The 60,948-nt window shown below is 39.5% G+C and overlaps 1 protein-coding gene across 4 annotated transcripts; it reads left to right on the top strand.

Annotated features, from left to right (window-relative positions):
* Positions 1-342: 342 nt before the first annotated feature.
* FHL5 (four and a half LIM domains 5) lies at positions 343-32,775 on the top strand. Of its 4 annotated transcripts, XM_070932835.1 has the most exons (8): positions 453-519; positions 5,853-5,951; positions 7,477-7,525; positions 11,765-11,943; positions 16,069-16,243; positions 23,147-23,316; positions 26,253-26,439; positions 27,257-32,775. In XM_070932835.1, the coding sequence occupies exons 4-8, from the start codon at positions 11,785-11,787 to the stop codon at positions 27,406-27,408; spliced, it is 843 nt and encodes a 280-aa protein (XP_070788936.1). In that variant the 5' UTR covers positions 453-519; positions 5,853-5,951; positions 7,477-7,525; positions 11,765-11,784; the 3' UTR covers positions 27,409-32,775. The 4 variants fall into 4 exon arrangements, with proteins under 4 accessions (XP_070788939.1, XP_070788936.1, XP_070788937.1 ...); XM_070932838.1 differs by lacking the exons at positions 5,853-5,951; positions 7,477-7,525 and having other exon boundaries at positions 343-519; XM_070932836.1 differs by lacking the exons at positions 453-519; positions 5,853-5,951; positions 7,477-7,525 and adding an exon at positions 1,459-1,539.
* The last annotated feature ends 28,173 nt before the right edge of the window (positions 32,776-60,948 follow it).

The raw sequence follows: 60,948 nt of genomic DNA, 5'->3' as shown, positions 1-60,948 counted from the left end.
GGAAAGATGGCCCAATTTGGATGGGCCCATAGAATGTGGCACCTTATAAATCAGTGACTGACTTCATACATTTTACTAAGCTACCATGTAGCTGGTTTGGTTTTTGCTTAATTCAATACCATATAACCAGCCAAATGCGACTTAGTAAACAACTGTTCCACAGGATCAGTTCTTTTATATGGAAAAAACAGGACAAGTTATTTTGCCAGTTGTAGTTTCTCAAATGTCCAGATCTTTGAAATGTCTCCTCCCTGCTTCTGAAGTATAAGCTTGTTTAAGACCCTCCTACAGGGATTTGCACTCCAATTTGCAAGCTGTGTGTAATGACAAATAGGAAGGGAGTCAGCTGTTTGAGATCTGAAGGAAACAGTGACCTTCTTGGCTGCTTTTTCCAAAACCAAAAGAATCTTGCAGAAGAAAAACAGGGCTGGCGACTGGGGCTTGTTTCTTCAAGATTTTTTTTTGTTGTTGTTGTTCTCAGGTCCAAAGATGACAAGAAGCAACTGTTAAAAAAAAAAGGTGAGTATTGCGACAAGTTTTCCTTTTCTTTTCCAATCTATTTTTGCCTGTCATGATTTCAAAATATTAATCAAATCTGTACTAAGCATCTCCTCCCATAGCTGCCATTATGAAATATAATGTATAACTTTAGTTCCTTTTATTCCTGTAATCCTATTGACATAATGTGTCAATTAATATTCACTATGTGGATAGTGGAAAAACATTTATATCAAAAAAAAAAGTACAGTTTTAAAGAAGTGTGCATGTTATGCACTGGAAGGACTAATTAATTTTAGATGCTTCAGAAGTTTTTATTTGTTCTGAGAAAAACTATGGAATGGGAACATATCCGGAAAATTGAATAAGGAATAATGTTGCAAATTGTATGTTGATGGGGTGTTAAAACTTGTGTTCATCTGCAGTTAGAAGTCATATTCTATTATGTATGTGCTTATTTAGAAATAAATATCTTTATGATGGTCCTTGACCAACTGTTACAATAAAAAACAGTATTCTGTGCAGTTATAAATACAACATTTTTAACAAGAGTACAAGTCCCTTGATACATTAAATAAATAAATCCCTAACAAATTATTTACTGCTACCAAAAGGAATCTACCACCCTTGTGTAATATATTGTTAAATAAGATAATTCTTACAGTACGGTGGAGTAAACGGCATAGATGCAAAGATAAAACAAAGTAAGGGCTATAAAAGGGTGATCAATGCTCAGGCAGGTATAGCAGAGAGATATTTATTTATGAGGAAAAAAGAATAAGCAGATTAGTGTATTTTACAGAGCACATTGTTCTCACAGTAAGAAATATAAGGGTTTCTTAGAAGAGCTGATCATCATTTCATTCCTCTAAAAGTTTCTGATGAAGAAAACAAAACACTTTTAATAAAGGATCTTCAAAGATGAATTCTTAAATTGGACCATATATATCTTCTGTGCCTGGGAATTTCACAAGTTCCGAGAAGCCACAGAACAAGCCTACCACTCCCTGAAATCCAGTCAGAGTGGCATCTATGTAGTAGGTGGGTATGTAAATTTACCAAATAAACAAATCCATCAATCTAACTTCACTTCCTGATGGACCGTAATCATACCATGAGAAGATCTCATGGTTTGCTCTTCAGTATGTTGCTTCAGGGAAGAGCAGAGGTACAAGTTGGAATTTCTCACATCTGATTCCAATTATTAACAATTAACTACGTCAATTCCCAATACAGGAATCTGCTTCTCTAGCGCGCAACAAATGGGACCAGAAATAGAGATCTGTTTCAAATTAGTCAAACAAAATATTTTTTTCCACTTCGTTGCAAGCCCCTCTTCTTGACAAAGCCATATCTATGTATCTACTGCCTAAGCTTGAAATAATACATCGAACTTCACAGCAGGCAAACCTCCTGAGCTTCAGCAAGGTAGTTATTTTCATTTGCCTTTGGACCAGACTACTTAAATCATTTTAAAAATGATATTATGGTCAATAATTATGTCGACCATATGTCATAGTTTCAAACTTTTTTAAAAAACAGAAAGAATCCATGTTTCGACCTTCAGAAATCACATATATTAGAGATGGGCTAATATTTAAAATTTAAAAATGCCTCAATAAGAAGAACCAGTTAGGATAAAGAATACTACCTGGACATCAGCAGATGCCTTCTGTTTTCTATTCTGCAATTATTGTGTTTATATCCATACCATATATATGTGGCCTTGCATTATTGTGCTAAAACTGCCACTTTCATTTTTCTAATTAGAATCAGAATCGGGCTCTTTTTTGCCCCAAGTTCAAGTAAGCACTGAAGTTCTGAAATGGAAGAGGCTACTTCATCACAAATGGTAGAATCGGCAGTACAAGTAATCCTTGATTTACAACAATTCGCTTAGTGACTGTTCAAAGTCACAATGGCACTGACAAAGGGACTTACGACTGTTTTTCACACTTGTGGCTGTTGCAGTATCCCCAAGGTCATGCAATCAAAATTCAGACACTTGGCAATTGACTCATATTTATGACTGTTGCGGTGTCCCGGGGTCATATGTTCACTCTTTTGCGAACATGTGACAAAGTCAATAGGGAAGCCAGATTCACTGTATGATTAACTTAATCACTACAGTGATTCACTTAACCATTGTGGCAAGAAAGGTCATAAAATGGGGCAAAACTCACAACAAATGACTCGCTTAGCAACATAAATTTGGAGCTCAATTGTGGTCCTAAGTTGAGGACTACCTGTATTTCCTGCTCCTAGTCCCTCCCTTGCTATTCAACATCTGCACAGCAGATTTTTGTAGAAGGGATTCCCAAGAAGCAATTTAATTGTAAGAAGCATACTTAGAGCTCCTGAAACTCTTTGGGGAAAAAGAAAGGAACTTTATAAGTCCATTCCCATACCCCCATCATTTTGAAAAAAAAACTTTTTATTTTTATTTTTTACAACTGTCAAGCTTGAAATTCCTCCCGAGAGCTACCAGGATGTACCTTTTAAGATGTAATCAGGATGTAATCAATAATTCAAATTCAGGACTTTTAAGTCTACTGCATATTCCCATCACTCTTTATAGTTTTTTTCTTATGTAAAAAAAAAAAAAAGAAGATAAATGAACAGGATAACCAAAGGCAGTATCTTGTGATTAGTAAAACTAGAAATCAAATATTTAAAATAAAAATTTAAAAAAATTGGAAGAACCTAAGTCTTCCATTTTAGGTATGGATCGTGCCATATTTGGTTGATTTGGTCTTGTGGAACAAATCTGGTGTTCTAACAAAGCACATTTTTGCATACAAATGTAAAACCAAGCTTATATCCAGGAGGCTGTCATGTTAGCTGAAAGAGATTAATGTGGTACTATTTTAAAAAAATTCCTGGGTAATCTGACATCACTTAAAGAATTTTAAAAGGATGCAAGATCAAACAAAGGTTACTATAAATATTTTAAAAGTATTGAATCAACAAACTTCATGCCTAAATGGAATTTTCTCAGAACTAAGAGTCAGGTGGATTGGTGGTTTTACCCATCTACCCTCCATAAAAAAGAGGGATAAAATTAGGAAACATAAACCTAGATGTTAATATATTACTATGAGGAAAAAAATTCTGACATTCCAATATTTATCTTTGGAGGACAGAAGAAACAGGAATTAAATCACTCTGATGGACTGTTTTGGGTCCATGAACCAACCTGGATTAAGTCACCCACCTTTTCACTTTTTTGTCATTTCTGCCTTGTGGTTTTACCTGGCATTTGCTGCTTTTAATACAGTGTCAAGATCAAAACATTTCAAAGAGGCCTCTTTTATATTGATGATGACAAAGATATAATTTAAAGAACTGGCAGACGACAGCACTCCAATGCCAACTTGTCTTTTCCAATTTCAGGGAAGAGATTGACAAAATTTTAGGACTGGGAAAATGATATAATAAAGTTCAAAGGTGGAATATATTATATTCTTTTTTTTAATTTTAAAAAACAAACTTTATTAAATTTAAAAATATTTTAAAAAAGAGAAAATATACAAATTTTCTCAATCATAAAATTACATTTTCAATCCACAATTACACTAACAAACTAAATACATGTGATTATATAAACACATATATACAAACAGTGACTTATTTACCTATTCTATCTATTTGACGGTGCATTCTTTATTGATTGAATTTCCCCTAATTCTTATCTTTACCCTTTTTTCCTTTGGTTTATCCACTTATACCATCTATTCCATACTATAAAATATTTTGAGTCTTCCTTGTCTTTTAATTCTAGAGTTAATTTATCCATTTCTGCGCATGTATAAATTTTTTGAATTACTTCCTGATCTGTTGGCATACGATCTGTTTTCCACAATTGTGCTAATGCCAGTCTGGCCGCCGTAATTATATATAGCGTTAAATATTTTATGTCTTTTCTAATATTCCTTTTTATCATGCCTAATAAGAAAACTTCTGGTTCTAATTCAATTTCTTGATCTATTATTTCTACTATCCATGTTTTTTTCCCCAATATTTCTTTATTTCTGGGCAAAGCCACCAAACATGGAAAAAAGTACCCTGAGCTTGTTTGCATTTCCAACAAACAGGATTTACATTCGGGTACATTTTTGCTAGCCTCGAGGGAGCTAGATACCATTTGTACCACATCTTATAATGGTTCTCCTTATATGCTGCCGATTTTGTCATACTATAATTATTTTCCCATACCCTCTCCCATTCTTCTAACTGTATATTATGCCTGATGTTCTTTGCCCATGCTATCATCTGTCCTTTAACCAGTTCTTCTGCCAAATCGAATTCTAATAAGTATTTGTAAATTTTTGAAATTAGTTTTCCTTCCTTGGATTCTAATAATTTATCTAATCTTTTTGGTTTGGGGTCTATTCCTCCCTCCTCCTGGTCTTTTCTGTATCTTATTTTTATTTGTGAATATGGCCACCAGTCTTTTAATATTCCTTGTTCATTAAGTTCTTCCCTTGTTTTCAATACTCCTTGTGAATCTAATATTTCTCTGTATCTTAACAGTTTTTGTTTTACTAATAAATTGGGATGAGTTATTGCTTCTATCGTTGATAACCAGCCAGGAACTTTCATATAACGTTTGCTTTTTATCTCTTGCCATATGTCAATTAATGATTTCCTAATAATATGGTTATTAAAATACTTAAATATTTTATTTCTGGGACTCCATAAAAGGGCATGCCATCCCTTCATTAAATCGTGACCCTCTAAATTTAATAATCTTTGATTTTCCAGGGTTACCCATTCTCTAATCCATGTTAAACTTGAGGCTTTATAATATTTTTCCCATGCCGGGAGTCCCAATCCGCCTCTAGTTTTGTCATCTTGTAATATACTTAATTTAATTCTTGATTTTTCCCCTCCCACACAAATTTTGTAGTTATTTTATCCAAATTGCTAAAAAATGTCTTATCTAATTTTATTGGGATTGTTTGGAATAAATAAAGGAGCCTTGGCAGTATATTTGATTTTATTGCTGCAATTCTCCCCAACAATGACAATTTTAATTTTCCCCATTTTTCCAAATCTTCTTTTATTTTTTGGACCAAAGGTCCATAGTTATTCTCTTTTATCATTGTACTTGTGGCTGTCATATTTATCCCTAGGTATTTCACTTTTTTGGAATATATTATATTCATGTCTGTAAAAAAAAAAGCAGTGTATGTTTATGGGATTATGTTAGTTATAACAAAACTAACCAGTCAGAATAGGCACATCTAACTCATAGTAGTTGTCATTCAGTTTATGATCCCTAGTGGATAAAGGTAAAGACAAAGGTTTTCCCTGCCAGTCACTAGGGGGCGGTGTTCATTTCCATTTCTTAGCAGAGGGAGTCAGCTTTGTCCAAGAGGTTTCCGTGGTCATGTAGCCAGCATGACTATACGCCAAGGTGCAAGGAATGCTGCTACCTTCCCACCAAAATGGTACCTATTTATCTACTTGCATTTGCATGCTTTCGAACTGCTAGGTGGGCAGGAGCTGGGGCAAGAACAGGAGCTCATGTCATCGCATGGTACTCAGGTCTCAAACCTAACCTGTCAACTTTCCAACTGACAAGCTCAGAGTCTTTAACCGCTGAGCCATCCATTAACTCTGTGGATCTGATAAAGATGCAATAAAAAGAAAGCTTAGTTACTACAAACTAAAATTAAAATTGGAGAAAGAACTCTGATTTAGTCACCGTCAGTGGAACACCTGGCACTATCAGTTAATATAAAACAGAAACCACTTCATAGTTAGCATCTATATAGCTTTTAAGTATTCAAACGATATCACAGGATTATCTAACTGTAATCCTTATCAGTTATGATAAATCAGTGCTTTTAGGTCTCATACAACAGATGGAAGGATGGAGACTGAAAGAACATACCTTGCTCCCTTGCTCTTTCATTTACAGAATTCATCAGAAAGAACAGGAATCAAATGAAAGATTTTTTTGAGCCAACTGTTCAGGGGTGAAATGCTCCCAGTATGGACCGGATCACCCGATCCGGTAGCGATGTCAGCGGGTGGTTCGGAGAACTGGTAGCAAAAATCTCTGCCCACCCCACCCCCCCCAGCCCATGCCCAGCTGAGCCGCACGATCATCAGAGGCTTTTTTTTTTTTTTACTTTTAAAAGCATTTTTTTTTTACAACCTCTTCACCAAAGAGCTTGTAAAAAAAATGCTTTTAAAAGAAAAAAAAAACCTCTGACGATCAGGCAACTCAGCTGGGATCGTCAGAGCCTTCTAAAAGCATTTTTTACAAGAAAAAATGCTTTTAAAAGGTTAAAAAAAGGCCTCTGACGATCCCAGCTGAGCAGCACGATCGTCAGAGGCTTCTTTTTTTTACTTTTAAAAGCAATGCTTTTAAAAGTAAAAAAAAAAATTGCGCGCCACAGCTGATCACCCCCCTCGCGCGCTATTCTACTTACTGCATGCCTCCTTTTGCGCACGTGCACCTCACATTTGGTGTGTGGTGCGCACTGCTCATGCACAGCCAGCAAACCAGTAGTAAACTGGTTCAGATTTCACCACTGCAACTGTTGTCACAAATCGGGTAGGAACAATGATCTTCCTTGGTCTAGCTAGCTAGGCTCCTTAATTTTTTAGTCTAAATAGTTACATGTTCACTAGGACTTGATTTGTTGGGTTCACATATTATGCTCAGACATAAGTCATGAGTTGCCAACCACAGGGGATGACTTTACCTAATATTCTAAGCCAAAACCAACACACACTATGACCTAGAGTGATATGTGAACCCTACTCATTGAATCTGGGTATTTCTACATGGTTTATTATCCTGTCACTCTCTCTGCATGCTTTAAATGTATAGAGGATAAAGTTGATACTGTTTAAATGATTAACTAGCAAGAATTCTGTGCTAAATGATTCCAGCTATGTACTCTTAATTCATAACCATAAAGAGTGGTTTGTTGGAGCAGACTAACATTTTTTTCCATTTAGACTATTTTAACAGTTCTGATAGCCAGAAGATGAATTTTTTAAAAAGATGGTAAGTGGTCCATTTTCTACCCAATGTTCTCTTTTAAATATTTATAAAACAAGCCATTGTAATCTATGCATACAGTACATTTTTTGGAAATAAAGCTCTTGAAATCAATGGTCTTTGCATTACTCTTTCTCTATAGACTATAATACTTCTTTGCCAAGCATACAGTAGGTAACAATGCCTATTTATTTATTTGTTTGTTTATTATAAGGAAATTTGACATAGGAGTTCAATATTCCTGCTTCAATTGTTCCAACGGAGCTGCCCACCACCCCCGCAAATGAGATTCCCATGTTGGAAAGGTTTCTACTGCAACAGTTATCTCTGTTCTTGAGATTTGTGGTGCTCTTCTCACTTATTTGATCTAGAACAAATGAACAATATTTGTGAAAGTATGAGGCTTTCACAAATGTTTACGCTGTGGCTTGTTTTAATGGGTTGTGTTATGTGTCATTTTGGAGAGTGGAGAGCTGTGACACAGTTGGAGATGCAGCAAAGCATTTAAATGCAATGATTCTGAATGCCCTGGGTAAGAAATTTTCCACTGCTTATGCCAAATAAAGCTATTGCTATTTTTGGCCTGAGATAGCATTCCATCCTTGTCATACTCTTCTACTCCCCCACGCTGTCATACCACAAATCCTCCAGGAATAGAATTAAAAACTCAGTTCTCCATCGCTGGTTCATTTTTACCCGAGAAATCTGCATTAGTAATAACTCTCATGGATGTGCTTATATATTTAGACAATAATATCTGCTATTTGAATGCCATTCCCAGTCCAGTTCAGCACAGATCTGCAGGCAGGGAGAATAAAAAAAAGCAGTTTTTTTTCCTCCCCCAAGCAGATGGTAAACATCATGCAAGACGTACCCCCCCCATCCCGAAAAAGATCAGTTAGAACAATTGACCAATGGAATGGCTGGTCTTCCAGAAGTTGTGGGTGCTCCAAAACTGGAGGTTTTTAAGAAGAGATTGGACAGCCATTTGTCTAAAATAGTATAGGGCTATGATGGCGAACCTATGGCACACATGCCAAAAGTGGCACACAACGCCCTCTATGTGGGCATGTGAGCCGTCACCCCAATTCAGTTCCACCACACATGTGCACACACCTCCTGCCAGCCAGCTGTTTTTGGGTCTCTGCCGCGCATGTGCGGGGTGGCACGGTGCTGCAGGAGGGCCACACAGGCATGCATAGGGCGCATGTGGGTGTGCAGGATGCTGTGGGGGGGGCCACACATGCATGCACGGGAGGAGGGGCACATGTGGAGGACTCTTGTGCGAATTGCATTTTGGGGGTTCGGCCGCACGCACATGCATTTGCATCCATGTGTGCGTGCTTTGGGCACTTGGTCTGGAAAAGGTTAGCCATCACTAGTATAGGGTGTCCTAGTTGAGCAGGAGGTTGGACTAGAGGATCTTCAAGATCCCTTCCAACTCTGATGGCACTGAAAAAAGTGATTTCTGACTGATCCTTGCACTTGCAACTGCCGCAGTGAACCCTGTGATCACATGATCAAAATTTGGGCAATTGTCAACAAACACATATTTATGAAAGTTGCAGTGTTCCAAGGTCACCTGATCATCTTTGTGCCCTTCCTAGGGGGCTTCTAACAAGTTAATCTTGTCAGAATATTAACAAGTGAATCCAGGAAGCTGGATTTGCTTAATCAGCATGGTGATTATGCAACAACCACCTTGCTAGGGTTATGGAAGTTCCAGTTCCCATTGTCGTAAGTCAAGGATTACCTATATGTGCATGAAGGTTTTACTTTTCTTTGTAAAACGTTGAATTACCTATTCAGGAATAGGAAGCTGGATTTAGTCTCTTCTCCTTTCCAGCCCAACAAGGAATGGTTAGTGTAGGAAGAATTATCCTTCTGGGTTCAGCTCCAAGAGGGGGAAAAGACACTGGAAACATGGAGACTGCTTGGAAAGATGGTTTAATGGTGGACAGGATCACATGGTTTGAGTTCCTGAACAGAAAAAGGATGAGATACAGCGAGTCCCTGGGTTTCATGCTCTCTCTGGCTTTGAACTTCCTGGGACCCAGAAAGAGTATCCTGATTGGTTGTCAGACTTCCAGGGGGTGGGGGTCTTAGCTAGCCTTGCTGGCTGATGTAATCTTCCCAGTGCCATGTGGTGAGTTTCTGTCCTAGATGGGTCCCATTGTGTTAGTTTCTGTTGCTATTGTGTTGCAGATGATGGTCCATTGACAAAGATTGAGTTTCTGCCTCTGGCCCATTAACAAAGGGTGGGGGGCAGGAAGGTGGGAGCTGCTTTGTCTTTAAAACATGTTTCTCCATTTCTCATACAGGGAAACATAATAGTCTGCCTTTTTAATATTTCCTAAAATATTTCATTCTTCTAGGAAAGGGGTGGGTGCTAAATTCCTACAGTTGGAATATAACTTAAAATGCAGGTGAGGGTTCCTTGCGTGCCACATCCTCTCCTTTGGGAGAAAGAGAGAGAGAAAGAAGGAATTGGACTTAACAGGGAACTTAGAAATGAAATAGATAGTAGTGAAAAACAATGTAAAGTGTTAATTCGCAATAGCAATAGCACTTAGACTTATATATCACTTCACAGTGCTTCACAGCCCTCTCTAAGTGATTTACAGAGTCAGCACATTGCCCCCCCCAAACAAACTGGGTCCAATAAATACCATACTACAGGCAGAGGTGGGCTGCTGGGTGTTCGCAGGAGTTCGGGAGAACCTCTAGCTAAGATTCTATGCAGTTCAGAGAACCCCCAAATCCCACTCCTGGCTGGCCCCGCCCCGCCCACTCCTCCCAGGAGTCCCCACGCAGCAGGTAAGTGCAGGGCACGCACAGAGGCTTGGGGAGGGTGAAAAACGGGCCTACTGGAAGTTTTATGAAGGCCAGAAATCGGCCCGTTTCTGGCCTCCAGAGGGCCTCCGGAGCCTGGGGAGGCTGTTTTCGCCCTCCTGAAGGCTTGAAGAAAGCCTCTGGAGCCCGGGGAGGGCAAAAACGCCCACCACCACCACCATAGTGAAGGAGGCCGACTAGGCCATGCCCACCATGGCCATTCCCACCCAGCAACCAGGCAGAGAACCCCTTGCTAAAATTTTTGAAGCCCACCCCTGCATACTATAGATCATTGCAGAAGAAGGTAAAACTGAATGCCCACAAAATGAGAAGAGTTATATATTGTCATACATCATGTTAAAAATTTCTGAGTAGAATTATTAAAACTGAAATAAAGTAGCACTGCAAAAATAGTGAGTTCAGGCAATATCCATCCAGCACTAGCATATGACCAGTGATTTAATGCATAGAGAAAAATATAGAAATAAAGATGTATCAGTAGAAGACTACAAAGATGGAAGAAAGGTTTTCATTTGGTTGATTTCTTCTAAGGCATATTCCATAGCACATCCCTTTGAACCAGTTTACACACCTATGCTAAATATGTGAAAGGAGTTTCTTGGGGTTTTTTTCCAGATAGTTCTTTTTTAAGCCCATAACAGACCCTATGCACAGTGATATTATAATAGAGAGAATTCAATGAATCCAGCAGATGCACTTGTGATCAGCTTCACTGGGATTTCTTTTGGGTTCTGTTTATTTCTTCATTCTCAGGAACCTGTGCCCTAATTTTAGCAAAGTTCTGGTCCAGTGGGCAAATAACGAGACTAAAATAGCTTGCCTGCAAACCTCTGAAGATTCTGTTGTATCGTGAAGTTTGAATGTTTATCTAAAATGTGTTTTTCTCAGTTTGAACAGGCCAAAAATATACATGTGTGGGTGCGTTGGGATAAGGAAGATTTGCAATGGACTGATAATAAATCTTTCTAGAAATGCATTTCTGAAAAATATCCAGAAATGGGGGCCGATGTCTCATGCTACTTCCCCAAATAGCAATCTGCCAATCAGTTTTCTATTGATCTTGGTTGGTCCTATTGAAGATCATTTAGCACCCATAAAGAATCCTCTGCTTAATGTTAAAAACTGACAAGTTGTTTAATTTTTATATTTTAAAGGGACTAGCTGGGGTGGGGGTGGGGTGATTGAAAAAGACAGACTAAATCTGCCAAAATCATCAATGAGAATAATAATGAAATAATAATAATAAATAATGAAGATTTAAAATTGTTCCTTCCTCTGTATTAGAAGGGGGGGGGTTGAATCATTGTGACTGTGCAGAACTTCCAAAATTGAGACTCTTGTTCTTGCAGCCATATTATTTCATTGATACGTGCCTTGTCTTTCCATCTGCAGCAGCATCAAAAGGCTTAAAAATGGCCAGTGTTCAGTCAAACTGCTTTCACTGCAAGGATTCACTTTGTGGAAAACGATACGTCATGAAAGAAGGAAACGCTTTCTGTGTGAAATGCTATGACAGCCGCTTTGCTAACTTTTGTGAAAAATGTAAGAAAGCCATTGAATGTGACTCAAAGGTAAGCACTGACTAGTTAGTTTCATGACCATCTATACTCCCACTGGGGAAAAAAAAAATACCCAAAGGCTCATCTATGCAATTATTATTTGTGATGTGAATCTTTTCTTCTGTAATAATTTGGAGATTCTTCTTAATGGTACTCTTATGTTAATACAGAAACTGATGAAACTTAGATTGTCTAAACTGGAATCTTCCAGCTTCATGGGTTCATTTTCAGCATGTTTTAAGTCAGCAGGGAACAGAAGGTTGTTATCATTTAGTATTTAAAACTTTGGAAACGTTTGATTTAATTTGGGTAACAAATTTAGCACTGGAGTACACAATCATTTTTTCTGTACTATCTGATGTAGATGTACTAAATGAAATAACCTACAGATTAGCAAACCGCTACTACTTTAGCACCTGGAAAATTTAGCATCCACTTTTGTTTTGTTGGCAAAAATTTCTAGCAACCTGGTAATTATTAGGGAGTTATGCTTCTAATATTCATCTTTACTTCCAAATGAATCTCTGGACCACAGAATAACACATAGATGTTAATACAAATGAACAATAAACATGGATGGATGTTTTCGTTGGAAGCTTTTGATCTGTCAACAAAGCAACAGAAAGCTAAAGTTGGCAGAAGTGATAGGGACAATCCTGGAAGAGGACAGGGACCTGCAGGTAACAATTTCACCAGTTGTCCCTGGGTGAATGTGTCTTCTGATTGGCTACATCACAAAAACCACTACATTTTGAATAGGCAGGATCTTTATGGCAGAGTACAGAATATCAACATCTTTTTGATATTCCTAAAATGTTCCCTGACTGCACAAGTCTGCTTATTCAGAATTAAGTAGAATTTGGATAGCTGCAAATTTCACCTTTTTATTTCTTAGGTATTGTATCACTTGTCTAGTATGATTGAACTCTTGTGAACCCCAACCAATGTGGCCAATAGTGAGAATAATGAAAGATGGAATCCACACTCCTGTCCTGAAGACCATCTGCTGCTGATAGTCCAGCAGTGTCCATTATAAAAATTTAAAATAAAGATTTATATCTAATATTGCTGGCACAGAGATAGAGCTTCATTGTGACCTGATAAAGATGTTTTTATATTCAGTAATATATAATCCATTGACACATTAATATACAATCCAATTAAAAGAAAAGATTACTTCCACTGTATACACATAGATTAAGATCTATAGATTTTATGCAGACACAAAGGCAAGTATGTGATTAAGCTTCTATAGAGATACAGAGAATTGTAATGGTTCGTAGATTCCCTACAGATCAGATAGGATTGGTTTCATCCATCATCTGACTGCAGAAGCTTTAGAAAGATATTAAATAGTTGTATTAACTTCAGTGCAACATTTTAGCTCCCTTAGTATCCCCCTTTTTTTAAAAAAAGTATTTGTTTTATTCTCACAATTTATTCCATAATGATAACAGCATTGATTTTCTTTTCTATGCGTGGTTTCATTCAATTGATAAGATCAACCAAACCTTTAAAATAAATTCCACTGACAAATAGCTAGTGAAAAATGACTTCCTTTCCCCTATATTGCCAATGGTCTCCATTTGACTGCAAAGATTTAAAGGGAATTTCACTAGAAAATAAAATCATTTATCTATGTGAGCATGATATCCAAGAAAAAGAAAGGAAGAGAAAGGAAGAAATTGATGTCTTTGGTTAAAAAAAAATACTGTACTTGCTAAATGATAATTTAATTTTTTGATATATCTCATATATCTTGCAGTTCCAGGAATAGGGCAAGCCTGAATACACTAACTATATCTTTGAAGGTTTTTTTTGGTTTCATCTTTCCTCAAAGTATCCTTCAATAATTCCTTCCTTCCTTCCTTCCTTCCTTCCTTCCTTCCTTCCTTCCTTCCTTCCTTCCTATAGTTAATTATTAGCAGTTATCATCAAGGAAGGGAGGCATCTTCAATAACTCCATTGAGTCTCTCTAAACATAAATGCACATGTTTATACACATACACATACATTTACCTCTTGTCTCCTATATGCACATAGACAACAGCCATAACAATGAATGATAGCCCTCTAAGTAAAAAGGTGGAATCTAAATTGAATAAATCATAATGAATTACAATTGCAAAATCATCAAGTGAAATCGGACAGCGACAAAGAGATCTAGGTGATACTTTGCATGACAAAAGTTTGACCCCTAGAATTTCCAGAAAGTTTTGGAGAAGAAACCTTTGGAACTCGATGCCCATTAGGAGCAAAGTAACTGAAACTCAAATTATATTCTGTGAATCCTTAGTGGCCAAATTGAATCAGAACTACCCTGGATAACTATTAAGATCTCTATTTCTTTTTCTTTTTTAATTATGTTCCTCATACAAATTTTGTCAGATGATCCCAAAAGTGGGATCATCCCAGTTTCAAGTGGCAACTGGACTTTCTGGTTTTTCTTGAAGATGTTTTGCTTTTCATCCAAGAAGCTTCAAAGAAAAAATGCCAGAGAGTCCAGTAGTCTCTTGATAAAGCACTTTTGGGACAACCATGACTGAGAATCTCCATAGACATTTGTCAGATGATGTTGAAGATGCTAATATCTTTTATTTTGCAGATTCCACTGGAGTCTATAGGGTAGAACCACCCAAAACATGTCTGTATATATAAAAATATAGTGCTATATATAGTGCATTTATAAATGAACTCAGTCACTTTACTATCTGAAACAAGGACAAAAGTCTTATCTCACACTCCATACATTAAAATTGACCAGACCAGCTCTATTTCAGCAGTGCAACAACAAAAGAACCAGAATGAGGGCAGAAGGTTAGATTAAATGGTGTCAAGATGTTGTGTGGCTGTTCTCCCATTTCCTTCCTCTCTTAGCCACCAACCATCTGCTGCTCAAGGCAAAAGCCTCACTCTGCCTAACAGCTGATTGCAGATATTTTAGTTCTGCTCTAGCTCTGCCGCAGAGGCATATGTTCTTCATGAATCCTTTGCAGGAAAAGTACTACTGTATTTTTCAGAGTATATGACACACCTTTTCCCCCCAAAAAAGAGGGTGAAAATCTGAGTGCGTCTTACACTCTGAATGTAGCCAAGCCCAGCTTCTCAAACGGAGGTTTCAGAGGCAGAAAAAAAAGCAGGAAAAAAGGGGAAAAAAGCAAGGCACAGCGCTCACAGCCAAGGAACCTGTTGCTAAAATTCACCTCTGGGAACAGCTGATTGGGGATATTCTGGGAGACCGATCCACCTGCCAATCAGCTTTTTTCTTATTTTCCTCCCCAAAAACTAAGGTGCGTCTTATACTCCAATGCATCTTATACGGTAATTTAAACCATAAAATCATAACAAACCTAAAGATATACAGGTCATCATCAATTTACAACAGTTCATTTAGTGACCATTCAAAGTTACAACAGGAATGAAAAATGTGATTTACGACCGTTTTTCAGAGTTACGACCTTTGCAGTATCCCCATGATCATATGATCAAAATTCCAGATGCTTGGCAACTGGTTCATATTTATGACCGTTGCTGTGTCCCAAGGTCTTGTGATCACTTTTTGCGACCTTCTGACAAGCAAAGTCCATGGGGAACCCAGATTCACTTAACAATTGTGGCAAGGAAGGTCGTAAAATGGGGCAAAGCTCAGTTAACAAATGTCTCACGTAACAACAGAAACTTTGGGCTCCATTGTGGTTGTAATTCAAGAACTACCTATATAGTAAACTACTGATTCCTTTGCAGCCCAGATTCACTTAACAATCCAGTTATTAACTTATCAACCACAGTGATTCACTTAACAACTGTGGCAAAAAGGTTGTAAAATGGGGCAAAGCTCATTTAACAAATGTCTCACTTAACCACAGAAATGTTGGGCTCCATTGTGGTTGTAAGACAAGGACTAGCTGTACAGTAGACTACTGATTCCTTTGCAGACCATGGTACAAGTGCAATTGCAAGTGTTCTCCTTTTGAGAACATCACAAGGAGAAGAAAAAAAAAGAAGAGGAATAAAAGACAGGGAAATTATCTTCTTTCGGGTCATTGTTGAACAATTGGTGTGAAGTCCGAGAGCTCATAGTTTTGTTCAGTTGGAATCAGAGTAGCCAATGCTTTTTTATTATTCACTCTCTCCAAGGATTTTGCTTATAAAGGCTGCCACTGGCATGAAACGTGCTTCAAGTGTGCCCAATGCCACCACTCCCTGGTTGAGAAGCCTTTTGCAGCTAAAGACGAGCGCCTGCTGTGTACAACTTGTTATTCTAATGAATATTCATCTAAGTGCTTTCACTGCAAGAGGACTATTATGCCTGGTAAGATCATAGGGAGCTGGAGATGGGCATTCCTTAATGGAGATAAATAAACGAAAAGGGTGGGATGACACTTGAACCTGGAGGCTTTGATTCATGGAAATTGGTAAGGGGGAAAAAAATCTGATGGGGGAAGGTTTCTTCCAAGGGCTTCTCCTTTTCAGGCGAATGCTTCATTATATGTGCCCTGCACAGACCATATGTTGCTGTAGAAATCAGCTATTTCTTTTCCATCCCATGACCTATTAATAATTCTTCATCTTTCAAGCATTTGGGACGGGTAAGTATAATGGGAAATGATTGCCGGTGTCTCTGTAAAATGTGTCACTGCTGATATAGTCTCCACTACATCAGAACCATAAAGTTTTATAGTCCCTTTTCTTCTTATAGAACTGTAATTAAAATTATTCTTCATTGCAGTTCTCCCAACTCTTCTTTTATACTGGTATCACTGTTTCTTTCTCAAAGTGCCCACTCACATTCTGTATGTATGTATATATGAATGTATACACATGTATGTGTGTGTGTGTGTGTGTGTGTGTGTGTGTGTGTGTGTGTGTTTCTTTCTTTTTCGTAGGTTTTATGTGTATGTCTCTTTAGCCAGGGTCTACCTACGTAAACCAAGATATTATGCAGCCCTATTATATATTATTATATATATGTAGGTCTCTGGTTATTCAGGTTTTCTCCTGCGTAAAATTGGAAGTGTCTTGGTGACGTTTCGATGAAGTCTCATTCGTCATCTTCAGGCTGGTGTTTTCCTTTGCTCCTAGAATCCTTTGCTCCTAGAAGCACGAAGCCGAAAACACCAGCCTGAAGATGACAAATGAGACTTTGTCGAAACGTCGCCAAGACACTTCCAATTTTACGCGGGAGAAAACCCAAATAACCAAAGACCTACATACAAACACCCACGAAAAACTCAGAAAACTATTATATATATATATATATGTGTGTGTGTGTGTGCGTGTGCGTGTGTGCGTGTGTGCGTGTGTGCGTATGCGTGTATGTGTACGTGTACGTGTACATGTACATGTACATGTACATGTACATGTACATGTACATGTATATGTATGTGTATGTGTACATGTACATGTACATGTACATGTACATGTACATGTATATGTATATGTATATGTATATGTATATGTATATGTATATGTATTGGTGTATTCGGGTCTTCTCCCGAGTAAGATTGAGAGCACTTTGGCAACGTTTTGGCAGAATCTCATTTGCCATCATCAGGCTTATGCAAGGGGTCTTCTTACATGGGAGAAGACCCGAATACACTAAGACTTGCATACCTGTACCCGTGAAAATCTACAAAAATACACACACACACACACATACACACACACACACATTTATACTTACATACATTCACACACTACCTACACTTTAGAGTTGTGTTGTCCCATTATTGTCACTGAAGTATACCAAACAGAAGTGGCTGATACTAGAATGCCATGTGATGTCCTTTCCTTAAAAAAAAACTCTGGGAGACTAAACACTGCTTGCTGAAATCTTGGTTTGTGTGTGTCTGTGTGTCTGTCTGTGTGTTTAATCGGGGTGAGCTTCCAAAATTTTACCAAGGGATTCTCTGCCCGGTTGCTGGGTGGGTTGCCTAATTGGCCTCCTGCACCACAGCAGGGAGGGCTTTTTGCCCTCCCCAGGCTCCAGAGGCTTTCCTTGAACCTCCGGGAGAGCGAAAACAGCCTCCCCAAGGTCCAAAGGCCCTCTGGAGGCGGAAATGCACCTGTTTTCGGCCTTCCCGAACTTCCAGTAGGCCCATTTCTCGCCCTCCCTGAGCCTCCGTGCAAGCCCTGCATCCAAAACAGGCCACGTGGGGAGTCCTGGGAGGGGAGGGCCAGCCAGGAGTGGGATTTGGGGGCACTCTGAACTGCACAGAATCTTAGTTAAAGGTTCTCCCAAACCCCTGTGAACCCCCAGCAGCCCACCCTTGTGTTTAATCCAAATGGTTATGATCCATTCCTTCTGTCCATAAAGAAAAGGCTACTTTGCTCACTTTGACTTTATTTCAAATAATAGATGCCCAACGAATCGGAAATAAGAACCCAGTAATTATAAAATATATATCCCATCCTATAACAACCCTTCTCAAAAACTTGCTAGTCAAGAATAGTCTTCAGTGAAAACCTCTGATTACTAAGAGAGGAGAAACGTGATGAAATCCTGCTTTTTGATATTTATAATTGTATTTCCAATTTGTGCTTTTCTCATTGAGATATTTGTGTAGGCTCACAGTTTCCCTTAGCACAGTACCTGCAAACTCATATTCAATAACAACACACTAAATCTATTCACCATTGTTCTTTGGCTGCATTTTGTTATTTGCTTTATCACTTCCATGCTTCGATTAACCAGTTTCAGCCATCCATCAGGTCAGTGATAAGCACATTATTAACTTTTCTTTTCTTTTCTTTTCTTTTTTATTGAAAAAGTTTTTCAAATACTGATTTTTCCCCTTTTTTCCCCTCCTCCTCCCTAACCCCCCCCTCACCCTCCCCACCCCCCATGGCTTCTCCAAAAATAAAATCCAGATTGATATCAAATTATATAATACTTTACCATCCTTTTACACCCCCCCCCACATGCTAACCATTTCTTTCTAGCATTGTTATTATTCCCCCCTATACTATACATTTCAAAGCAACCTTCAAGTATAAAATTATATAATAAATCCTAATTTGACATTTATTCAACTCATAATCTACCCATTTCCTCCCCCATGCATATATCTCTTTTACGTATATTTATATCTAAACATAACATCCCTTTTCCTAAACTAAACAATCAATAACCTAACCCATCTCCACCCATTTTCCTACAGGTCTACCATACATAATATTTTAATATCTTTGTTCTTCTGCCCACACCGCAACTAAAAAATATTTCCATATATGAATAAAATCCTCAAGTGACTTTAAATTTATAATCCATATAGTGTCTTCTGTAACGTCTTTCAACTAGATTATTAATTCCATCGCCCATGTTAGGGTAACATCAGGTTCAGCTTCCAACAGCATATTCGGTATCTTCCATTACCATCTGCCCCCATCAATAAAAAATATTTTCGTATATAAAAAACCACCCGAGTGACTTTATATTTATATTCCATATGGTATCTTCTGTAGTGTCTTTTATCTAGATTGTTAATTCCAACCACCACATTGGGGTAACAACCAGATCTTCTGCATGCCCCAATCCCATAGTTCTCTTGCCTTATAACTCAGCATATACATAATCCATTTTTCAAAGAGTCCAAAATAGAAAGTTCCAATCCACTCAATCAGAGGCCATCTTCCACATTCCAAAAGCACCAGCACTGCAGAGATCTGTTATTCTTCTCAAAATAGTCTAAGTCAATAATTTGCCTCAGCTATATTTTCATGTATCAGCCATCTATAAATCCCGCTTATTATATTTAATCGTCTCTTAAGTAACTGGCATTAGACTGTTGTTTAGTTTAAATTTTTTTAGTTTTGTAGGACCTGCTTCTTCTTTTCTTAACTTTTTGTGGTTTAGATCTCCATCCTAGTTGCCTTTCTAGGACTTGTATATCAGCTGATTGAGTTCCATGCTGGTCTGTAACTTGATAAGACATCACATTAAAATCCAAAGCCGTCTCTCTTATATTTATAGGTAATCCAGCTAAAACCTCTGAAGGAGAATCCAAAAGCGGCTCGTCCAAAAGGGCCTCTGCAACTTGTTGTTTTTCCATTACCTCCATCTCCATCTGCTTAGCCTGAGTTTTAATCTCTTGTTCATTTTGCTTTTCTTTATTCCCCTCCTGTGTTCCCAACACTGAAGGCATACGTGAAGATGTTGGATCCATTTTAAGAACCTTGTAGTAAAATTCTTCTGCTTTTTCAACAGTATTTAGTTGATATCTTTCTCCTTGGTATCTCAATATTATACCAACTGGAACATCCCACCTAAATGGGATGTTTTGTTTCTTTAGCTCAGTCACCAAAAATCCAAATTCCTTTCTATCTTTTAACATCTTAGGCGGCAGCTCTTTATATATCCAAATCTTCCTTCCGTTCATTTCTGGAATGGAGTTAAAAGACTTTTGCACAATATCATTTCTTATTCCTTTATCAGTAAAGTAAATCACCACATCTCTAGGCAACTGTTTTTGCTTTGCCACCCAGGAATTTACTCTGTAGGCCTTATCAATCTTACAGGATACCTCTTCAGGACTAACCTTTAAAATCACAGCCAGAACTTCAGCAGACATCTTTCTCAAATCATCTCTGTTATTTTCCTGTAGTCCCCTCATTCTGACCGCAAATTCCATAGACCTGTATTGCATCATTGTAACTTCTTTTTCAATCCTTTGTTTTATATTATCTGCATTGTAAGTCTTGTGATCAGCCTCCTTTATTTTAGACTTTACTTCTGAGCTATTGTCTTGAATATTTATCAAATCATTTTCAATTCTTTGTATTTTATTGTCCAAATTATAAATCTTATCATCAGCTTCCTTCATTTTAGATTCTAATAAATTGGTATCTTTATCCATCTTTATAACTATTTCTGAAAAAGTTTTGAAAGCTGTTACAATCTGTTGTTTCAGATTATCATACTTTCGTTGTACCAATTCTTTAATTTCCTGCCTGAATTTTTCAAGATTCTGGTTCACAATCTCATCATGTCTTGCCATCTCCTTCAAAACAAATTCCTTTAGGTCTGAGCCATTCTTCTGAATGTGCAAGTTCAAAACTTGCTCATATGATTTGTAAATGGGGGAACCCCCCCCCCCCACAGCTTGGCTGTCTGGCTTTGTCTGTTTTAACGCCATTCTGCCCCACAAACAAACTCTTTTTTTAAAAAGAAAAAAGGACTTTTCTCCAAACAATATCAATATCAAGTCTCCAGGAAGAAAGAAACTTAAAATAGAAATTTTTCTCTTCAATTCTAGCCAGCGCTATTGTTTCAGATACTTTGTAGCGTATTAAGCTATTCAAATGGAAGGACTTTCGCTTTCAGCTTTCTTCTTCTCAAGCCTCAGCCAGTTGCCATTTTAAAAACTTTCTTTCTTCACTTTTAAAATCACTCATAGGATTTGTTAGAAATACTTGCGATTTAGGGTCCCAAGTCCAGATTTCATCCTATTTGTTCAGACAATCTGTTAAATTTTGTTGATTGGATTGGTCCCATCGCCTGGCTCTGCAAGAAGCAGAGTTCCCCCGATGCCCGGAGCAGCGGCAAGCTGTATAGGGAGCCACATTCTGCTTCCTCCCCAAGAGCAAAAAAAAACCTCTGGGGAGTTCGCAGAGGGCTCTACCTGTCCTCGCCGGCTCTATCTCACATCTCCTTAAGGAGACGGAGATTTTCGAGCCGTCTCTCAGTTGTAGAGACGCTCTTTACAGGTGGCGGGGCTGGCAGTCCCGAAAGACCGTCCGGCGGCGGCAGAAACCAAACCAGAAGCCCCCACATTATTAACTGTTCTTATGTTGATTTAGATTAGGAATACTGATATATAAACACAGAGGCAGATCTCAGTTCCTAGCATATCCACAGCAATTCTTCCTCTTGTTAAATGAATAAAATGAAGAAGAAACTCATGGAAATGTGTCTTGCCACAGGTGTCTTTAGTAAACCTAAAAATAATACAGTACTGAAGCTAAAATGAAGTCATTCTGTACTGACTCAATTTGCAATGCTTGTATCTTTAAAACGGTACTTAATTCACTCACTGATTAGGAACACATTGATTTCACAATATTCAAATTATTCCATATATAAGAAAACTATTCTAATTGTCTTTCTCTAATTGTCTTCCTCTGCTTTGCAAAGTCTCCCTCACATAGCAATTTCAAACAATGATTTTTTCGATTCCTTGAGGCAATGATGCTGTAAAGTTCCAATTAACTGATGGTAAAATATATATTTAAAATACTACTTATCCTATTATTATGATATTATTCACTGGTGCATGGCCCTAGCTCACAGTGTTAATAGGGCCAATCCTATGGACTCTTCAAATTATCATTAATTTGGAAGTTTTAATTGCTACCATGGACATTTCAATTGTGATTACTGTATTTTTGTTTTACTATGGATTTGTTGTTAGCTGCCATGATTCTGTCTAAATTGGCAGCATATAAATCTCAGCATTAATTTCACCATGTGTCCACACAATTGTAATTGCAAAAAGGTACCACCATAGTGGTGCTTTGGAAACTCGAGTGGTATAGTTAAAACACCAGGCTGAAAACTAGGAGACTGTGAGGAAATTATTCCTGCCTTAGGCACAAAACCAACTGGGTGTTCTTAGGCCAATCATTTCTCTCAACTCTAGGAAGCAGGCAATGACAACCTAAGATCTTACCAAGAAAACTACAGGAACTCGAAGGAACCGATGCATATTTGTGTGGATGTATACAATATATATGTGGATGGATGGATGGATGGATGGATGGATGGATGGATAGATAGATAGATAGATAGATAGATAGATAGATAGATAGATAGATATGAGAGAGAGAAAGAGAGAGAGAGAGAGAGAGATGGATACAGATTTTTGAATCTGACATCTGAAGAAATTTAAAGAAAGTTACTAGAAATATGTTGAAGCAAACTTCATAAACTGTAGGGCACTCATATCAACAAATTATTTGTATATCCTGTGATTAGTTTGTGAAAATCTTTACAGTGCAAAAGAAATCTTGACAGAAAGTGTTTATTGACAGATTTGTGCCCTTTGTCATAAAACTCACAACAAATTTCTCACTTAGCAACATACATTTTGAGCTCAATTGTGGTCGTAAGTTGAGGACTAACTGTACTGCATCTTTGTTTCAGTGGATTCAGTAAAAAGAAAAAAGAAATAAGAGCTGTTTGCCAGGAAAGTAACTGGGATTACAATTCAATTTGCAGGTTCTCGTAAAATGGAATTTAAAGGCAATTGTTGGCACGAAGCTTGCTTTGTTTGCCGGTACTGCCGGCAACCACTAGGAATGAAACCTTTGATTACCAAGGATGATGACAATTACTGTGTACCCTGTTATGAGAAGCAATTTGCACAATATTGCTACTCCTGCAAAAAGGTAGTATGGGAAATGAAAATAAGAGCAGGGAGCAGAGAAGGGATGAGTCGTACAGTGGCCTTGCAGGCATTCATTTAAAAAGTGACTTTTACTGGGGATAAACTCTATGAATACAGTGAGAATATACTTATTTGTCATATATATATATATATATATATATATATATATATATATATGTATGTATGTATGTATGTATGTATGTATGTATGTATGTATATATATATATATATATATATATATATATATATATATATATATATATATATATATATATATATACATTGTATATCCTACTTTCTGTTTGGACTTCAAGGAAGTGCACATTTAAAAATATATATTTATGTTTGTTTAATAAATATTCTTTAATGGGTGATTTACAATGAAAGAAATCCAAAGAGATAATTGGAATACAACCCAGGGGTGAAATGTAAAATTTGTTACTACCGGTTCTGTGGGCTTGGCTTGGTGGGTGGGGGGCATAATGTGACTGGGTGAGCGTGGCCAACTTTTTTTTTTTTTTAACTTTTCAAAGCATTTTTTCTAATACTTTGAAAAGCCTCTGTCAATCAGGCAACTCAGCTGGGATCGTCAGAGACTTTTCAAAGCATTTTTTTTTACCACCTCTTCGGCCAAGAGGTTGCAGAAAAAAATGCCGCAGAGATTTTTGCTACCAGTTCTCCGAACCACCCACCGCCATCGCTACCAGATCGGGCGATCCAGTCCGAACTGGGAGCATTTCACCCCTGATACCACCTCATACAATAAAAGCAAATAAAATACAGATGAAAACCACCATGCGAACTGGACAATAATGCAATCATTCCAAATCTTGAAATGAATAGGCAGCCAATGTAGAAAACCAAGAATTGGCATAAAATGTTCATATTGGCAAATCCCAGTAAACAATCTAGCTACTTTGGTTTGAACTAAATGATTTTTTTTTCAACAGTACTTTCATAAACACTCATTTTTCCTACTTGCCATGGCGAGTTGTCCCACAACGAGTTGGCCATGATGAGCTGGGGCTCCCATCATTGCTTTGTCTATCAAGGCTTCCTCCTAAATCCTTTTAATAAAAAAAAATAAAATAGAGGTGTGGATTAAATTACCAGCCTTTGTTGCATGTGTGCCAGTGGTGGGTTCCTCCCGGTTCTGCCCGGTTCCGCCGAGCCAGTAGCGGTGATGATATGATGTCACCGAACCGGTTCTGCCCCCCCTGCCTCCCCCACCCCCCGCGTTATTCTTACCTTTTATTTGGCCCCACCCCCAATCTATTGCTGCCTCTTGAGTCTCAGCTGATGGGCTATAAGGAAAAAAACTGTTTAAACTCTTGCCACGGGGCTTCAAAGGGCCGCCCTACAGCTGATCAGTGGTAAAAGGCAGTTTGGTGGTAGACCACTGCCTCCAAAAACAAATGAGTAGACCGGTGCCTGCAAAAATAAATGGGTAGACCAGTACCTGCAAAAATAAATGGGTAGACCGGTACAGCTCTGCAAACAGTTAAAAGCCTGGTAGACCAGTACCTCTGCTAAATCCTAAAGAATTGTCACATGACCATCAAGCCACGCCCACAAAATACGCCACGCCCACAGAACCGGTAGTAAAAAAATTTAGAACCCACCCCTGATGTGTGCCATGTGCCTAACCATATAACTAAAAGAGATTGTTGCTTTATGCAGAAGTTCCAAATTCTTATTATTATTTTGATTTGTATGTTGGGTTCTCATGTCTCTTTAGATGTATTCCAAATGTTTTCAAATAATTAGATATGAGCTAAAGTAACATGGGGTTCAGCATACAAATCTACTAACAGTGCTATAAAAGACATCGGATATTCCTCATGATAAAGTATCCATCTCACTAAAGCAATAAAGGGGAACCTGAGGCTTCCCTGATCTTGTTGAACTGCTGCTAGCATCTCTCACAATGGCTTTATGCTGGTTGAAGCTGCTACGGTATAATTTATCGACATCTGGAGCATTGTTGCTTCCTCAGCACTACCCTAAAGAGAAGGAAAAGGGAGATATTAATTGAAAAAGGCTTAGTTCTTCAGACACTGTGATACAGATAGTCCTCATTTAGCAACCCCAATTAGCAGTTGTGAACAACTGGCAACATAGTTATTAAGCAAAGCAGTTGCTAAGTGAACCCACCATTGTCCTTATGAGCTTACTTCAGCTTTCCTTTGCAAACCTGCAAAGTCATAAATGCAAGAGATGGTTGCAAAGTTACATTTTCAATCTGTTTGTATCTACAAACGGTTTCTAAACGAGGTGGTCACTGAACAAGGACTGCCTACAGTGCTTTCCTCAATATTCTCATTATCTCTTTTTGAAATTTGATCAAGCAGCAGAAATAACTACTTATCTTTCCCCAAAAATAAGATCCTGTCTTATATATATATATATATTTGCCACCAAAAAGGCACCAGATCTTATTTTGGGGGGAGGGATGTTATCCACTGATGCACCTCACTTGCGTGCATTGCCCCCGGCCTCCTTTTAGCTGTCAGAAGCTTTTAGGATAGTTGTAGCCACGCCTTGCACACCTCAGCCCATTTCTTCTGCAAGCCAGCAAGGCTTTCCTGAAGGCCTGTTTAGCCAATAACAGAGCTTTGGATCGATCCAGAGCTCTGTTATCGGCTGTAGCGGTCTTCAGAAAAGCTTTTCTTCTGCTGGCTGCAGAAGAAATGGGCCGAGGACTGGCTGCAACTAGGGCAGCTCCACTACTCTCACCCTAGCTTAATTTTTACCCATGCATCCGGGAGTGGGCAGGGTCTTAATTCGGGCTCATTTTGGGCGCATGTGTAAAAATCAAGCTAGGACTTACTTTCTAAGTAGGTCATATTTTCAGGAAAACACAGTATTTAATGTAATTTTGGTATAACCATATGTCAATCCATCATTTTACACTAATGATATTTTCTCATATACTAGACGGTCACCAATGGTGGGGTGACTTACCATGACCAGCCATGGCATAAGGAATGTTTTCTATGTACTGGATGTAAGAAGCAACTTGCAGAACATCAATTCATGTCCAAAGATGAACATCCTTACTGCCTGGAGTGCTTCAGAGGACATTTTGCAAAGAAGTGTGTGGCCTGCACCGAACCCATTACTGGTGACTGTTCTTAATCTTCTTGCATATAAGTAACTTCAATGTTGACAGTCCTGGGAGAAATAAATTTGTTCTAGGCATAGCTGGCATTTGCATTCCTTACTTCATGAAAGCATATGAAAGATCAGATAGCAATGTCACAATTTTCCATCATGAATAAGACTAAATGATATTCAGGCTAGATAGAAAGTGATCTGAAATATGTGGTGGCACTAGAAAACATGATTTTAATCTTTTCATTGTATCTGACACCACAACATTGCAGGTTTAATTACCAACAGGTTGGAATTTGGAGTGGAAAGGGATAAGCACATTCAACTGAATTACTCGCTGGAGGAAGAGCAGAATTGGGGAAAGAAGAAAAAATGTTGCTGCTTTTACTGGAGGAGGGAGGGAGGGTCTGGGTTGGGCTGGGCTTCAGTTAACCAGTTTCAGCCATTTATCATGTCAGTGCATGGGGGGATCCATTGCTGAGATAGCAAGCAGGTTTTTCCCTGTGAATGTGGGGAGTTCGTGCAAAATGCCTAAAAATAATTCTTTTTTCAGAATCTGTGCCTCTAAAGAGAAAAATGAAATAATCAGGCATTTGAGAACATAGTAATTCAGGGTTGGATCATATGTTTGCAAAGCCAGAAGACCAAAACAACAAAAGAAACAAACAAAACCCTAGACTACTCATTTGTCTTAGCTATATATCGCTTCTCTCAGATTTTAAACTCAGATTTTTCAGAAGAAAGAACTCTGCTTATTAGAGTGTAATCAAAATCTGCCGAAAGCCGCATGCAATCCCAACATCTCATTTTTTGCTTTCTCCTTTTAGCTCTTGGAGGAGGCAAGTTCATCTCGTTTGAGGAGCGCCAATGGCACAGCGACTGCTTCAAGTGCAGCCAATGCGCCTGCTCCCTGGTGGGAAAGGGCTTCCTCATCCAGCAAGATAAAGTCCTCTGCAGCAATTGTGGGTCTTCTATATGACTCAGGAGCTCTTCAAGGTTGCTCGTCCCTTCCCCTTCGTTATTTTAGCCATGCACATAATTGTTCACTAGTCAGAAAGCCATCTAAGAAGATTCATAGTTTACAACCCCTGCATCCAGTATAGCTACTTTCCATATCATTCCGAACATAACAAGAGCCAGAAAAAGTCTGTGGTCACTGTGTTTATCTTGTAGTAGAGTGCACTCTGCTGTTAGGAATCTGAGTCTGTACATGATCGTGCTAAAATTCTCAGTGATTAAGTTTACGCAAGAGTTGTGTTGCAAGGGAAAAAAAAACCTTCAAACTCTCCAACAGTACAATGTTTTTTCATTGCGTAACACATACCTGTAAAAGTATATCTTGGCAGGCAATTAAGATTCAATGGTTTATTTTTGTTGGCTTGCTTACTTTAGAAAAAACTAAGAAGAGAGGAAGGATTATAGTCTGCTGCCAGCAAAGCAGGGGTGAAATGCTGCCAGTTTGCACCAGTTCGGGTGAACTGTTAGTAATAAAAGCTACCGGCTCGGACAAACTGGTAGTAAAAAAAGTGCTACTAGTTCGTCCAAACTGGTATTTCCGATGATCAGCTGTGCCGCGTGATTTATATTCACTAGAAAGCACAAAATCCTGCTTTCTAGTGAATCTAAATCACGCGGCACAGCTGTTCCCCTCCTCGCTGTTCTACTTACCTTCTTAAGCCTCCTTTTTCCACACTGCGTGGTAGCACCTGTGGTGCTCATGTGTGTTCAGTGTGCATTTGGTGCACACTACATGCATGCGCACACAGTGCATGTTTGGCATGCACCGCACATGCACGCACCACGAGCCAGTGGCAAACCTTGGAGGATTTCACCACTGCACCAAAGGTATCATTCTAAGATTACATCCCATAATTATCCATAAAAATATTAAAAATGCAGACTGTCATGTAGTCATTCAAATCTTTATTCCTCCTCCCAACACACCCCACTCCCCAATATATGCACAGAACTAAAACTGCTATTATTCCGAGGAACAAAATCTGAGGTTCTTAGACTATATGTCAATCCTCAAAGGCTTTGAAGGTGACCTCCCAGACTCTCTTCCAAAGTTGTCACCAAACTGCAATTTTAGTGGAACTGAAAGAGAACATTATTAAATACACAACTAAAGGGGAAATCGCCTTAAGTTAATTAATTTGGTTGGATATGCAGCTGTAGCATCTCATTCAACAGCCAATGAGGCTGCTTGTCCTGGAAAAAAAAATTGTGCAGTGCAGAAGTAGCATACTGTATATGGAAGCATATACATAATATCGTTTTATTGGCTTTAGCTTAGTTGGCTATGGAAAGGCAATTGCATTTAGTATACATCATATTTTTTTTTCTTCTAATGGATTTGTCTAATATGAATTAGCTTGATGGAAGAGGAAAAACACTTAACATGAAGAAAAACAATGGGTATCATCCCTGAATGTGTAAATTCTGCTGTGATAGTTAGCCTGCTGTATGTGCATGTCAAGATCTTAAATTCTAGAATTTATTCACATAATCGAAACCTATAACAAATTATTCCTGGTTGTCTTTACTTTAGCTGTTGTTTTATGAGTAGCTTGGGCCCTTTAGAAGCAGAGAAAGAGTATCATTAGAATAGTTCAATCAGGATGTGACTAAGGCATGAATGATCAGGAGCAGAGCCTCCCAATTCCAGAAATGGGCACAATTGGTGTACAATATGGATTGGGGCAGATGTCCTCCTGGTCACAGTTACCTCCTGCTTCTCAGGCAGGAATTGCGAGTACTCCAAACTGCAATGAGTCCTGTCTAAGCAAAAGTACTGCCATCCACAACTAAAAATGAAGTGTCATCAGATCCAGGGAAGTTTCTAAAACCACAACCACAACCAGTCTTGTTTGGGTTTAGGATCCAGATTCTTACAGCTTTCAGACACAGGGAAAAAAAATTATGGTATCACTTGTTTAGTTCATGATCGAGGTATATAGCTAGGTATCATATGATACCTGATGATACCGTGTTCCCCCCAAAATAAGACCCTGTCTTATATTTTTTTGAACCCTGAAATAAGCGGTTGGCCTTATTGCCATGTGCTCAAAAGCCCGATTGGGCTTATTATCAGGGGATGTCTTATTTTGGGGGAAACCGGGTATTTAAACATGTGCCTATGGATAACATCACCCAACAGTTTTATATAGATGTTAAATAAGAATAGGGAAAAAGTTGAGCTCTGAGTCATCCTGCTTTGCAGAGTATCTAGAGTTGGACCTTACCCACACCAGTGACTGAAGCCAGAGTTGGAGAAGAGAGTTGGATCACTAAAGCTCCTCCCATACTGTCCCAACTTCTTAAGCTGGTCCAGAAGGATACCATAATCAGAAAAACCAGAAAGACACCGGAAGATCAAAAGGGCCAGAATGAATGCACTTTTCCCACTTCGAACCCTGCAAAGATGATCAATCAATGTGATTAATGCTATCATGGTACTATCACTCAACCTAAAACCAAACTTAAAATGGTACAGATAGTTGGCTTCTTCCAAGTCTTCAACGGCTATAGGCCCACCATCTTTTCAGCAAGATTCTTACCAAGGAAAAATTGCAGACCTGATGGAAATGGATCCCGTTTTATTGGATCCACTGATGGTTTATTGAAGAGAAGGCAAAGCACTGCTTGCTTCAGAGCTGATGGTTGTTTTCCAAAGGGAAAGGAGCAAAGAAATAATAATTTGAGTGCTGATATTTCATTTTACATAATTGTATTTTTATTGACAATGCCAGTTTTGCCCGTTAAGGTGTCGTGCTTTCTTTTCAGGTTATTTTAGATAATCTTTCCTGACCCACAAGGGGATGCAGTAGACAGCAAGCGGTGTCATCAAAATAGTTGTGCTCCATTTTTTATTAACTATATGAAATACATATTTTATTTTACTCAAAATAGCATCACACCTTTTTGCACCTGTATGCATCACCTGCCCCCCACTTTGTACAAACCCTGCTTACTGTCTCCAGCTGCCTGCTCTTCTGTCTTCCCACAATTTCCCCTTCTTAACAACCCTTTCATTAGCAAAAAATAGAACTAGGTTGTGAAAGCTAAAAATAAAAATCACGGATAGAAGCACGTGTGTGCCATCATTTATAAGAACTGGGTGTATCGGGACTTGCCAGATGGATTACAATGCGAGATCATAAAGTAAGAATTAGAACTAATCTAATTGGTTGCTTTGTATCCCTTTTAGCTGAACTTTCTTTTAAAGAAAAGGCCCATGGAGAAACACTGAAGAAAACGTAGAGTTTAATCCAAATATAGTATTTATGGAAACTTGCTTTAGAATTTAAGCTTAAAAAAATCTCACATAACCCTTGCTAGATAATAAAATATATAGGTATCATCATAAAACTGGTTCTACATCCTGAATCTCAATTGTCAGCTTCTAAAAGTATATGCTTATCTTTCCAAAGCAAATTTTGAACTAAATTCAAGTTTAAGTAAAGTTATAGGAGTCCCTGTGGATTTTACTCCGCTAGTCATTGTCAACTATAGGGGGTGGTGCTCATCTCTGTTTCAAGGCCATTAAGCCAGCACTGCCTGAAGACATTTCTGCGTCTTGGTTACGTTTCCACCAAAGTGGTACCTATTTATCTACTCATATTTGCATGTTTTCAAACTGCTAGATTGGCAGGAGCTGGGGCAAAGATGGTAGCTCACCCTGTTGCATGGCACTCGGCTCTCGAACCTGGGCTGCCGGCTTTCTAGCCGACAAGCTCAGCGTCTTAATCATCGCACCACCTGCTATAGTTGTAAGTAAAGCTATACAGCACAAAATACATCTTTTTATTTTTATCGAATGTTTTGCTTTTTCAGCCTTCTGATCTTTGATATTTGTGCAAGTTTTGCAAGGATCCTTGGTTTCTTTTGGGGACTGTGGGCATTAATCTGCATTGACAGGTACTTCTAAAGAAGAGAGCAACCAACAACAAGGTGGATGCACTCAATGACAAAGCAGCAACTCAGGTAGTCCTCAACTTATGTCCACAATTGAGCCCAAAATTTCTGTTGTAAATTGAGACATTTGGTAAGTGAGTCTTGCCCTCATTTTACAACCTTTCTTGCCACAGTTGTTAAGTGAATCACTGCAGTTAATAAGTTAATAACATGGCTAGTAAATGAATCTGGCTTCCCCATTGATTTTGTTTGTCAAAAGGTGGTAAAAGGTGATCACATCACCCCGGGACACTGCAACAGTCATAAGTATGAATTGGTTGCCAAGCATCTGAATTTTGATCACATGACCATGGAGATGCTACAAAGGTTGTATGTGTGAAAAATGGATAAGTCACTTTATTCAGTGCCGTTGTAACTTTGAACGGTCACTAAATGAACTGTTTTAAGTTGAGGACTACCTGTATAGGCACAGTTGGAAGTCGTAAAAGGCTAGATCGGAGACCTATCTGGAAGTCGTAAAAGGCTAGATCGGAGACCCAGCTACGGAACCCAAAGAACGCAGCACACACAAAGTCTGTACAAACCTTAGTTTACTAAAGTAAACAGGTTTTTTTTCCAAACAAAGGCTGTTAATTAACTTTCTTAACAGCCTACAAGAATCCAAGGAATAAATAATCTTAATCTTACTATGGTTGGCAGAAAGCCCAGAAGCAATTTGCAGAGAACTAAGATCAAGGCACGAAGGAGAGTGAACGAAGTTGCTCCCTGCAAATTGCTTCAGTTGGCGTTCCTCCTTAAATAGGCTAAGGAAGTGGCCAATTAGCCCCAAGCCTTACTTTCGAGGAGACCTCCTCCTGAGGAGCCACTCCTGCCTTTTGGCAGCTCTGCGCATCCATGCATCGAGAAGAGGCTCCTCCTCTTCATCCTCTTCACTTAAGGGAGCTTCTGGAGGTTCCCAAGGCCCTGGCTGAATGCCCACCTCTGGCACCACATCTTCTCCAGCCTCATTGTCCGACTCGAGTGCCAGGTGCACAGGCTGCTGGCGCAGCACCACACCAGCCTCCTCGCTGTCCAAATCAGCCACCAGCTGCACAGGCCGAGTATGGGCTACAACACTATCATCCTGGAGAAGTTCTATCTGCATTGTGTCTCTAAGAACTGACACCAACCTGATGCCAAACCATATTAAACAACAACAATGTATTTTATTTCAGTAAGATGTGTATAATGCTGGTGCCTCTTTGTTCAAGGAAATGCTTATATTGATATACTGTAGGCATCCATGCTTTAACCCCATTGCCAGCCTGCATGACATTTTCCCTCCACAAATTTTAACCTAATAGAGAGGTACAAGAATTAGACAGAGTGAGGCTCTAGGATCATTATTTGTTTGTCACGAAAACAAGTGGTCTCATTTGCAAGACATATCTTGTTCTTTTAGCAATAGAATGTTTTTCACTGAAATAAATATTACAAGCTCTTCTCTTAAATGTCAGTGTTCCAATTTTTTAAATGCATTCTATGAGTATTTGTTGGCCCAAGTCAGCAATCATTTCTGAACCCGGATATATCGCACAATCTAACATGTTTTGAACACACCCACACCCAAAATTCATTGCTTTGAGCTCATGGGAAAACACTAAATCCCACACCATTTCACTGTAGAATGTCAACATCTGGTCAGGCTGGTATTCTTGCAGCTCAAGAATTTTCTGTGAATCTTCAATATCTAACATGAGATTGGTGAATGTTTGCCAAATCTCTTAGGTTTTTTTTTTTTTTAATTTATTTAGGGAGAGGAGGCACCTCTTGATACGTCTCTCTGATGTCTGCAGATGCTGAGGCAAAAATGTTTTCTCTGCCAGCTGCTTCCTAGCTGTTTAATCTGTGGATTCAGTAGGAGTTCTTCCTCTCCTTGAGATTTTGTTCTTTCTGAGATAAATGTAATTGTGCCTTGAATAGGATTGATTTCTTGAACAATAAAGTAAAAAAAGTATTTTAAAATCGTTTGGGGAAAATCTATCCAAAGAGATTTCTCTTTAAAAGAATCCCAAATGTTTTTAATAATGCCTTTTCATTCTTTATTGTTAATTTTACAGATAACAATAAACATAATTTTTCTAGTTTTTTACAGATAACATAAGCCCATAATTGCTGGGATTTAAACATGTCTTTCAAGAAAACACTAAGGTAAAGGTTCCTCTTGCGCATATGTGCTAATCGTTTCCGACTCTAGGGGGTGATGCTCATCTCCGTTTCAAAGCCGAAGAGCCAGCGCTGTCCGAAGACATCTTCGTGGTCATGTGGCCGGCATGACTAAATGCCAAAAGCGCACTGAACACTCATCTTCCCACCAAAGGTGGTCCCTATTTTTCTACTTGCATTTTTTACGTGCTTTCAAACTGCTATGTTGGCAGAAGCTGGGACAAGTAATGGGAGCTCACCCTGTTACGCGACACTAGGGATTAGAATGGCTGAACTGACAACCTTTTGATCGACAAGCTCAGCGTCTTACCCACTGAGCCATAGCATCCCTTAAGAAAACACTACAGACACTTTATTTAGCTGATTTCTTCCCTAGACCATGATTTTATTCTTTCTCTGATTGTGTGGCCAGAGGCATTTCTATACCATGCAATCTGCTCAACAACTAGGAAAAATTAAAATAAAATTGAATCATCCAGTATGCAGCGGCCTTTATAGAGAAAATCATTGGAAACAATGTACTGGTTTACTAAAAGGAAGAAAAATACCAAAGAAATTAAGGATAAAACTAAAAACAAAACTGAGGAAATCTGTCTTTCCTCTCTCTCCTTCCACAAATTATTAGGAGATACCAAGCAGCTAAAATCTCTTCTGAGTTATTTCACAATCCAGGCTGTTTTATCCCTATTGGTTTCACAGTATTTATTTCATTCCTATTTATTTTTAATGAGAGCATCATCGATGTTCACAATGACTTGTATTACTAACTGAACCTTATCAAACTCTGTTGAATTAATGCTTCCTATACACAGAGGGGAAGGTTGCTACTGATCCCTTCCCCTGAGCTGTATTTTCTCTGCCATCTCTGACTCCTTTTATGAGAAGGAATGCTCCATCATGGTCTTCTTTCAAGGTTACAGACCCCCACAAATACCCAATTTATTTTAATGTGGATTGCATTGCTGCAGGCAGGAGAAATTGCAAATAAGAACATATAATAGCTGTCAATTTTTGTCAAAGTGACTTTGAATGAGGAACACCAAGAAGAGTATTCTCCTGTATGGCTAATACTCTGCAGCAGTAATAAAAACCATCCCAAACAAATGGACTCTTGTATGAAAAATTGAGCAAAGATGCTTAAACCCACCAAGTGGAATGAGATGCTGCTTTCAGGACCACTAATAGGCATAAAATTGATCCCTTCTGTTTTATATAAATTAAAAAAAACTGATAGGAAAAAGAAACAATGAGAAAGTAGAATTCATGGAAGAAATAAATTGGCACTGTTGCTTCCTTTTATGCTAAAATTGATCATTGCCAACTTTGGGCCTGGCCCAATGATATTATTAAACATTTCCAATCAATGTGGTTTGACATTAAGCCATTTATCACATGCATTGAGGAGCATCTCTTATGATTCATATATTGTTTATGCTCCATGGTCAGGTACCATGGAAACTGATACACAAAACTCTTAAACTAGTAATTTATTTGCTCACTGTTCCAACAATGGCTGCAGCTATTCAAAGTGGAACTGCTGCCCAAATCTCATCAGTTCTTCCTACAATGTTACTACCAAATTCAATTCCAGGAGATAGTGACATGGTAAACATGGTTGACATTGGTTGATTTGAGGAGTCTCACTCAGTCTCCACCTACATCATCAAATAGCTACAATGAGCTTGCGTGTATACAGGGACAATATTCCTTTTTCTTAGATTATAAGAATTCCAAAAAATACAAGGCTCCCAATTCCATAGAAAGAATCAGCTCTTAGTTAAGCTATGCATCTGCAGTCTCTGTGCAGAACATTGTCTGAAGTCATTACATGGGATGCTTATTGCCCTTGCATTCTATATGCCCTACAAATTATCTCAATGGAGTGGAATTACCAATTTTAGCAATGGAAACAAAATGGCTGTGGTTGTATCAATACCCAAGGTCAGTTAGATCAACAGTCTGTTTCTTCTTGTCGTCATCTATGAAAAAAAAAACCCCAGCATTATTTTCTAAGATGATGATATTGGCCATGCTAGTCAAGGATGTTGGAAATTTCAGTTCAAATAGAAAGAGGGAAACAGTTCCACAATATCCTGGTTTCCAAGTCAACATGTTAATCACTATACCAAATTGGTTGTCAGATATTATAGCAAAATACCTGCATTGGGTCATGAGAGTCAAAAGTAACCGAAAACCAATAAAAGTTAGTGAAATGTTTTTTTATGACTGGAAAATTAGGTAATGTGGTGGATTTCAAAGCATACTTTTTTTTTTAATGAAGGGATTTTTTTATAGCTATATCATTGTACTGTACAGTATCTTAATTCATTTGGAGCTGTCCTTGGTCCTGAGTCAAGAAACTATGAATCAAGAAAAAGAAGAGAGATACCGTATTTTTCAGAGTATAAGATGCACTTTCCCCCCCTAAAAGAGGCTGAAAATTTGGATGCGTCTTATTCTCCGAATGTAGCACCTCCCACCCACCAGCCCTCACCTTTCGGCCTACGCACGACCTCTTCCTGCCTACAGAGATTGCCACCAACAATGGCTTATGTTTTTGGGCTGCACGCGTCATGTTTTCAGCCTCCAAACGCTCCATTTGAGAGCCCTTCAAGGCTGCGGGGATCACCAAAGCACATCGGCGATGATTGCCGCCCAAAAACGCGATGTGTTTGGAGGCTTAAAATGTGACACATGGTGCCAAAAATGGCTACCCAAAACAGCTGTGCCTTCTCTTACCCTTCCGAGCCTCACTGGAGCTCCCTCTGACAATCAGCTGTGCTTTCAAAGCTTTTTTTCAGCGCACACTCAAAACCAGTGAGTGAACTAATGTGCTGAAGCTGACCAGGCTAAGGACGCTAGCCAGATGAATACCTGGTAGGCAGAATTTTTTTTTCCCATTTTCCTCCCCAAAAACTAAGGTGTGTCTTATACTCTGGTGCATCTTATACTCTGAAAAATACAGTAACTTATTTCCAGTTCTGCCATCATTTTTAGTATAATACACTTATTCATACTATCAAATACTTAGGAAGTTATCGCACACTATTTGGTATTTGAATATTTCATACAACAGTAGAAGAAATTAAAAGTGTTTGAGGTTTTTGGGAGAGGTATCTGACTCAGAGGTTAAAAACGCTGAGCCTTTTAGTTGGAAAGCTAACAGCCCAGGTTCAAGCCCCAAGCCCCAAGCCCCATGTGATGGGGTGGTACTTACCTGGCTCATGTCCACCTAGCAGTTCAAAAACACACAAATGCAAATAGATAAATGGGTACTACTTCAGTTGGAAGGTAACAATGGTTCATCTATCTTGGCATGTAGTCATACTGGCCACTTGGCCATGGAAATATTTTTGGACAACAACGGCTCCCTCAGCTAAGAAACAGGGATGAGCACTGCCCCCTAGAGTTGGACATGAAGGGACATGGGAAACCTTTATCTTTTCCTTTGGATTTTGTTACAAAACGCTGCAAACAGAATTGCTATGCCAGCATTTTGTTTTTAAAATTCAATGTATTCCTTTTTACATTATCATTAAAAATTACAGGATTGTTTCTGCTGATAGGATATTCCTCAGATACAAAAAGAGCATATAGTAGCAATAAAAATAAACAGATTCTTGTGCATGTAGTGGTTGGAATTTATAATTAAATGGCTTTTGTGATGTAGATTAGTGATGTAACTAATTGGCTAACTGATTCATTGATTGAAATAAAATTCAAAACCTTTACGATAGCAGTACAATTCTTTGGCGCATAAAATCAGTTTTCAGCCTAACCACCTGTGAAAATGGCATTGTGTCAAACACAATAGATGGCATTATGCAACAGCCAGTTGAGAATTAAAGCTTTAACTAACTTATCAAAGATACAATTGGTTTTATGAAACCTGCTTTCTGAAAATAGAACTATGAAATGCCATACATTTTTCCTTTCAAATTACTCTTTATGAGTATTTGACAATTTGGGTAAGACGACAACATAAGAAAAAGGAGGCAGAGCACACTAGCTGCCGCTACAAAAAGGCAGATAAATTGATATTGGCAAGGCGAAATGAAGATGGATTTCTTTATTGCCACTGCAACCAGACATGTTTATTTGCTAAATCATTGCTTCTAAGTTTATTGTGGTGTGTGTATGTGTGTGTGTGTGTGTAAATAAATACAGTTTAAAACTTTGCTACCACAACACCCAAATCGTAAATGTATAGTTCTTATACTGATGTTATGCTCTCCTATCAGCTCTTCTTCTGATAATGCATTATTTTAGGCTTGCAGAACGTGGTGGAGAGGTATTATGGTCTATCTCTCACTTGCTGAGAGACGATTTATCAGTGATGAAAGCTAATTATCTAAACAGGTGATAGGAAAAATGTTGGTTCTCTTGAAAAGTACAGCACTTCATGCTGTGTACAGAATAAACTTTATTTTTTCATAAGGTCTACCAGTGTTTATTTTTGCAGATAAACACTTATACGTCTGTGTGCACAAAGAGTATATTCTTTTCCTCTATTCTCCCTTCTCTTTTTATTCTTTTATTTGTCAACCAACTCCTCACAACTTCTAATTGTCTTTCCCTTCAAGTTTCCCCACCTCTCTGCCCCATATTTGTTATAAACGAGTGTATTTACTTGGTTTAATAAAATATTCTACTTTTCTTTTCTGGCTTTTTCTGACTTTCCTGGAAAGAGAATGACTCTATTCCCTGTTAGAAGTGAAGAGCTCTGTTGCTTCATGAAGTAACCTTGAATGGTATGTTTTGCCTGAGCCTGTTTCCAAACAAATACCTTCCAAATTATTTGATTTAGGGCTAATGTGCTGTAGATCTGATCTGATCTGTAGGCGTGAAAGCAATGGAAAGTATACAGTCTTTCAAATAAAGATTGCTGTACTCTCTTTAACCAAGAAGCTTTTAGGGTGAACTTGGGCCAATCAGTTAGTGTAAAAACAAGATTAATGATTGACGGGAACACGTACAATGCCTTGAGCACCATGGAGGAAAAGCAGGAGAGCAGCGCATTAAATAAATTAATCAGCAGCTTAATTTTCACCTTTTAAATTGACTGCAGTCTTTAATTAACCATCACAACTGATTAACTGAATGAAGTGCTGAATACAAGGACGGTATGGCTTATATCCAAGGAAAGCAACATCGATAAGGAAAATGAAAGGAAACAAGGATTCTTTCAAAGGTGGCACCAAAAAAGGTGAAATGTAACAGAAAAAGAACAAGAAATAACCAAATTGGCCAATCCTGAAATGTCTTTTGAACAAGAGGAACATACATTTTGTAAAAAAAAAAAAAAAAGCTTTAAAAGAAAAACCAAAATAACACTAACCCAACCTCCTCTTCCCACACTAAGTGGACAGTATCATGAATGATGAATTTTGAACCCTATGCAACAGCTTTCCTATTGGACATTGGACTTCCATTCCAGAGGTAGGTTTCAGCAGGTTCTGACCAGTTCTGGAGAACCCATAGTGGAAATTTTGAGTAGTTTGGAGAACCGGTAAATACCACCTCTGACTGGCCCCAGCCCCATCTATTCTCTGCCTCCCGAGTCCCAGCTGATCAGGCGGAAATGGGGATTTTGCAGTAACCTTCACCTGGATTGGGGAAAGAATGGGGATTTTACAGTATCTGTCCCCTGCAACACCCACCAAGCCACGCCTACCAAGCCACACCACGCCCACCAAGCCACATCCACAGAACCAGTAGTAAAAAAATGTGAAACCCACCACTGTTCCACTCCCATTATCACCCTGCATGAGCAAACGTTTACAGGTAGTCCTCAACTTACGACCATAATTGAGCCCAAAATGGAAACATTTGTTAAGTGAAATTTGTTCCGTTTTATTACTTTTCTTGCCACTGTTGTTAAGTGAATCACTGCAGTTATTAAGATACCAACAAGCTTGTTCAGTGAATCTGGCTGCCCCATTGACGTTTTTTTTTTTTTTGCAAAAGGTGATCACATGACCTCCAGAACACAGCAACCATCATAAATCTATGTCACTTGCCAAGCATTTTGAATTTTGATCACATGACCATGGGAATTGCTGCAACAGTCATAAGTGGGGGAAATCGGTCATAAGTAACTTTTTTCCAGTGCTGTTGTAACTTTGAACAGTCGCTATATGAACTGTTGTAAATCAAGAACTCCCTGTATACCTATACCTTTTACAGGTATGGTTTACCTTTTATAAATGTAAAAGACAAGCAAACAAAATGCAGAGAGCAATCTTTAGAATAATTTGGTGGTCACCTATACACCATCCTTCAGCTTTTCCAATCTACTGTATTCTTAAGGCACGGGTGTCAAACTCAAGGCCCATCTGACCTGTGGGGTGCTTGGATCTGGCCCTCAGGGTTGCCCTGGAAACAATGAAAGACCAGCCTGCAGTGCCTCTGCCAGTGAAAATGGAGCTCGGGAGGGCTTCTTACGGCCCTCCCAAGTTCCATTTTTGCTGGCAGAGGGTTCCAGGAGGCCATCACAGCAGAAAACAGAGCTTGTGAGGGCCATGGGCAGCACTTCCAAGCTCCGTTTTCACTGGCAGAGGGTTGCAGGAGGCCATTGCAGCCAAAAACAGAGCTCGGGAGCCCTGTTTTTGCTGACAAAGCACTCAGGCTACCACAGCCCCCCAACACGAGTGATGTTGAGCTGACCACACCCACCCTGGCCATGCCCATCCTGGCCCCCCAAGGTCAAACACAACCCTGATGCGGTCCTCAATGAAATTGAGTTTGACACCCCTGTCTTAAGGTGTTGATATTCCATCTCCCAAAATTTGGGGACACGTGTCTCGATTTTCTGGGACCAATGTATTTGGCTATTACTACATTGGAGAAGACTGATAAATAGCTGGCCTTTTATTCTTTTAGAATTGTACGTATCTTATCTAAATGATTTATACCACTTGTCAACATAACTGTGTACTTGTTGCTTAATTCTCAGCCTCTAATTGGGCTGATTTGGATAGAGGGTTACTGAGAAGACACTGTTGTTTTGTATCCTTTCTGCTTCACATTCAGCACCACTGTGAAGCTCCTTTCTCTCCTCTACTAATTCTCTGTTATAATGTCCTCTGCCTTGTACCTCACTGTTGCTGCTCCTGTAGTGCCACTGTTGCCTCCATCCTCCAAATGTCCTTCTGAAGGAGGCTGCTACTTTGTCCCAGTTTAGCAGATGGGGGTATTAAAATTGGCAGATGGCTCCTCAGACAATTATAAGTAATTGAGATTGTTAGAGAATTTGGTGACTCAAGAAGACTTACTCCTCCTCACAGACATTTTCTGAAATATCACTTCTTTCTTATTCTGTCAAAGGCAAATTAGCAGCCCAACTGTGCCTGCTCTAAAAGAATTCTTGATTGGATGGGGGAGGTTTAGTATACGTCCTTGGGCTGTCACAGCCCAAGACTTGCCTCTAGGCAATGCAGCTGAACATACACAATTCTCAGCAATGGGAAATTTGGGGATTGGAGTCCACACATCTGAAAGCACACAATTGAGAAGCTTAAGCAAAAAAAAATACTAATATCAGGACAAAACTCCACATTATGCTAAATACACAGAATTACTAAGCAACAAGTACATATGTTTATTGGGGAAATGTTAACAATCAGGATACTATCTATAGAGAATCGATCTGGATTCATAGACCTCCATTATTTAGCCATGGCTCACTGAACACACCACAATTGTCTGGGACTACACAGCACACTAAATTGTAAAGCATGGTTTATAAATCTCATTGGCTGGCTTCATCTAATCTGCTAACACCAAATCAGACAAACCATGTTTTGACTTGCAGAAACATGGGAACCCAGTTTTCTATATAGCCACAATTATTCCAGCCCTCCAGTGCCAATCTGTATCTAGCCTAAAGGTGAGCAGCTACACTCAGAAGAAGGAGATATCACAAGGTATGATGGAGCTTCAAGATCTGTATAGGGAGCTAGACAACCCACACCCCATTGATGATTGTTCAAAGATATTTCCTTATCTAAACAGAGAAATGGGAAGATCACAGGTGAGCAAAAAAGCAGTGGGAGCAGGGGCAATTTTTGACTTCCTGTTGGATTCCTGATTGAGTTTCCTTGTGGCAATCTGACAGGGAGAATAAAAAATCAATCCTTCCTTCCTTCCTTCCTTCCTTCCTTCCTTCCTTCCTTCCTTCCTTCCTTCCTCCCTCTCTCCCTCCCTCCCTCCCTCCCTCCCTTCTTTCCTTCCTTCCTTCCTTCCTTCCTTCCTTCCTTCCTTCCTTCCTTCCCTCCAAACACACACACAATGAAAAGACTATATTAGGTTCTCTGTACATTTGTAATTTCTGTTTTGCAAAGGTTGCCTCTTTGACCCAATACCCACAGAGGGAGAAAACCTTTATGATTAGAGATCTAAATTGAGCAGTGTATATAAATTAAACTAAGACAAGAGGAAAAGACATCAGATAAATAAGACAGGAAAAAATAGTGCAGAGATTACAATCTCATGAACAATTTTTTTTATAGTTAGGCTCTATAGTCTCTCCCTTAACTTTTAAAATTGCAACTTTTTTTATCAGGTCATTGCATATTTAAGAGTGACTTGAATTATTAGGCCAAAGCCTTTGTTTCCTTTTCATTAACACCTCCTCCACAAAACAACAACTGATTTTCTCGAAATGTTATCATTAAAAAGACATGAGAAGGCACTATTTTCTTTTCTTGCCTATAATAGAAAAATGGATTGGAATCAAAGGGAGTGCTTTTTTAATGACTGCACCAACATTACAGAACATCTTGTCCAAAAGGTGCTCTTCAAAAGGCAATTGGACTTCCCTGGTTTTTTCTTGAAAACATTTTGCTTCTCAACCAAGCAGCTTCTTCAATTCTGACTGAATAATGGGGAATAAACGGATTTATATTCTTTGCAGGCATCTGGTCATTAGTACTCTGAAGGTCTGTCATTACCTCTCTGAAAGTTGTTAAGGCCATTTGGGGATTAATCTGTACCAGGGGTGAAATGCTCCCGGTTCGGACCGGATCAGGCAATCCAGTAGCGATTGTGGCAGGTGGTTCGGAGAACCGGTAGCGATGGCGGCGCGAGGCTCTGCCCACCCGCTCGGGTGTCATTACTTCCTGCTTTTAAAAGGTAAAAAAAAAGGCTCTGACAATTGTGCGCCACAGCTGTGATCATCAGAGCCTCTTTTTTTTTTTTTTTTTTACTTTTAAAAGCATTTTTTTACAACCTATTCAGGCAAATAGGTTGTAAAAAAATGCTTTTAAAAGGTTAAAAAAGGCTCTGACGATCACAGCTGTGGCGCACGATCGTCAGAGCCTTTTTTTTTTTTACCTTTTAAAAGCATTTTTTTAGAACCTATTCACCCGAATAGGTTGTAAAAAATGCTTTAGAAAAGTTAAAAAAAAAAAGTTGGCCATGCCCACCCAGTCACATTACCCACCACCACCAAGCCACGCCCACAGAACTGGTAGTAACAAATTTTACATTTCACCACTGATCTGTACCCTCAGGGTCACCTGAATCAGAGTGCAAATGGGAGTGCAACCTTCTTGGGACTGCTGAAAGGAATGTGTTGTAAGCAGGAGATGGGTGATTGTCCTGTGACATAACCTGGATGATTGAAACTCTCCATAGACATTTAAGGGACATCTTGTTCTCTGAAGCTAAAGTGGACTCCTTTCTCATTCGCTTGAACATTTATTTTTAGTTGCTGCAGGCTTTTGACTTGGTAGACAGATAACATTATATGGGAAGCTTGCTTTTCCACATGGTGATCTGATATGGTTTCACTTCAGTAATGTGATTTTTACGAATGCAATCTGCCTTGTGAGCTGCCTACGGTTTAGAAAGGCGAGGGAAGAATTGCATTAATTTTGAACAGTTGATAACAACCATGTTAAATCTACAACTCATTCACACTGCACTTTCTAAATGGAATATGACAATCCTATCATCAAAATCATATTGGCAATTTGGTGGATGCAGTTTTGGGAAAAACAATCTAAACTCATCTGTGTAGGGGAACTTGGAAAGAAATGCCGTACTGAAAGTTTCAGCTAGGTCCTCACCTTCAGATTTTGCTGACCGGGTGTTAATCAAAGAATTTAAAAAAAAAAAATTAAAACACATACTGGTTGTCAGGTTTTGAGAAAATGTCTCACCTTTGCAGTTGTTAATGTGTGGATTATAAACTAATGCATTCAGAGCAATAGCACCCTGGCTAAATTTAGCTCTTGAACTTGGGCTGTGAAAAATGCTGAAATATGCATGAAAGGGGTTGATAATTTTACTCTTTTTGCCCTGGAGTTTTTGGCTTGTGCAGGGCAAGTGGAAATTTTTCCTGTGAGAAAAATTAGCAGAGCGGCTCTAGCGCCTAATTGAAGTGGTTGCACATCGGGTCTGAACAGTACTATTTCAGGATCCTCAGGCTAACAAGAACTCTTATTTAACTTAAATCAATAGAGAAATTGTATGCGCCTAGAGAAAGTGTTGTTCTGCACATTGACAACTGCCTTGTACGCCAATCTTAGTAGGAGACAGCTAAAAATTCTTAAAGCAAGAGTACTACTCCTACATCTTCCTCTCATTATCCAAATGAAAAGGAAAGAAAGAAGGGTGGAAGGGAGGGTGGAAGGGAGGGAGGGAGGAAGGGAGGGGAAGAAGGAAGGAAGGAAGGAAGGAAGGAAGGAAGGAAGGAAGGAAGGAAGGAAGGAAGGAGTCCTTTGATCACACAGTTCATCAGCATTATTTAAGGAATCTCCCTAGATCTTCAACCATTCTGGTTGTCCTGTACAGTGTTAGTTCTACCTCATTAAACTTCATTAAACTAGACATACTCAATTCCAGCAACTGTTCTTTATAAGTTTTAGCCTCCAGTTCCCTAATCATCTTTGTTGTTCTTTTCTGTCCTCTGTACTCATTCTAAAGAGTTTTTTTTTTAATTATTTATTGCTTTGCTGGCCTGCCCTGCCCTTAGTATAATCTACAATGGGGGTGCAAAAGAAACAGTGAATGAATCGTTACTACAAAATCAGGTTTGGTTTTTTTTAAGCTAATACATGGCAACCATTGGGTTTTTGGTGTTTTGTTTTTTTTTGCAGACTAAAGAAAATGAAAAGTGTACTAATTTAAGATGAATAATATCCACTAAAAATAACAGAGTAAGATGCAGCAGAAATGTCTTATTTCCCTTCCTCCCATCCTTGAATATAATGTTTTACTTAACTTAGACTAGATTTTAAACATTCCACAATTACATTAAAAAAAAAACTTTAAATATAAATTATCCACAATAGCACTCAGGAATTTATGTATATTAACTGAGGACTAGCACCAGCTAACATAATTTGTAGGAGTGAGAGAATATCACTGATAAATAGTGCATAAATCAGAATTGTATTTGCCAAATAAATCTTTATTTGAGAACCTCATTCTTTGTGAAAGCATCATAGCAGGACTGATGCTGGTAGAATAGTGTAATATTGCAAAATCCTAAGCATAAAAATGTTTAGTAAAGAATATTAGGAGGGACAGATATAGAGATAGATAGATAGATAAAAGAGAGAGAGAGAGAGAGAGATGATAGACAGGTTCATAATTGTTTTTTTAAAATACACATGTCAAAAACGTAAAGTAAATTCTCACAACGGATGAATGGCTGGAAAAACGGAAAGAACTAGCAGAAATGGCTAAATTAACGTCTCTAAATCAAAGGAAAAAAAATACATCCAACGTTGTTTCTGCTTGGAAACTGATTCTGGATTTTGTGCTTGAGATGGGAAAAAATTAAAGTACATATTAAGCATGAAAAAGTAAAAAACTGGGGCTGTCATATTACATTATTCTGTGGTGCTAAAAGGCATCAGAAGTCAATGTTCCCCCCACCTTTTTTTCCCTCTCTATCCTACATTATTTTTTTCCTCTTTTCCCTCCCCTATTTTCCCACAATTTTCATTTGTATTTGTATTGCAGACTTTGATAAGTTTAATGAAATTAATTTTTTAAAAAAGAGAAAGAAAAAAGTCTGTGCCATATTGAAGCTTATCCTCCCTCCCCCCCCCCAATTTTTTAAAGCAGAGCATTCTCTCTCTTCTATATGAGTGGTTTCCTAGGGAACTCGAGGTACCAAGCAGTAGGAGAAAGCAGCATGTATTTAATTAAACCGCATTTTCCAAGAACATGTGTGGACCCAAACTCTCTCACACTCACAAGCATGCCCATTGCAACGCTGGGGTTCAATGAGCACTTCAAATACTATCAGCACAGAAGGAGTGACCCTACTGGAGAAGCAGAATAAACTGTGTCCCTGGTACTTCATAATTAAAACAAATTCACACCGCCCCTTGCTGTCAGAACAATGCTGCTTCAAGGCAGCCTCTTACAATTTATTTACTTGCTTTTTGTATGTTAGTGTTGCAAAGGTTCGGTTGCATCTGTCAAGCAAAATCTGTGGCCCCCTTAGCAAGAAGTTGATTAATTGACAGTTTGTTGTTCGTGTTATGCTGCCTTATCACGGACATTCCTCCTTGTTTATTTAAACCAATTTTATCCCATCTGTCAAAGGCACTGGAGGCAGCTGACAAACAATTCGTAAACAATTAAAGAAAAATAAGATCAACCGAAATCAAACAGAACAGGATAGCTTTTGTTGAAGAACAGCTATCTTAAAATATTTGTTCAGCTTTTTATTTCAATTTTCCCCTCATTTTTTTTTTCTATGGAAGGGATTTCAGGCTATAGGATAGCCTTAAACTGAGAGTAGCCCAGTAATTGAAAAAGGAAGGTTGCCATCTGGTTTTGCTTCCAATGTTGTCTGAGTTGCAGATAATTGGATGCAAAGGTCCCTTTGCAATTAACAGTTGCAGAGAAGAATGAATTTCAGCGGATACAGTTTAGGGTTTCTTTGAGTCTTGCTGAACACAATATACTTCTTTTAATTTCCTCTTTTTCCCAGCTTTTGAAGATTAGTTCTTTTCTTCTCCAATAAAACATCACAAGCAGCGGTGAAATGCTCTGAAGTCTGCTACCGGTTCACTTCGCTACCAGTTCGCTGCGTGCGTGCATGCGTGGTGCATGCCAAACATGCGCTTTGCGCGCATGCGCACTACAGGCGCTACCATGCAGCACTGAAAAAGGAGGATTCAGAAGCCTTTTCTAAGGTAAGTAGAACAGTGAGCGGAGGGGGGGACAGCTGTGCCGCGCAATTTAGATTCACTAGAAAGCAGGATTTCCTGCTTTCTAGCGAATCTAAATCACGCGGCACAGCTGATCGTTGGAAATACCGGTTCATCCAAACTGGTAGCATTTTTTTTTACTACGGTTTGGGCGAACTGGTTCAAATTGGTAGGATTTGACCCCTGATCACGAGGATGTGTCACCTTTCTCTCCAGTCCAGTATTTAAGACTATTCGTATTAAAACTTAGAGGTTTTAAACATGCCAGCTCTTCAAATAAAGCTGAAAATATACCAGCATCAACATTCATGTAGTGTATTTTCAGACAACCAGAAGCTATTTTTAATTAAAGGAGAGTTAACTAGCCTGAGTCTGGTTATATTTTTTGCATCTTAAATTATAACTTCTGGAGGGTAAAGGGAGATGAACAGAAGACATGTGTTGGCTTAAGCTACTTGAAATTCAAGCCACTGTTATATTTCCCTCTTAAATGCCTAAGGCTTGATGGAGGACTTTCTGAACCAATTCATATGACACATTGACATAGTATTGATTTAAAATAGTAAAATCTGTGTTTTCTATTTATTTGAACCATCCATATGAGATGACTTTTCAGTTTGACACTGCCCAGGATTGATGCATTACAACGAAACCCACTGTAAAAATGCTAGCAGATACTCATTGGGTTCGTATGCTATGTTAAATTATGGATAGTTCTTAACTAAGTCTCAGTGATTGGGGGAGGGGTTTGCAGGTGACCCAGACACTGAATCAAGTTCAGACAATGAATGAAAGTGAATATACATGTCCCAGAGCGTATGTGTCCCATTTTGCAGCTACTAAGATTGTTGGACAGGCAGGCACAAAAACAGCCTGGGAAATGATTGAAGCCTGGGAAACTGCCCCTCATCAGTCAAAAGAAGTGCTGATTTACCACCAGCTTATCAAGGAAGAGAGGGATTGGCAGCACAAACAAACAACAGCCAATAATTTAATAGCCAGTCATCAACACTCCAATCAACATATAAAAAGCCACATACAACAGGCATCATAAAAAAAATACCACACAGAGAACAGCCCAAAGCACACACTCTGCTAGAGAGTCCGAAAGCTTGGAAGACAAAACCTCTGGTCCCGGTGACTGACCCAGATTGTATCCTGTCACATTATAGTTTAACATTCTGGTAATCCAGCCACCATTTGCTAATTGAGGAATATTGTAAAAATTAGGGTGAACCTCCATAGAACAACTGAGAAATGATAACCTGTATTATCATTACACATCCTTGCCAAATGAGAGGCAGTGAGCCATAAATGAGTGATTCTTGTCCTCTCACTTCAATAAAGCCTCCCTGATGTTGATACCTTTAACTTTCAAGAGCCCTGTGGGAAGAAAACAAAAAAAATAAAAAAATAAAAATAGCCCAAAGAATCTTTTCTTCTTGGCAATCAGAAGTGTGCCACCTCTGGACTGAGCATTGCATCTGACATTTGAGTTGTATGCTGGAGACCACACTCAAAAAGTAGCAGATGAGGAGATGACAAAAATAAAATTAATTTCATTTTTTTTAAAAAAAATGAGTTCAGTTAAATATACTTTAAATATACAGTTGCTTTCTAGGCATGTATTTCAGAATTTTTCCCTTCTGACACATTAAAAATTGATAATAACAATATTGAGATTGTGTGCAGATGGTACCCAAGCTTTCAGCTGAGCAATGAACCTTGATTTAGTGGTGGTAGGGTGTTTGTGTGTGTGTTCAAGTTAGTAAAGGACTTCCTGACAACTGGACTAGACCCTACAGCTTTTTGGCAAAATTTTCCAGTTCGGCATTGCCTGATTCCTAGGGCTGAAAGAAAATGACTGGCCTAAGGTTACTAAGTTGGTTTTGTGCCTCAGGCAAGACTAAAATTCACAGTATCTCTGTGTCTCTAGTTTGGTGCCTTAACCGTGACACCAAATTGACTCTGATTTAAATCCTAGGACAGCGATGGCTAACCTTTTTGCCATTGTGTGCCAAAAGTGGGGGGAGCGCGCGGGGTGTCACGTGTGTGTGTGCCCACACCCATAATTCAATGTCCCCCGTGTCCCACCCCACCATGCATGCGAGCGTGACCCCCCCACACTCCCCCTGCTTTTGGCACACGACGGCAAAAAAGTTACCGGTGGGCCTGGTAGGCCAGTTTTTCACCCTCCCCAGGCTCCAGAGGCTTTTTTGGAGTCTGGGGAGGGTGAAAACAGCCTTCCCCACCCCGTGTGGGCACGCTGCAGCTGAGCTAGGGCAATGCTCGTGTGCCCACAGATATGGCTCCGCATGTCACCTGTGGCATGAGTGCCATAGGTTCACCATCATGGTCCTAGGAGGACTTTAACAGCTAATTTAATGGCTATTAATTTCTTGTTTTTCACATGCTGATGATAGTTCTTGGATTTTGGTTGTTCTTGGGCCCTTCCAAAAAAGGTTAGCGAGAAGTAATTATGGTATAGTACTTAATAATCTTTAAGTGAGCTTCCAAATACAAAAAAATATGCACCGTAGCAACTCAGTATTTTAAAGAACCTGTCCATATAGGAATCTACAGATCAGTGGTGGGTTTCAAAAATGTTTACTGCTGGTTCTGTGGCTGTGGTTCGGTGGGAGTGGCATGGCTTGGTGGGCGTGGTTTGGTGGGTGTGGCAGGGGAAGGATACTGTAAAATCTCCATTCCCACCCCACTCCAGGGGAAGGATACTGTAAAATCCCCATTCTCTCCCCAATCCAAGGGAAGATTACTGCAAAATCCCCATTTCCTCCTGATCAGCTGGGACTTATTTATTTTATTTATTTATTTATTTATTTTATTTGTATACCGCCCTTCTCCAACGGGACTCAGGGCGGTGAACAGCCATGGTAAAACATAACATATAAAATTTAAAAGTAATTTAAAAACATTAAATAATTTGGCTATCCAATTAAAACAACCCGGGTTAAAACCAATTACAAATTAAAAATTGAAGGGATGGGATCAAACCAGTCTGGCTAGGTGAAAAAGATGTGTTTTCATAATCCCCCGCGCGGCTGCATTCTGGACCAACTGGAGCCTCCGGGTGCACCCCAAGGGGAGCCCCATGTAGAGAGCATTGCAGTAGTCCAGACAGGAAGTGACGAGTGCTTGAGTGACCATGCGTAGGGAGTCCCAATCTAGAAAGGGACGCAACTGGTGTATCAGGTGGACCTGATAAAAAGCTCCCCTGGCCACGGCCATCATATGCTCTTCTAAAGACAGCCATGTATCCAGGAGGACGCCCAAGTTGTGAACCCTTTCCGTGGGGGCCAATGATTCACCCCCAATAACCAGCGATGGCACCAGCTGGCTATATCAGGACGCCGGAAGCCACAGTCACTCGGTCTTGGAAGGGTTGAGTCGGAGGCTGTTTCTCCCCATCCAGGCCCGCACGGCCTCCAGGCACCAGGACATCACTTCAAGGGCATCGTTGGGGTGGCCTGGGATGGAGATGTACAGCTGAGTATCATCAGCGTGGAACTCCACCCCAAAGCCACGGATGATCTCACCCAGCTGCTTCACATAAATGTTGAACAGAAGGGGCGAGAGGACCGACCCTTGTGGCACCCCACAGACAAGGCGCCTCGGGGTTGACCGCTGCCCCCTGCCAACACAGATTGCGACCGGTCAGAGAGGTAGGAGGAGAACCACCGCAAAACGGTGCCCCCCACTCCCAACCCCTCCAGCTGGCGCAACATGATACCATGGTCAATGATATCAAAAGCCGCTGAGAGATCTAACAGGACCAGGATAGAGGAGCAACCCCTATCCCGAGCCCTCCAGAGAATATCCACCAACACGACCAATGCCGTTTCCCTGCTGTGCCCAGGCCTGAAACTGGACTGGACTGGATCTAGATAGACAGCTTCATCCAGGTACTGTGGAAGCTGCCCCGCCACCACACTCTCAACAACCTTCGCAATAAAACGAAGGTTGGAGACTGGACGATAGTTAGCCAAAACAGCCTGATTCAGAGAGGGCTTCTTCAGGAGGGGCCTCACCACCGCCTCTTTCAAGGCGGCTGGCAGGACCCTCGCTCAAGGAAGCGTTAATAATCCTCTGGAGCCAGCTTCGTGTAACCTCCCGGGAAGCCAGCACCAACCAGGAGGGACACGGGTCCAATAAACATGTGGTCGCGTTCAGCCATCCCAGAATCCTGTCCACGTCCTCAGGAGCCACAGGATCGAACTCCTCCCAGATAACACTCTTAAGACCTGCCTCAGTATCCCGTCTGGACTCACCCAGTCAGAGGCCAGACCTTCCCGAATCAGAGCGATCTTGTCATACAGATACTGCACAAAATCCTCAGCTCGACCCTGCAAAGGATCATCCCACACTCCCTGATGGAGGAGGGAGCGGGTACCCTAAACAGGGTGGCTGGGCAATTATCTGATGACGCAATAAGGGTGGCAAAATAGCTGGATTTTGCCGCTTTTATCGCCACTAGGTAGGTCTTAATATGAGACCTCACCAGCGTTCGGTCGGATTCGGAATGGCTGGTCCTCCAACCGCTCTCCAGGCATCTTTTCCGGTGCTTCATCTCCCTCAGCTCCTCGGAGAACCAAGGAGCTAGGTGAGTTCGGTGCCGGGTCAGAGGCCGCAAAGGCACGACGCGGTCCAAAGTCCCGGAGGCCGCACTGTCCCAGGCAGCCACCAGGACTTCAGCCGAGTCATGAGCCAGAGTCTCAGGAATTGGCCCAAGCTCCATCTGGAACCTGTCAGGATCCATCAGGCGTCTGAGGCAGAACCACCTAGTCGGTCCCGCCTCCCTGCGGTGGGGTGCAGCGGTTAGAAAGTCAAGTCGAAGGAGCGAGTGGTCAGACCATGACAAGGATTCGATAACTATATCCCCTGTATCAAGATCACTCAACCACTGACCAGAGACAAAAACTAAGTCCAGAGTGTGTCCACCCGAGTGAGTAGGGCCATGAATTAACTGAGTCAGGTCCATGGCCATCATGGAAGCCATGAACTCCCGAGCCACCTCAGACATTTCACCGATGGATGGCAGGTTGAAATCCCCCATGACCAAAAGTCTGGGGGTATCAACCGCCACCTCGGCTATGACGTCAAGCAGCTCAGGCAGGGTCGTTGCCACGCGGCAGGAAGCCAGGTACATGATCAACAAACCCATCTACCCTCCACGGCCCCACTTCACAAGAAGGGACTCATATCCGGCTATCTGTGGAACAGTGGTCTCCCTCGGATCAAGACCTTCCTTGGGAGGCAGAGAATAAATGGGGGTGGGAATTTTTACTACCGGTTCTCCAAACTACTCAAAATTTCTGCTACCGGCTCTCCAGAACTGGTCAGAACCTGATGAAACCCACCTGTGCTATAGGTCCATAAAAGTATATTCTGTAGACTCATTCTAATTAGTTTTCTGATTGTTTATTGAAAAGTTTAGCTGTAAAACATTTGCTTTCTGATGTGCTTTGGAAATTTTATTGTTGTAACCAGAGAATTATTTTAAAGAACATAAAGGAACAAAATGACCATTGATTGTTCTGAAGAAAAGTAATTTTCTAGAAAAATATTTAGTCTGGTAGATTGCTTACATGCTATTATCCATAACTAAATGAACAAAGCAAAAGAAAAAAAATAATAATCAAAGCTTCTTTTTATCTTTTCCTTCTGAGGTTTCTATAAAAGTCTTTTGGAATATTTTTCCAGGCTTAATCATCTGTGTGTCTTGAGCTCTTTCATTATTTCATTCTCAGTGCTTTTACTCAGCCAGATTTTTCATCTTGATTTTCATTTTTATTTCAACAATATGCCTGGATTCTCATGAGATAAAATAATGTAATTTCAGTAGAACCAACATACAAGGTCTAAAGCAGGGGTGAAATGCTCCTGGTTCGGACCGGATCACCCGATCCAGTAGCGATGGAGGCGGGTGGTTCGGAGAACCGGTAGCAAAAATCCCTGCTCCCTCCCCCCATGCCCAGCTGAGCTGCACAATCATCGGAGGCTTTTTTTTTACTTTTAAAAGCATTTTTTCTAGAACCTCTTCGGCCGAAAAAATGCTTTTAAAAGTAAAAAAATAAACCTCTGATGATTGCGCGGCTCAGCTGGGATTGTCAAAGGCTTTTAAAAGTATTTTTTCTACAATCTTTTCAGAGGTTGTAGAAAAAATGCTTTTAAAAGGCTCTGACAATCCCAGCTGAGTTGCCTGATCGGCAGAGACTTTTTTTTCTTTTAAAAGCCTCTGACGATCCAAGCTGAGTTGCCTGATCGTCAGAGGCATTTAAAAGAAAAAAAGCCTCTGCCGATCAGGCAACTTCACCGAAGAGGTTGTAGAAAAAATGGTTTTAAAAGTTAAAAAAAAAATTGGCCACACCCACCCAGTCACATTACCCCCACCCCACCAAGCCATGCCCACAGAACCGGTAGTAACAAATTTTAGATTTCACCACTGGTCTAAAGCCTTATGGTTGGGCATTAGATTGCTGCCACAATTAGAACAACACAAGGAAGACAACACTTTTCTGTGTATATATATATTATCTATATAAGGAGACTTACATAGACAAGGAAGACCTTCATGGTAAATCAGGAAATAGATTGCATAAATATGCAGATGGAACCGAGCTCTTGTATTATCTATACTTCATCTCCTAGTCATAAAACGAACTTTGGCTCTGAAAGTCACAGCTAGAAAGCTTGCATAATTGAGAAAGCACATCTTTCTCCTTCTGTCCTGGTCATTTTTTTTTTACAGAGACACAGTTGATAGCATTTTAACAAACTGCATCACTATTTGGTTTGGTGGCAGCAATGCCTCAGATAGAAGATCCATACAGAGAGTGGTAAGGACAGCCGAGAAGATTATAGCAAGGTCACTTCCTGTTATTCACGATACTGCTTATAAGCGCTATGTCATGGGTGTCAAACTCGCCGCATCACATTGCCATCACGTGACGTATCATGACATTTTTTTTCCCTTTGCAGAGCTGGGGTGGGTGTGGCCTGCGCATGACACATCCGGCCCGTGGGCCACCAGTTTAACACCCTCACGCTATGTATTTAGAGCTCAAAGAAACCGCACACACCCACTTTACAGTCTGTTTCTGTTGCTCCCCTCTGGGAGGAGGTTTCGAAGTACTTCTAGCAGGACTATCAGATTCTGTAACAGCTTTGTTGTCATCTATCTGGTAAACTTGCAAGATTCATTTTTCTTGCTATGTACAGGTATAGATCCGAACTAAATTGTGTTGTTACTCTGTGTCATATAATATATGTGATTATGTGGGTATATGAATAATTTTGTATTTATTTATTTTGTCATGTTTATGTAGTATACAGTATATTGGAGGTGGTAACCCTTTGAGAGCTGTATGCCACGAAATTTCATTTTAATGTATGCCGATTAGTATACATTTAAAGTGACAATAAAGTATCCTAAGTATTCTATTCTAGGTGCAATACTATTGACTGGACTATAACAAAAGCATTGATGAGTCTGATGGCTGTTCAAGACTTGGGCAGCATCCTTATTAGAAATTTGATGGGCTAACTGCTGTAAAAAATAGAGACAATGATCCAATGACTAAGAAACAGAAGGGCTACACTGAATCAAATTATCATTCATCTTGTCCATCCTTTTGTTCCCACTCAGATTCTTTGGGAAAGTCACAAACAGGACACAAACATTCTGATACTTTCCTGTTTATGTTCTTCAGCAATTGGATTCAAACCAGATTTGATGTAGGAGATAGTGGCTGCCAGGAAAGCTAATCATGATGCAATTGTACTGTGTGAATCTAATTTTTACCCCAAAGCTAGTAGACATATCTTGTAGCATGTTCTATAATTTGATTATCTGCTGTGTGAATAGATACTTCCTTTTATTTGAAAAACCATATTTTCCTGGTCACCAGAGTGGGGAGGCAGGAGATGCTACAAGTCCCCTGTCCTAAGGAGGTCCACCTAGCAGCATCAAGAAGGGCCTTCTCTGTCATGGCTCCCTCCCTGTGGAACATCATCCTACTCCAGAGATAAGATTGCCACCCCCATCCCGCTTTGACACTCTTTCACAAGGCCTTGCAGCAGGGGTGAAATCTACTTACCTTACCTACCAGTTTGGAAGTGCGCATGCGCACATCACATGCACGTGTGTCACTTGCACGCACGTCACATGCATGTGCAGACCCTCTGCACATGCGCAAACCCTTCTGTGCATGTGCAGAGGGTAAAAAACAAGAAGTAACGACAACCGGATGGGTGGGTGGAGCTTCGCACTACCGTTGCTACTGGTTCTCCAAACCACGCACCGAACCGGTCCTAACCAGTAGCATTTCACTCCTGCCTTGCAGACCTGTTTTGCCAATGGGCCCCCAGAATGGGATGAAGGCCATCAAATGGCTTATTTGATTGTTGTTGCCAGGAATTGGCGGGTGGGGGTTGGCTTATTGCTTTTTATTGTTTTTATATTGGGTTTTTATCTTTGTAAACTGCCTGGAGTTATTGAGAGAGAGTCGGGAAGCCATATATTTTTCTTAAATAAATATATAAATAAATCTGGCTTAAATTTCATGCTATTCAGTTTCACTAAATGATCATTATTACGAGACTGATAGGAGTGAATCTTTGTAGCTCAGGGTTGAATTTTGGTGTCCTTGGTGCTCTCTGAGCTTGGTTGTTTTTTCTTGCAGACATTTCATTACCAAACTAGGTAACTCAGTAATGAAATGTATGCAAGAAAATGATCAAGCTCAAAGACCCCACATTTTAGGATAGAAAGATAAAATGTCACCTAAATGAGAAGAAATAGTAGGACCTGATTCTAGATGACATTAGAGCAGGCAGAGAATAAGATGGCTGCTGGGTTACTGTTTTTAAAGATCTGCCCACACTATCTAGGATGATTTGCTATTTGCTTTCTTCCCTGTTTACTCTCCAATACTAACACAGTTCAAGGTTAGAAAGCAGAATACTGGATATGTCCCGTGTCCCATCCCTCTTGAGATGCTTGGTTTGAGGCCCTTCATCTTGTCAGTAAGAATTTTAAGAGGACTACATGCACCTAGAATCCCGTAATGGTGGAACCAGTAGTGGGATTCAAATCCTGGTGCTACCGGTTCGCTATCGGTAGTGTGCGGGCATGCGGCACTTCTGCCCATGCCCAGAGCATTTTTGATGACGTCTGGATGACTCGGTGGGTGGATGGGTGGAGCCTCCCACCATCACCACTACCAGTTCACCCGAACCGGGACAAACTGGGAGCAACCCACCACTGGGTGGAACCAACATTTTCATGTTTGCTCTAGCCTTTCAAGATAGTAGTCTGAAGAGAGAGAGAGAGAGAGAGAGGGAGAGAGAGAGAGGGAGAGAGAGAATGAATGAATATGCAGTATTCTAATCCAATTATTACAATCTATTTCTATCATCTCTGCATCTTCCTTGGATAAAGGTCAGCAAATTTACATGAGTCAACCTATTGATTTGTTCATTGCTTCCCTGTACCTGTCTCTATTTTGGGTGCATTAGGTCTGCAACAGATTACAAAAAGGGAAACTGAGGAAACAGCTTTTCATTGCAAGGAAACTTACTGTTGTGACTGTGTGGGTAAGTCAGTGAAAATTATTATTATTTGGAGAATATGTTGAACTCAATAGCTAAAACAAATATAAGAACAGTTTCTCTTTCCAGGAAGTAATGCACTTCAATAAAACATAAGGCTTTGTTATGAGAGAACACAAACAAAAGACTCTTGGGATCAGTCCAATGTCTGCACTGTTTAGCTAAATCCATGTGGCACTGCAGTTTAAATAACACTGGGATTGGGTTCCAGTGACTTGGCTTTACAGAGGTTTAGAAAGGTTTTCACATGAAGACTATAAAAATCCAGACTCATAACATCCCACATCATGTAAATATGTCCAGTAAGAAAAAATACATACTTCTTCAAACATCCAACAATTCCAATTAATCCCTGTATCAAAGATACTTTATAATTATTCTTGTTTGATTGCTAGATTACTGTAGCTCAGTTCAGATGATGAATTATAACATTGCTTTTGACATTATGTAAAGTATAAAATCCAGCCACTGGGTTGAAACAATAGGGATTATAGCTTGATATTATATGAATTGGACTACTATATTTGTTCAATACATGATGCAGAACTTAAGCTGGGTGTAGTTTTCGATAGTCCCCAAAAGAGACTATTTGAAGTGATACATTATTTTGTTTTTCTTCGGTCTTGACTACAACAGTTTCCACAAACAGCTTAAGAGACAAATATCCAATGTTAAAACAAAAGCAAAGACATTTGTGACTTGAAATTTGGGGCTGAAAATTAATTGTGCATAAATCGCAAGGCCTGCATTTAGCTCTCATCCCTGATCATGCATAGAACAGAGATAACGTTGTTCTTCGAGTTGAAGAATTATAATAGCAATGACAAATATATCTATAATAAATCTATATCAGGTGTTTATAAATAAGGAAAAGTGAGGGTCTATCATCTATCTAAATGGGTAGCTACTGGCACACCTATTGGCAGCTTGTCTTGATTTGCATACTTATTTTGAGTTGGAGATACAATGTTCAGTGATACTGTAGGTGGCAACTTTAATAGACAGCCCTAGTAAAAATAATGGTTTTCTTCAGGAACCAGCTTTTTCACTGCAAGGCAACTTACTGTTGTGACTGTGGAGATAACTCAATGTAAGCATCAGCAATAAGTTGTCTTTGAAAATGTTCTCAGACAATGTTGGCTCTCTTGGGTAAGAAACAGAGATGAGCACTAGCACCTGGAGTCAGAAATAGCAATAGCACAGACTTATATATCACTTCATAGTGCTTTACAGAACTTTTTAAGCAGTTTATAGAATCAGCATATTGCCCCCAACAATCTGGATCCTTATTTTACCAACCTTGGAAGGATGGAAGGCTGAGTCAACCTGGAGCCGGTCAGAATTGAACTCCTGGAAGTGGAATCCAGAGTTAGCCTGCAATACTGCATTCTAACCACTGTGCCACCGACAGAGGAAGCCTTTACCTTTAACTTTAGGGGCAGATTTTTTTAAAAAAATTATTTTTTCTAATACCAGGTGAGATAGTAGAGTATATAATTGCTAAAATAACCCACCATCTCTGTATCAGTCCATGACATAGCCTGAAAACATGAAAAGCTCTTTGATTCTTGGCAACGGGGAATCCTTTTGCACTAAGATAATACCTTTGGGATGTAAATGAGAGTAAGTTTAAGACAGAAATAAGGATGGAAAACATTTCCTCCTTTTTTTATTTCAAGCTTATAGACGCAAAGTACATGATACAGGTATTTTATTTTAACAGTTTGATTACAAAGGACGCAGTAAATATTTGAAGAAAAGCAACATTTTAGAAGTAAATGCGAGCAGCAGCAACACAAAAAGCAGTCTCCCCATGAGAATTAAATATACTTAAAGCCATTTTGCCTGTTCTGAAATGAAAAATGCTCCTAGCCATTAATACCTCATTTTTCTATGTAGGCAGCTGAAGAATTCATAAATAACCGGGATTTAGTTTTTGGGGGGGGTCTGCTGGATATGTTCTGCCAGTTTGAACACATTACATAATGAACAAAAGAGTGGACAAGATTTTCTACAGAACATCTTGACCGTCTCATTTTATTCCTAAATTGTCATTTCAGTCCTGTGCTGTCTTTGTGCTAGGCAGACTTCATTTTTAACCATTCCTAATCAGCAGAGATATTTCTCTACTAGTACTGCTGAGATCCAATGGTTCATCAGTGCTCCAAGATCTTCAGGAGAAGAAATTGAATAGTAACAATGAGGAAATGAGAGCCTAAAAAAGTTAATACAGATAATTTAAGAATCAGCAGGGGTTTTGTAAGGGGAGAATTCCCGAGTAGAAGAATTCCTGAGTATCTGATGCTACATTTCTAAAAAAAAAAAAAAGAGCACTCCTGATCTGCCTGGAAGCAAGTGTCAGCTTTGGAAGCCATATTAGTCCAGAAGCTTCCATGCTGCCACCTCCTAATGTGTGGAAAAGTAGGACGGGGGATTTAGTAGAGGGGTTGTCTGTAGACATAATAGCATTCTTCCTGTCGGTCAAGGTCAGGCTGATCCTGCATCTGGAGAAGGAGTGGTTGGATTGATGTCTCAAGATGTGACTAATGGTGATTGGAGCATGTGATCGTCTGAGGAGTGAGGGGATGGTTTTGGGGGTTTTGATTTACTGAGAGAAAACCCAGACCTCTCAAATTCAGATTTTCCCAGATGTGCCAGTTTACCTATTCTAGTAAATAGAACTTTGAAAAATGCTTGCTTCAGAGTTTTACTAGGAGAGAGGTTTTTTTCTGGAACACTGACAGCAAGATTAGATCATATAACAACTTGGACCTTTGGTGGATATATATGCATCTAATCTTGTTCCCATTCAGAAATCGCTTCTGGATTTTGTGCTTGTGATGAAAAGAAAATGAAATTTTGAGTTTGAGTTTGTTGATTAGATGGGTTTGTAATCATATAAATGGCTAGTATTTATGACTGTGTAGAAGTAAAAAGTTGAGCCTGCAATGTTATTAGTATCTTCTCCCACACTAAAAAGAATTAGAAGTCAATGCCTTTTTTCCTTTTTTCCCTTCTACCCCATTCTTTTTCCTTTTCCCTTTTTCCTTCCCTAGTTTCCCATTATTTTCATTTTCATTTTCATTTTCTTTGTATTTTGTATTCTGATAAACTAATTAAAAAAATAACATTGGGCCTTTGGCAGATATATTTACAAAGAAAACCCAGCATCAGAATTAGAGAAATCTTCTGCTGAATTTAATCTTCATTTTGGAAGATTCTTGATGAAAGGTTCACAGCATAGGAGTATATTTTTTTCCTTTTGAAAATATACATATCAAGCTCTCTTCCTGAAAAGAGATCTTCCCTCATAGGCGCTACCATAGTTTTGCTGCTGATTTTAACAAATAGGATCACAACATTTGTTGTGTCATTTTGACTAAGATACAGCCAAGCACTCGTAGACATACTTATATTTAGTTTGCATGAGTTTGTCACATAAACAAATCCATACTCTTACTCAGTGGTAGGATTCAAGTAATTTAACAACCGGTTCTCTGCCCTAATGATTTCTTCCAAGAACCAGTTTGCCAAACTGCTCAGAAAGTTAACAACTAGTTCTCCCGAAATGGTGCGAACTGGCTGAATCCAGTGGTGAAATCCAAATTTTTTTACTACCAGTTCTGTGGATGTGGCTTGGTGGGTGTGGCAGGGGAAGGATACTGCAAAATCTCCATTCCCACCCCACTCCAGGGGAAGGATACTGCAAAATCTCCATTCCCACCCCACTCCTGAGGGAAGGATATTGCAAAATCTCCATTCTCACTCTGGGGCTAGCCAGAGGTGGTATTTGCCGGTTCTCCAAACTACTCGAAATTTTCGCTACCGGTTCTCCAGAACCTGTCAGAACCTGCTGGATTTCACCCCTGGCTGAATCCCACCACTGCTTTTACTGCTTTCTAATTTAAAATGCTTAGCTGGAACAGGAAATCAGAAATTACAATATTTAAATTTGCCATCTGCTTTTAATTTTCCTGTCCATACAATTATCCAATCTCTATTTCTAGAGACATTTAATTTCTCTTGACAAATTTTTTTCTTATGGTTGGCTGATTTCATAAACAATACAAAGACACTGAATTGCAAATGGATGCTTTGAAGCAGGTATTCATTTACTCAGGATACAGTCAAGTCCCCACTAATGTCATTCTAGCATGGTGTTTTATCAATTTCACTTTTCTAGTTTGGGATTTAATAGGATGGGGAATACCAGGGGGAGAAAAAAAACTGAGGTTATCTTCTCTAATATAGCGCAAGCTTACCAATTACTTCTAAATTGATGAGCATGTCTCAGTGTTGCTAAGCAACCAGTACAGGTTTCTTGCATCAAAATGGCTGTCTGGTATCGGGTTGATGGTAGAATTGACTCATTTAAAAAGTTTAAAATTATTAACACAATCTGCATGAAGCATTATTCCATGTTTTAAAAAGATTGTGTATAGTTTTGCAGTCCTAACATCAGATGTGAGTGGTTGATCGTAATCAATCAATCAATCAATCAGAATGGAGTTGGAAGAGACCTTGGAGGTCTTCTAGTCCAACCCCCTGCTCAAGCTTGAGATCCTATACTATTTCAGATATTTCAAATAACCTCC

This window comes from Pituophis catenifer, unplaced genomic scaffold (genome assembly GCF_029215685.1).
Source record: "Pituophis catenifer annectens isolate HBS135680 unplaced genomic scaffold, rPitCat1.0.hap2 SCAF_1, whole genome shotgun sequence".
Lineage (NCBI taxonomy): Eukaryota > Metazoa > Chordata > Lepidosauria > Squamata > Colubridae > Pituophis > Pituophis catenifer.
The sequence above is the reverse complement of the archived record's forward strand: the minus strand, read 5'-3'. Positions and strand labels throughout refer to the sequence as shown.

What these genes read in the sequence shown, in the direction of transcription:
- FHL5 (XM_070932838.1), top strand. Translation starts at nt 11,785, where the DNA reads ATGGCCAGTGTTCAGTCAAACTGCTTTCACTGCAAGGATTCACTTTGT. An exon ending in CAAGAGGACTATTATGCCTG is followed by an intron (nt 16,244 to 23,146) that starts GTAAGATCATAG and finishes TTCAATTTGCAG; the next exon opens with GTTCTCGTAAAATGGAATTT. An exon ending in CTGCACCGAACCCATTACTG is followed by an intron (nt 26,440 to 27,256) that starts GTGACTGTTCTT and finishes TTCTCCTTTTAG; the next exon opens with CTCTTGGAGGAGGCAAGTTC.